Raw genomic sequence first — 72,089 nt, 5'->3', positions numbered from 1 at the left:
AAATATAAATGTTGAGCCAAACATAGCAATAATTTTCACAGCCAGCCTGTCTAGACGTGGATATTATTGTTAATGTTTAGTCTTGTAAAACTCAACCAGGCTAGTAGAATTATTCAAACGATCTTTAGCCCTTAGGTCACATTGAAGATTAAGTTCGAGCTGTAAATCGTTAAATGTTATGTTCCGTCTTTTAGATTCCTCCATACTGTACTGTAGCAGTAGGTAAGCAACGTGAAACAGTTTCTGAGAATAAGCCTACACACTGCACTCCACTAGATAACTGAATGGTCGTTTCCCTCTCCTCTACCTGTAGCAAGTCTATGTCATTCTGACGTATCTTCCTTTCCGTTTCGGCGAGCGGTAAAGACCGCTCTCCCGCTCCGAAGGAGCGCGCGCGCGCGCTCGTTGAGTACTGTTTGTGCAGGCCTGTCCTAGGAGTTAGGTTGAGAAAATTAAGCAGATTATGGTTTTCCTCAGGGCTCTACAAAGAATGGAAATACCACACAAAGAACAGGGTGATAAAGAAAGAAAAAGACAGAAAAAGAATGAAAGAAAAGACAAAATAAATGTCATCATGATTTCCCGTTTTAGGCCTCGTGGTCTGTTACGGTCTTAATCAGTCGTTTTATTCGATCGTCTCAACCTCATTTTCTATTTAAGTTTGTAGTATATAAGTTGTTTGGGTACCTCTATAAATGCTGAAGATTATCAATAACTCCCTAAACAATAGTACATTATGCAACGAGCCTATAATGGTAGTAATTAAGACGCGAGTATGTTTATGAAACTCGCTTGCGCTCGTTTCATAATTTTCATACGAGCGTCTTAATTACCATTATAGGCAAGTTTCATACGACTTTTTATGCTCGACCATATTTCTAACTTGAAATTATTAATAAGTATTCATGTTATTGTTATGTGAGTGAGGAACGGAACTGACCTTGTGCAATAGCCTACCTCATAAATTGTGAGATGTGCGCAGACGCGAAAGTATTGATTTTTTCCGAGAAACAAAGTCGACGACCTTGATATAATCTAGAGAGTAAAATGAACATTAATCTTGATATAACCTTGAAATTGATTTAGACATTTAAAAACGAGATGACAAATTGAATTTATTTGAATATTATTTACAATTAACGCTAATTATTATAGTAACAGAACATAACCTTCTGCGACAGTATTGGATTTCCAGCCTCCGTGACGTTTCGCTAGTTGTCTTTCGATTGCATATCCGAGAATAATCGATGCTTGCGCTTTCATATTGCTAAAATGGCGTATTCTGATTGGTTGAAGAACTGAACTTTAATGAATAGGTGTACTTTAATAAGGTCCATTAAAGGGCTGCTACCAGGTGTATAATTACTAAATTTCGGCATGGTTGAGCATAAAATACAAAAAATAATAAGAGGATATTAAATTGCATTTAATTAATTATTTCACGCACATTAGAATTGAAGGTAAGATAACTAAAAATAACACAAACTGCACATTTATTACAATAATCGAGATTATGATACATTTCGACGGGTAATCTTTTCTCCTGTAACCAAGAAATACTTGAGTCAAAGTTTCTCACCGTATGGACACACAAAAATCTACGACAATATCAAACCCTGAAGTCCACCTGTCAAAGTGATAGCTATTGGACAGCTAGAGACCAAATGGAACAATGATATTAACATATCACTAACCTATGCGTATGCCATTAGAGAAAAAATGTTTCTCGTCATTTGAAATACTGCTAATAGGCCTATACACAGAAGTTTATTGTAAGCCAAGCAGACAAATTCGGCTATTAAGATAGGCATATATTATTGACTCTGATTCGAAGTCGAAATTCATTTTGCTATCTGTGGACAGGTGAAGATAATAAAGCAGTAACCCACACCTCACTTAGAAATGGTCTACGAGACAATTTGTATGCAGGATTGATTACATAGAGTACAAAATAATAAAAAGACATAGTGTTCAACTGACATTAAATCTCAGATAAACTTAAAATAGATTATTTGATTCGGTGTATATTTAGCCCAAAAATAACCGGTCGGTCGGTTATTGAGAAAAATAACTGGTTATCAGGTTAAACCGGCAAGCAAAAAATAAGCGGTAATTAACAGGTTAACCGCATGAAAATAACCGGTTATTTTTGCCCATCCCTACTGCTTAAGGCTGGTTCACAATAAACCCGGAACGAGAACCAGAGTGAAAACGAGAAGCAGAGAACGTGAATATGAAAATTTTTTATTCACAATAAACCGAGAACGTAGACGACTATGCATATCGATATGCATGTCAATAGCGATATGTAAAGACGATATTACGCATTCTGATGTTATTTGTGTATAATTGACCAATGGCCTTCTCTCATGAGTACAAGGCAGCCAACATAAACACAGGTTAACGAACTTCAAAATTTCAACGGTACTATAAATATGCCCATGCATCTTTATTATCACAAGCTATTTTAAGTCTACCATAACGTAAAATAATTAGAGAAGAAACATTTGTAATAAAACAAAAATGAACACAACAGTAGTTATTGAATTGAAGCATGAATATGTAGTGTGTAATACAACCAATACAGTAATAAAATATGATTCACTTACGATCGGTGTTCAAAGATGCAGCTATTGAAAGCCACGTATTCTCCTTCATTTTCTCATCTTTATACGAGACGCGCCGCTTATCGTAAACGTGAGGATTTTCCTCAACACTCAATATTAGAATCTCATCAAATAAAACTTTCTCCATGATGCACAGTACAGAACAAAATAATGCATAGGTTATGTCACGGTCTTCTTGCTACAAAATATACGACGACAAAATAGCTTTCAGATGGCAATAGAATGAATCTAGTGGGCTGTGATCGGAAACGTGAACGCCAAAGTTGAAACTTGGCCAACTCTCCGTTTCCGATTCCGGGCTCCGGCAAGCTTTTCGTTAATTGTGAATGCTCACATTTAAATTTATACATTTTAACAATTTTTCTGTTTTCGTTTTCGTTCCGATTCTCGTTTCCGGTTTATTGTGAACCAGCCTTTACTGTACGCACACGCAGATAGGTTGAATATTTTGTAGAGGGAGAAATGAAAGGGCGGTATATACAGTGCCCGCGTGGGATCACAATGCCCATGCCTGATATAAACTGATGAAGGTACTAAAGCTGGCATACATCTTACTCAACCATAAATACTTTAAATTAGCAATGCTGCTAACCTAAGAAGTCAGTCAGATAAATGATTAGAAATCTAGAGCAGAAAAAAATGTTCCGCTTTAAAATTTCTAGGACAGGGAAAGTTTTCCGTTTTAAAATTTCTAGGGCAGGGAAAATTTCTCGATTTCAAAATTTTCGCTAAATTTTCATTAAATGTATAGCTACATTCCTCTCTCTTCTGCTTCCTTGTTCTCTTTACTTTCTTCTTCCTCACATGATGCAATATTACTCCTGCTCTTCCAGTCAAGTTAAACGACACAATAATCCCTTTTGCTTCCTGTGTTAAAAACCTTGGAGTTTACTTTGATACGTATTTAAACTGGAATAACCAAGTAACCCATATTACCAGAAAAGTGCTTTCCATACTACATTCCTTAAACAGCATTCGAAAATTCCTCCCGCTATCACCCAAGAAAATACTAGTGGAAACACTAGTAATGCCCCACTTCGATTATTGTGATTTTCTACTGACTGACAACAATGCCAACCAGTCGCAAAAAGTACATCGTGTTCATAATTCTCGTGTTCTCTTCGTCTGTGATGTCCCTCGCGTTGACCACATTACCCCATCCTTCCAAACTCTAAACTGGCTACGGCTTAACGAACGTAGAAATTTTCATTCTCTTGTTCTCCTTTTCCAAGACCTTCACACTTCTACACCTACTTACCTTGTCTCCCGTTTCAGTTACCTGTCATCATATCATAATCTCTTCACACGCACGCAAAATAGCCGCATACTAGCCATACCAACACATAAGACATCATCGTATTCATCATCATACACAATCTCGCTCTCATGCTTGTGGAATACCATACCCAGTGACATCAGAGACTGTCGGAATTTAGCAGCGTTCAAAAGCAAGCTTATTAAGCATTTTCTTACAGCGTAGAGTACATTTAATTTGTACTTAATCAATAAAAGAAATGCTTCTCTCTTCTTAACTTTTACAATAAACTGTCTAGCTTTTATTAATCAGTTAATCTTTTAGTACTTTGATTTTTATTGTATTTGTAAATTTAATATTAAATGTAATTATTATAATTGTAATTGTATTCTTAATATTGTAGTTGTAATCCCCTGGTAGAGGGGAAGAGAAGGCCTGATGGCCTTATCTCTACCAGGTTAAATAAATAAATAAATTAATTAATTAATTAACGTTAACTCGGATATGTATGTATGTCTTTATTAACACTACAATTGGGTATACACCCGGTGGCAGTCATATATAATATACAATAATTACAATTACAGACATGAAATAAAATAAACGTAAATAAAATAAAATAAAATGAACGTAAATCTATAAATATTAGATGCAATAAACCTAGGACTATAAATAAAAACTATTGTATAATAACACCTACGATAAGCAAAAGTAAATCTAACTTATAAGTACTTCTATTTCACCCAACTATTACCAATTTAAATAATTACATATCACCTTAACTAATTACATACCAACTTAATTACATATCATCTTAATTAATTACATATCACCCTAATTTATTTACGTATCTTAATTAATTACATATCAACTTAATTAATTATATATCAACTCAATTAGTTACATGCCACAACTTAAATCATTACACTGCACCTCCAATTACATTTTCAGTCTAATCTTCTCAACCTTTCCTTAAATGTATTGATTTCAAGAAGATCACCCTGAAAGATTGCCACAGGTAAGCTGTTCCAGTCTACTATTGTGCGGTTAACAAAGGAAAATTTTGCCACGTCCGTTCTTTGTTTTCTACATTTAAACTTCCTAATATGATCAACCCTTCCTAAGTATGATGGTGTTGCTAATCTAGCATTGATATCGGTCCATGCTTTGTGTCCCATTTGTGCCTTAAACAATGCGGTGAGTCTGGTTTTTCGAAGTCTTGATTTGAGAGGTTCCCACCCTAAATCTTTTACTATCTCTTCACCATGTCCCTTCCCCATTTTGATATATTTTGCTGCCTTGCGTTGGACCTTTTCTATTGAATCGATTTGGTTTTGTCCGTACGGATCCCAACCTACTGCTCCATATTCCATAATTGGGCGAACAAGGGTTTTGTACGCTAATTCTTTTGACTTTCGGTTAGATTTCTTCAGAATACGCATAGAGAAATGTAGTGCTTTCCAGGCTTTCCTTGTGGTATTAGTGACTCTTGTAGTATTAGTGAGCCTTGTGGTATTAGTGACATCTTGTGGTATTAGTGACGCCTTGTGGTATTAGTGACAGATTCAGTGACGTATTCAGATGATGTGGACGCTGCTACGTAAGTTGTACATCCTGGACTCCAACCTTGAGTGTCGTATTCAGGATATATCCTACATGCTACACGGCTCACTTCCTATCCCCTGGTGCTTTACGACAAACTAAATGGAATGTGGGGAAAATTTCCCGATTTCAAAATGTTCTCTAAATTTTCAATAAAATATAGGCTACATTCCTCTCTCTTCTGCTTCCTTGTTCTCTTTACTTTCTTCTTCCTCACGTTAACGTTAACTCGGATATTCAAATGAAGTGGACACTGCTACATAAGTTGTACATCCTGGACTCCAACCTTGAGTGTCGTATTCAGGATATAAGCTACATGCTACACGGCCCACTTCCTATCCCCTGGTGCTTTACGACAAACTAGAAGGAATGCGCTGGTCAGTACTTCCGCCTGCAAAGCTCACGATCGCAATTTTTGAAACTCCGTTATTCTGACGTTGTTGACAGAACAATATTTCTTTCTCGTCCTTCAGTTGACACAAGCGCAAGAGTATCGACAACTGCCTTACTTTCACTTATTATATTCATTCACTGGATTAATCGCAAGTAATATTTGCATTACAGTAAATTCCCATGACAAAGGGTAAACCCATGTTATGCGACTCTAATATCCGCATCCTGTTCTTTGTGTTTGTTTATGATGGATAAACACTCGACTTACACTGAATCATGAGCATTTAATGGACGTTAAAATTTATTCACCTTTTCTTTTACTAGCTAGAGCAAACAGTAAGTTCATACAGCTACTTAAAGGTATACTTAAAAGTTATTTATCATGAGTCCCTGTCTGTTAAACGTCAAATTCTGAGAGATTAAATGCTATATACGTACAGCCGGTTATGGTGGACGTATACAACGCTGTAAGGTAGTTTCTTCATAAATTAAAAGAAGGAAAGCTACAAGTTGTGTTCTCTCACCTCGTATACTAAATGGGACGTATTGTAGATTCTGTTGATGTGACCTCAAAGTGACATCAGGTCTATTCTTACGACAATGCAAAACATTACATTCACAATAATAATTCCTCACTAACATTAACAGTATCAAAATGATAATAGAAGAAAAAGCACTGATTCAATATGAAAAAACTTGTCAGATTACCAGGAAACAATTTGGTATTCATACAGTCCTCTCTGTAGATTAAAAATTCAAAAAAGTTTCATATCCATGTTCAAGAATTAAAACAGAAAATCAACGTCCCGAATTTAAAAGAAAACCTACGAATTAAACCAAACCCTTTAACTCTATTAAATATAGAGTATAATCTAAATCTCACACAAGAAATACTGAAATCAGAAGTAAACACTGAAATAATGAAACAATTGTCTTTAGAGACAATTATTATTAGGTACCCTCCACAAAATTGGCTTCATTTATACACCGATTGATCCCTGATCTCCAGAGAATAAGGTGCAGGTGCAGGTGTTACATGCTGTCTCTTCTCACTTTATAGATCTCTTGGATATGGAACAACAAGTTTTGATGGAGAAATCATTGTAATAAGTGAAAATCTCAGGAATCTTCTCTGTCACATCAATAAATTTAAAAATGCAGTTATATTGTCAGACTCCAAAGCAGCTATTCTATCAATAGTCTCTAGACACACACCATCTCAAATAGCAGAAATAAATAAAATGCTCTCTCAACTAATAACTCAATAAAAGAATTGTATTCCAATGGATACCATCCCATTGTGGAATCCTGGGAAACGAGAATGCGGATGCTTTAGCAAAGAAGGGCAGCACTGCTACTTACAGACCTGTTACTAAATCTAAGTATTACTCTGTGAAAATATTTATTAAATCTACATACTTAGACTTCAACAAACAAAATTTGATAACACAATCTCAAGGGAAAAAATGGAACTCTCTGCATCATAATCCACAGCTGATTCCCAATTTACCACGCAAATCGTCTGTAGCTGCATTTAGATTGGCGACAGGCCAAGACTGTTTGGCCAAGCATCTGCATAGAAATGGAATATATCAGTCTCCTAACTGTCCATTGTGCAACTCCAATCAAGAAATGGATTCAGAACATCTCAAAATCTGTGCGTCAGTGGCTAACCGTGACAATATCTTTGAAAAATATTGGAGTCCAAGAGGTCAAATGACTTTACTGTCAAATGCCTGGCATTAGAAAATAACAACAACATTCAAGATAAATTGACAAACTTTAATGCCGTAGCAAGGATACAAATTAAGGACACTGGTTAATCACATGAAAGAACTATAATTTCTAAATTTTTATTAGATTTTGTCTAAGATTTCTTAATTCATGGACCCCATGGTAAATTCATATAGAGAAGCATTTACCTCTGTAAGTGCACATACATTGAGATCATTGATTTTAGGCAATTTTTACAAAACAGTACTTTATAAATGGTAAAAAATATGATTTTATCTCTTTTCAGACTGAAGAATCCAAACATGGAAATGAAGTAGTCTACATCGTGCCATTCAAAGCAACAGATTCCCTGACACATCTTTTCATAAATAAAAAAGAAATTTAAATTATTATTTTTCAATACCTGTTTCCATACACGCAGACTTTCTCCATTAGTTAAAAACAGGAAAGCCACAAACAGTGTTACAAAATTTTCATTCACTTTACGTTACGTTACGTTACGTTACTTTACGTTATATGTTATGAAAACATTATTATATTATATTATATTATATTATATTATATTATATTATATTATATTATATTATATTATATTATATTATATTATCATCATCCTTACATGTATTGGGCCTAGTGGCCCGTTACGGTCTCTTGCCAACTCTTGAACGGTCTGCCCAAGGATCTCTCGCCCACAGGATGGTAATTTAAAATTTGGCGTGGAATTCTAGAACGAGCATTCTGAGGACATGTGATCTCCAGTTTTGTCTGTATTTCTGTAGGTATTCCGTAATCAGTTCAATCTGCAGTTCTTTCATAATGTAAAAATTTTTAATGTGATCCATTTTCGTGTATCCCGCTGTACGACGCATAAATCTCATTTCTGCCGCCGTTAATCTTTGAGAATCAGTATTACGAATCGTCCAAGCTTCACTACCAAAACAGAGTATAGGTCTGGCTAATGTTTTATAAATTCTGGTGCGCGTGTGTTTTTGTACTAAGGTTGGTTTGAATATCTGATTAATTATCATCATTGCTGTGTTGAATTTAATAATTTTCTTATTCATATATATTATATTATATTATATTATATTATATTATATTATATTATATTATATTATATTATATTATATTACAATAAACTTACAGATAACACATGTCAGGCACCACTCCTTCCCAAACTATCAGCTTACATTAATGACCGCAAGGAGAGCTGAATACTAGCAGTGTTATCACTAATTTTCGAATAACCTATTCGAAGCTAGAATCCCGCAGAACTCCTACGTTACACGCCACAAGGCCAAAGAACAATAGGACACCTTGAAAAGTACTGGAACGACCAGATTTAATCTTGAAGATGGAGCAGGCCGATAGATCTAACCCATAAAGCAACGATGATGATATTTTTGGATTTGAAAGGAAAGACTTTGCGATATCATGGCAGAGTGAGAGATAATCTAAAAGTTCTCCCAACAAGAACGCCGGATTTCATAATGTGAATAAATGCAACAAAAACAAATAACAGAATAATATCAGCAACGCCAAACCAACAAGACAATAGCGCAAGGTCCCAACAATGTCTTGTTATTCTTGGGTTTTCTGCATTGCTATCTCTTCTGTTATCTGTGTTTGTTGCATTTATTCACATTGTCTAGCTTTTATTAATCAGTTAATCTTTTAGTACTTTGATTTTTATTGTATTTGTAAATTTAACATTAATTGTAATTATAATTGTAATTGTATTCTTAATAATGTAGTTGTAATCCCCTGGTAGAGGTGAAGAGAAGGCCTGATGGCCTTATCTCTACCAGGTCTCGCGCAGATGACGTATGCTCCCTTTCCCAGCATGCTCCCCGTCTCCAATCACATCACCGACACTATGCGCATGCGCACGTATTATCTTCTTGTGCTGAACTGAACACGTGTTATCTCTACAGAGTCAGGGAGCCACATAGCGTTTTATATTAAATATTAATTTAATTTAATTTAAATATTTAAAATGTAAATATGAGGACAGTTCCAGTGAAGATAGATACCGATTGTGACTTAGAAAGAGACGATGTTGACATCTTGTAATGTTATATTCACTTAATTGGTTATTGTTTCAGCTCCTCTTTCAGTGCACGTGTCCTCAACCGTAGCCGTTATAGCTATACCAGTAGCCGCTTATCAAAGAACCGGCCTACTGCGGGGGGGGGGGGTAAGAGGGGTCTAGCATGCGCGGCGCGAGGAGTTCGAGCTGAGTTTTGCTTGTGGAGTACCTATAATAGTGAAATAATATTTGGCGAGGTGAGTCCGAGAATGCAACATGGTCTACCTGAAATTCGTTTTACAATTAGGCACCTTCTCGAAGAAACTCAACCATGCAGTCAGTTCAAAATACGAATCGTACCAAAGTCCAAATGTAACTAAACAGCACGAGTCCAGTTTGGTCCCTATTGGTCTGTGCACATTGGTAAATCTAGTCTGATCTACTGGTGGTCTCTTGAGGGAATTTGCTAGTGGCAACATCCGCTCCCAAAAGACCATGAGTCGTCTAAGGTCAAAGTGGCGGTTCGTGTAGGAAATGTGGGTCGTTAAACACGCTTGGTCCAAGAATGCGGACCCCTTTAATTGTAGCAACACATGGTACATGCTATTCAATTCTGAACGAGTTGAAAGCTCCATATTCTGGCCTTCCAATACAACGCGATTGTACTACATTTTCTTGTGTAATAGCTCACAGTTCCTACAACCTAAGGACAACACAGAGCTCGTCTCCTGTCTGGCACGGCCAGAGACTGTAGTTTACTGTTTATACTGTGCCAAAGGCAGGAAAAGAGCGAGCATCCTGGGAATTCTAAGGAAACAAAATTTCCGGTGAAGGTTACTTATGTCCCTGGCACTATAGAAAATTGCTAAACACCTTGGAATTATAGTATATAGTTAAATTAGATGTGATCACTGGAAGAGCTGAATGCCTACCCAACCCTCCCCAAATACCTGCCTTACATATGAAAATCGTAATGCGTGAATGGAGACGGCTATATTTTCTTAATGTGACATAATTTGAAGGAAAGAAGGGAGGGGTTTCATGTCGCTAACATGGTTGGAGCTAATCATAGGTGAGGGGGGGGGGGTGAAACCTACAAAGTAGGACAAAGTAGGTACAAAGCACGTACGGTCAGAAGATCCGTGCATTGCATTTAAGAGAAAATTATGATAATATAGTATATCTGTATGTATAATATTGGCATCTACCTACCTATTTACCTACCTATGTATCTATGTAAAAAAAACATAGTAATAATACTACACACCTAATCTAAACTAACGTACATGTCACATAATAAGGTACACACCTAAGCTAACATCACCTAACCTGTCGTATAATGCTACATAACTGTAGTAACATTCCTCACGCTTAGTATCATTTCGTTTGCATATATTGCCATCCCTGCTACATACCGTATCGGGTGCCATCTAGTGGAAGTGGATCGTGATGGCGGGAAGAAAACATGGCAACTTTCATTATCATATTAAGTTCTTTCAGTGTATGTTTTTCAAAATATTGAATATGTTACTGTAGTGATAGTGCAATAAGAATTAAAATGTGTTGTGACTGTGATAAAAGTGTTGAAAATTGCTTTGTAGTGTCACATTCGCAATTATAGGAGTGTGCAATATCCGTTACATTGGCTGGCGAATGCCATTACATTGGCGGGTGGATGTTCTACATTGTCAAAATTTCCTCTCACTGCAAGTTATAAGTGAATTAACAGGGATATTAATACTCGTATCTGGCATCTCATTAATACTAATTCGTACGAATAGAAATAAACTAAAAGAATACAATTATGAGTGAATGCGCGTAATGTCTGAAATTCCAGGTTGGCTGCTGTCTTGTTAAGAAGAAAGTCTCTGACATACGAAGCGATATTGTTAAGTTCTTATCCTAACATGGAAAAAGTTATTGTATTGTAAAACAAATGTTGAACTTCTAAAGTCTATATTCAACCTACAATGGAAATGCTTGCGTCATATCCGGTAAAATGACAATGTGCTCGAGCCCATTCCTGTACAATAGGAGTCATACATCGATAAGCTTATTAAAATCCATGGATGGGGTTTGGAATATGCTAAAAATAATAATATTACCAGGGCATTCGAAAATTAATGGCAAAATAGTTACTCTTCCACACTAAATTTATATAGGTTACTTTTGGCATTACATAATTCAAATATAGTCAACTACCAAACGTTGCCAAATCCTTGGGAGATGCCGGACTCCATCTGCAGCATAATTTCTGGATGTCTCTATTTTTCTAAGCACCGTATTCTCAAACACACTTATCCTCTGTTTCTCTCTCAAAGTGAGAGTCCAAGTTTCACAACCATACAGAACAATCGGTAATATAACTGTTTTATAAATTCTAACTTTAGTTTTCTTGAGAGCAGACTGGATGACAGAAGCTTCTCAACCGAATAATAACAGGCATTTCCCATATTTATTCTACGTTTAATTTCCTCCAGGTGTCATTTATATTTGTTACTGTTGCTTCAAGGTATTTGAATTTTTCTACCTGTTCAAACGATAAATTTCCAGTTTTTATATTTCCAATTCGTACTATGTTTTTGGTTACGAGACATAAATATATATGGGTACTTTGTTTTTAGGAATTTACTTCCATTACTTCCTTCAAGTAAAATTTTCGTGTTTTCCCTAATAGTTTGTGAATTCTCTCATAGCATATTCACGTCATTCGCATAGACAAGCAGCTGATGTAACCCGTTCAATTCCAATGTGGAGGCCGTCTCCTCTATCCGCAACCTGAGGATGCGCCATGCCATGGTGATAGGGACCTACAATACGTAGACTTATTTACTTATTATTTATTTACATACTTATTTATTTTTTATTTACTTATTTATTTATGTACTTATTTATTAATTATTTCCTTATTTACTTATATATTTATTTTTTATTCATTTATTTACTTATTTATTAACTTATTTATTTATTTTATGTATATTTACTTATTTATTTATTCTTATATATTTATTTACTCATTTATTTATTATTTATTTACTTATTAACTTATTTATTTTTATATATTTATTTACTTATTCATTTCTTTATTTACTCACTAATTTAATGACATATATTTATTTATTTATTTGGTTTGTTTCTCTATTTATTTTATTATTTATTTATTCATTCATTTATTTGTTTATTTGTTTTGTTGTTTATTTCTTTATTTATTTATATTAAGGCAGAATGGGGCGAGAAATTCTTCAGTGCCCACAAGCAGGCAGAATTACAAATCCGCCACTGGCTAACACCCAGCATATGAGAAAAGTAAGCAAGCTCAGTTGCAAGAAACCACATAATCTGTGACATTAAAATCAAGAAGTACTGCAGCAATATTATTACAGATAATTACTTCAAAGAATGACTTCGTTTGTAACAGTTAAGTCCGCGTGTTGTCTGTCGGGCGCTGAAGAGAATTCCGTAACAATGACGCCACCAAAGGTCGATTATAATATGAACGCTAGACATTAGAAATGTTTATTATTACGAATCGCTGGTTGAAAGGCAGAGAGCATGCCAGAGTGATGGACTTAAAAATGGGCTTTCTTACAATGACGCAAAGGATAAATAGAAAGATAGATAGATGGATTTATTGAGTAATATTATACATACAAATTTTATATTATCATAATTTTGTCTAAAATCCAATGCACGGGTCTTCAGACCGTACGTGGTTTGTACCCAAAACAAGTCCTCCTTTGTAGGTTTCCCCCCCACCTATGATTACATCCAACTATTCTCTAAAAGAACACACATATTAAAAATGGAAATGGCACAATAAAACACATTATATAATATATCCTAACCTAAAAGACCTAATAGTGTACAGTTGGGTGAATACTATTAACCCTTCCTCAGTTCGCGTCGCAAATTTCGACAGCTGCAGCTCTAATCTTTCTCGCTTTCAAGAGGAACAATCCAGTCTTTTGTTCCCATTCTCTATTCCCAATGAGGTCAAGACATGCAAGCGAACTCCTACTCTGACTTAGCATCGAGGGTGGTAAATATTTTCTCCGTACATGTTTCAATTCGACACACAGTAATAAAATATGCTCATAGGAATCCTTTTCTTTGCAAAGCGGACAAAGACGCTCCCCTTCTTCGTTGACAATTTTATTACCCTTCCATGCCCCCAATCTTAGCCATGCTAAACTTGCTCTGCTGTCTTTGTTTGGCGTCTCCCAGTCTCAGATACCTTGCAACCACTGTAGGTTTAAAAACATACTTCCGCTGTCGCGTGAACGATGGAATATTTGATGGTGAGGAACTCTGTATTGATCACGTTTTAACCCGAGGTAATTGCTCATGGCATAGGGCAGTAATTTGGAAACCTCTGCTTCCAGCGTATCTAGTTCCCTTCTTATGCAAAACGGTGTACGTGTTACACGTATCTGAACTGGATTAACCAGCTTCGACTACTCAAGGTGCGCTAATGCCCGCAGTAATATCCGCCAGATGTAGACCGCTCGACCCTATTCTTGTTTCTTTGGGGCACTTTCGGCAGCTTTGCGGTTCCAGTTAGCTGCTTACGTAAAAGGGAACCGGCTACACGTAGCATATCATTAAAAAGAATCAAGCAAGCTGACCGTACAAATTATGTGACACCGTTATCCATGCACATGTAAATACGACTGTACCGCACGCGTGGCGGCGATTCGTCCCTCAAGGCCCCAATCTTACTTATGAGTATTATTATTAATAACAGACTCGTTCCAATTATTCTTTCCTAACTTTCAATATTTGGGCGGGTTAAACTCTACATACGGTTGGAATGCATATGCCATTCACTTTCATGAACTGCTCCGGTGTGACATGTTATGCAGTCACGCAAGACAGGTGACCCCCGTACCTCCCTCCCTTGCTATATTTTTCGACAAGGCCCAGTTTCAGAACGAATCCCTTTCTTTTTTCTATTGGCAAAAAGTGAAAGGTTTAGGTTAAGGTTGTACATGGTGTCGCGCCGCTCTCTTTACAAATGGTGAAACAAATCATTTGTTTTCCACTGACCAAGTCGTTTCTGTATCAAGGATCCTGTTCCGATAATACAGGGTGTGCATGTGAGATTACAAGTGTCGATAAACGTCATGCATGATAGTGGACACTGAGATTTACTGATCACTGTACTACATAAAACGGTGTTATTATTATTATTATTATTATTACACTGGCGGACAAAAAATTTGGGGCACTTGAATTTAACTTTCTGTTTAATTTGTCACCAATATTTTTTAAATAGTTATTAATTTCTTTATGCGGTTATAAACGTAACATAGACTGAAAACGAAAATGATTATGACTTCATACCACCAACAATTACCAACAATGAAATCACTATCTAGATTTGAACAAAATTTTGCTTATGCAGGGTGTGACAACAATGGGGATTATTACTGGTAATTGTTGGTGTTATGAAGTCGTGTTCATTTTCTTTTTTTGTATAATAAGATAATCTTATTAATCACCGAACCCGGGTCCTTGGTTCTACGTACCAAGTATTCTAACCTCTAATAACCATTGTTACCGTAACAGATATATTCTGTAGGACCAAACATTAATCTTTACGTAGATTCTTCGCCCAACAGTGCATAATACTGTGGAATCCCGGCCACCAAGTCACTCAATTTAGTGCGCTCATTGTATAATGGCAGGGCATAAAGGGAAAACCAGTAGAGGAGAGGGATTCAATCCAGTGCTGTGGATTGAACTTCGACGTGGCTCACTGATTAGAGCGCTTGGTACGTAGAACCAAGGACCCGGGTTCGATCCCCGGCGCCGGAGCGAATTTTTCTCCTCTAATAACCATTGTTATCGTAACAGATATATTCTGTAGGACCAAAAATTAATCTTTAGTAAATTTGATTAATTAAATTTAGGAAATTTCCCAAAATAGATTGTTTTCATCCTACAACCAATTGGTTATAATAACAATCCAATAGATACTGGTCTTTTGTGCCTTAGAATAATAGTCTAGGTTTCATTTAAACCATATTCTTGGCATTAGGTGTATTATTAAAGTTCAACATTTCCAATGAGTCATTCAGTATTTCTGGGCGAAAACTTTCAGAGGAAAATAGACGTATTTGGCTTTGATTGTGGCGAATGTTTGTATGAAGTTGAAACAGTGATTTGTGGGATTAATAACCTGCAAGATTGGTGGCAGTGACGGTACGGCTTTCGGTTATACTCTAGCTGCGATGTCACGGGGAATTAAGCATGGGGGAGTGGTCGATAAGCGTGGCTATAAATGTAATTGCGAAAACACATCCCGACCTTCTGACCTCGCGATTGGGTTCCTATTGTTCGAGTAACGACCTGCTACTAACTACAGTTCGTTACTTGTTAAACGAAGACGTGATTCCACTACACACTGCTCTTGTAAGGTAGACATAAGAGTAACAGTAATGAACACAAACTTTTCGTCAGTCCCTTTAGGGCCTACATGCACCCGAAATCTGCTCCTTAACAAAAAATGAAAGAAAATGCTCAGGAGATGTCAAAGAGAGAGGGAGCTAAATATACTGGGCGTCAGATTGCAAGACAGAGGAAGCTAAATATATTGGGCGCCAGATTGCAAGACAGAGGAAGCTAAATATATTGGGCGTCAGATTGCAAGACAGAGGGAGCTGAATATATTGGGCGTCAGATTGCAAGACAGAGGAAGGTAAATATATTGAGCGTCAGATTGCAAGACAGAGGAAGCTAAATATAATGGGCGTCAGATTGCAAGACAGAGCAAGCTAAATATATTAGGCGTCAGATTGCAAGACAGAGGGAGCCAAATATATTGGGCGTCAGATTGCAAGACAGATTAAGCTAAATATATTGGGCGTCAGATTGAAAGACAGGGGGAGCCAAATATATTGGGCATCAGATTGCAAGGCAAAGAGAGCTAAATATATTGGGCGTCAGATTGCAAGACAGACTCATGAACGAAGAAATAAAGGACAGAAATTGAAGATTCTGCAGTCATAGCCAGGTTCTAAAGTGGACGTGGGCAGAACACGCTATGAGAATGGATCCAAACAGATTGGTTTATCAAGCTGTAGCCAGGGACCCAAGAATTGTCAGCAGGAACATTGGCTTGAAAAAAAAAAAAAAAAAGGAAAGATGAAGGAATCACCTTAGAGAAACTTCGGCAGCTACTGGTTGGCAAAGGCGAAGAAGAGGGAGAAATGGTGGCATGTAATCCGATAGACCGGGATAGTAGAAATCAAACTGCTTTGTTCATGACAAGAGGCTCTTACCCTTCATGTCTTCAGGAAATTTTATAGCTTAGTGTAATTATTATCATTATCCTCAATTTTCCTCTAATTGAGGTTCTGGCTGATATGTACATCTATTATCACTAGAGTCCTGCGTTTGGTGTGTATAAAAGAATAGTAATATGCGTTACAAGAGCGGTATGTTGAAGTTTTCATGTTCGAGGAAAAGTTTGAAAAAGCGAAACGTAGTTGAGCTTGTTTAATTTCCGAGAATTGAAAGAAAACATACCGCTCGTGTATCGTACATTATTTTGTGCGAAGATCGTTTATTACATACCTGAAAGAGGAATTTCTAATTAGTTGCAATGAAATCTCCATCTTGGTTTCTGTTCAATGACGGCAAATTTGCAAAAAAAAAAATATCTATCTTCAACATTGTTGCTTTAAAATGTTTTCTGTGTTTACTATACTCCAGCAGGCCGTGATATACGTATGTCTTCCCCCCATCCCAGTCTATGATGAGTCTGGAATCTTGTTGATTTTTTCACGGCTTCCTTAATGTTACTTGCATCACGAATGCAGTAACTTTAGTGGAGTTGTAGAGTTTACTTAATTTTTGCAAATATTTAAAAACAATAATTAACAGTGCAATTTAGGTGAAATTGCAGTGGTAAGTTTCCAATTTATAATTATTACTATATTGAACGTCTCTAAAAATAATATGTTAACAGCCTAAAGCAGTAAAATCAATATGTCACTCAAGCGGTAAGAAGAGGGAAATTGTTATGTGTGTTAGGTTGGGAATACTGAATGTGGAATTTTACACTTTCCGCGGATTGGTTTTGTGCGGAAACAAAGCAAATACGCACGATCTCGCACAAATAAATTTTTTGTCCAAGAATGTTACATTTTCTAAACGCCTTCCTTAAAGATCTCACTAAAATAATTTGATAATGTAACATGATAATTCATAAAAGAAACCATGTGGCTCTCAATGTGTATAATTTGTAACGCCTGTTGCTAAGGTAAAGAACTGTTATTAAATCTCACTTCCTACCAACTGGTATCCTAAAAGTTTCGTCAGTGTGTGCAGTATGGTACCTGAAATCTTAATTGCAGGGTTTATTCAGTGGAGGAAGCAGGCAGAATGCAGAAATGTTCACACAAATATAAAGACAACGTTACATACGAGACTCGAGGAAATTACACACATATTTTGACACACAATTAAAGTTAGTAACCTAGAAATATTTTCCGGAGCAGCCAAACTTTCTACAGACACAGGAGTACGTCCACATTTCCTCAAACTTTATTGTGAAAGAGTTTATGAGTCAGGAATTCACTTGCGCATTGAGAAAGATCTGTCTGCCCGGGACTGTGTCATATAACACACGACGAGATATTACGACACGGAGCTATGTAAACGTTAGACTGTTGTGTCTAATACTGCTACGCCAGTTGCCACAATATTGATATTCATAAATCATAATATTAATGCATACTACTAATACCAGTTGACCTTTGTAAGACATGAAACATTTTTCATTACCATGTCTAGCCTTTATTATAGAACGGCAACGGGACTCCTAACATTTTACCACAGTCTACTATATACAGTCGCGAAGCTCTATATGTAGTAAAAATGCAAACATGGATAGTTGCCCACCACTAGGATCGCTACTATCGCCTCATCATCGCAGATCTCTCTCCTAGCAGCCGACAAAATATGTTACACTTTCGTTGTGTTCTTTTGGAAAAATTAACACCTTCCTTCCATTATTGAAATATTAAATGCATAAAGTTAATTTATTATTTTAATGAAGTATATTAAATTCCACCATAAACTCGAAGATACCTGCAAGAAATAGGTTAATATTATTTTTGTTTGTGCAAAACGAACTGAAATTTACTATAATCGCTTCACTCATTCAAGATTACAGCGATAATTAACTATGAAACCAATAAATATTAATTTGCATTTCCCTTTACAACAATGATAATGGAAATATGAATTAATTGATTAACTTATGTACGTGTACCGGTACTTGTAGTGTAGGCTTACGTAGTTGAGGTTAAGTAATAATAATCACACCAGAATTGGAAATAAAACGTGATTAATAAATTTTATTGTAACAGACTTTTTCTACGTCTCTAATAAAGTAACAAATAAAAATAACAACAAAATTAACAGCTATAATTAAAAACATATCCTTTGAAAAAAAAAGTAGGCCTAAGCAATAATAATCCCACTAGAATTGAAAATAAAACGTGATCAATAAATTTTATTAAAACAAACTTAATTTTTCTACGTCTCTAGTAAAATATTATTATTCCAATTATTGTATTTTAGCCATTAACATTTTCATTACAACCAATAACGAACATTTCACAAGCATCAATGTGAAATACGCAACGAGCTAGCACTCGATGGAAATACGATTCAGTCCAAAGTCGACCGTGGACAGTCTATTGTTTCTAGTTGCTAACCGCTTGGAGCGCTTTATCACGAGATTTGCAAAAAATCACCTCAAGCTTCGCGACTGTATATAGTAGACTGTGATTTTACAATACAGAAATCCAATGTTTGTAACTTGACTTTCTCTTCCTAGATCATCATAAATATGAACAGAAATTTATCCAATTTTTTTTTAATTATTTTCAATTGTAGTTCAATAATTATTTCTTATAGCATTACATTATTAAGTTTCAGAATTTTCTCTCCTATAAATAATTTTCTTAAATTTTGAGAGTATTACGTTTCCTCTCTGGCTACAGAACGGGTAAATATTTTTTTCAATGCTTCCTCTTCTATTCTTTAACTTCCATGGATACTGCGCTTTTATGTAACTAGATCAGCGGTGACCAAAATTCGAACGGCAGTGATTACACGCGAGAGACAGTCTAAGAAATAAGGAGGCGGGGGAGAGGTACTTGGCATGAAAACTACAACCAGTGGTGGTTCGTGCGCTAGCATTTAGTTCATCAACCCGCTAATAAAAATCGTAAGCTTTGCTGTATCAGTAATGTCACTACGGTCATCAAGAGCCAATAATATATTATATAAATTTTCTTGCTTTCCCCGCCCCCCCCCCCCAAATATTCCTCATGAACACAATCAGAAATTTCCTGAATTCTCTTCTGGATATTTAGTCGAGAAAGCGCAGTTTTTCAAAATTAATTAACAACTTTCATTGGACAAATTATTTCAGCCACCTTGATCATTACGCTTTTAAAAAACTCTCCTCCGTTGGAAGGCTTAAGAGAACGAGCTATTTCGTTCGCCACTAGATGGCTGGCTTCCTTACATTTATTTATGTCATCTTTCTCTTCATGACGACGATTTATGGCTGATTTCAGTTCTTCGAGTTCAATACCTTGATTCATTACTACACTAGCACGTAATATTCAATCAGTTTCTCTATATTATTATTACTAGCCGTACCCGTGCGTTCCGCTGCACCCGTTAGAAATAAATATAAAGTAATTACATAATTAAAATAGAACATTTGATCCAGGGAACATTCGTGTTTGATAGAGGGATAAATCGTTTAATATGTTGCTTCATTTAAATTGTATTTAAAATATTAAAATTCGATCATTTTAATTGTTATTACCAATTATTTTTGGAAAAGCGAAAATTAAGAGAAAAAATTTTGGCTACAGATTTATTATTATGTTTATATTATATTATATTATATTATATTATATTATATTATATTATATTATATTATATTATATTATATTATGTAAAAAGTGTGTTGATAACGGATGTACTCGAATTAGAAAGCTTTTAATTTGTTGTGGGAGCTCTTGAATTTCAGGAGGAACAACTTTTACAACAGCGCAACATAATCTGCTTGGCTCATTACCCAATTTTTTTGCATTGCATTTATTGCATATATAATTTATGTATTTTAACACGATTCAATTGAGAATAGTTAAAATTTGAATTATAAAATAATGGATTGCTAAGCTAACGTACTACTGTATTACTGCATACTAAATCAATACACTTTCGTTGTTCGTTAGTTCTCTGAGATAAAAATGAATATGTTCATAAACATTATTTTAAGAAATACAGGAAATGAATACACAGAATAACCTATCAAGTTTTCTGTGCATAAGAAGCTATTTTAATCTTACCTGTCCTCAATTCATTCACAAGTTACTGTAATAACATTATAGCATTATGTTCATCTAGAGAAACTACACTTTCCAATGATGAAATAATAATAATTAATTATACAAATCGGTTAATTTAGCTTCCGATATTAGTTCATACAAACACAGAAACATTGTCTGTAGGCTATGTTTCATAGCTTTCGATTGTTGTGTCCAAGGCCCCTTATAGACGAAGTCATTTGTTTTTTTTATTTCAATACACCGCCTTAGATGGCAGTTATTTCAATTTTAAAACTCATTTATCTCATTAAATATCAGTCCTATCAAAATTTGTCAAGGAATAAAACTTATCGCAAATGATTATAAAGGAACTTTTGTTATGTAACATTTTTCACAAAAATCAATAAGAAGCGAGATATTTCGATTTATTTAATCCAGGCCCCCTTATAACCCCCCTTTTAAATAATGTATTTTGAATGCCATATAGCCTAAAATCTAAGTTACAACGAACTTAATTTATATTCCAATTTTCATCAAATCCGTTCAGCCATTATCGCGTGAAAAGGTAACAAAGATACAGACAGACAGACAGACATACAAACAAAAATGTAAAAAAAGCGATTTTCGGTTTCAGGGTGGTTAATTATATATGTTAGGACCAATTATTTTTGGAAAATCGAAAATTACCAGAAAAATTTCGGCTACAGATTTATTATTAGTATAGATTATTATTATTATTATTATTATTATTATTATTATTATTACTACTACTACTACTACTACTACTACTACTACTACTACTACTACTACTGCTGCTGCTACTGGTAATGCTATCAGTATTGTTATTAGTATTACATTTACTACTGCTGCTGCTGCTGCTGCTGCTGCTGCTCCTGCTCCTGCTCCTGCTACTGCTCCTGCTCCTGCTACTACTACTACTACTACTACTACTACTACTACTACTGGTAATGCTATCAGTATTGTTATTAGTATTACATTTATTATTACTATTATTATTATTATTATTAAATCAATAACTGATAATAGTAATCAAAAGATTAATACAAATTAAAATGGAGTTATAGCGTAGTCTAGTAATTATTTTATCCTTCAAGGGAAGATGTAGACATATATTCAGGCACGTATATAAGAATTATGGTAACATTTGCTGATAATAATAATAATAATAATAATAATAATAATAATAATACCTGTTATGCCTGTGTATTCAGCGTAATGCCCTGTAATGTCGCTTCTATATACTACTACTAATTGAACCGTTGAGCAAAGCAACATATTACATTTTCTCCGACAGAACAGCGAATAAATTCCTCTCCCCATTCTGTACGAAACCTTCTGTTCCTGCTTGTAGAGACAGAGGGTTTGTAGAGCGACATGGTATCGACATTGCTTACCTTCAGTACGTGAGCGAGAGAGAGAGAGCAATGTACAGGAAAGTCCCCTTACTAGTATGAATGTCTTTGATTATACGATGTATTCACGATACCCAGTTTGGTTACCGCTGATTTAGATCTATAAACTGAAGTTAAATAATTCGCTTTAATATACTGGAACATAAGCATATCTTTCTAAAACAAAATCCCATGAGCAATGACGCTTTATATATATATATATATGTTCAAAATACTTTCTATTATTTTCTATACAACAGTCATAACATTTACGTAGATTGTGGAACTTATTTAGAGATAGACGTTACTGTAGTTCATGAAAGAAAATCACGACCTTTTCCCATGATTCTAGAAATTGTTGTCAATGGATTTGCGTTCAAATGGACTCCTTTAATATACCTCATACATAGGCATCGAGTGGTGTAAGATCAGATGTATGATGGATAAGGGAATGTGTTCTAGGGGAAATTATGCGTTCCCCAATGTTTTACAGTAGTAAAGCGAGTGTGTTCATGGCCGTGTGGACAGTGAGATCGCTTCCTATACAATTTGTTAACAATTTCTCAAACGTGTTTCTAATTTTGGTTATTTGTACGCTCAAGTACATATGAACGGGAAATTATTAAAAAATAAGAGCTTTTTTCTTCTCTGTTGTGAGAAACATCCTTCTACACTGTAGAAATACCTCGCATCTGGAATTCGTTACCTAATGACGTCAGGGACTGCCGGAATTTATCACAATTCAAAATTAAATTGGAAAATTTTGTTTTGTCTTATTTAATGCTTTTTAGGTATTGCTAGAAGTGTTGATTTGTGTGTTTTTTTGTTTTTGTTATTTTTTTGTTTTTTTTTTTACTTTTTACTCTAGATTAAAACTGCAAGTTTCTTGTTTATGTTAGTTAATTAGTTAGGACATAATTAATTATGATATTTAATCATTCATTTAAAGTTTGTGTGACTGCAACCTGCGTATATTTTTGTGTGGATTTACTTTGTTTATAGTGTATTTGTTTCCTTTTTATTTCTATTATTGTATTTGTATTTCTGGTGGTGTGGAAGAGAAGGCCTGATGGCCTTAACTACACCAGAATAAATAAATAAATAAATAAATAAATAAATAAATAAATAAATAAATAAACCATAATTGCAGCATCTGGCAAATAAATTCTTGGTTGCTAGGAAAACATCCTCAGTAACCGAGTGATAACGTCAATGCTCTTTCTCTTTACGCATTCTGTATTTCGTGTAATAACAAAATGAAACCATATTTATTTCTATTAGTCTGTACGTTATCTCTTGAAACGACAGAAAAAAAGAACAAGAGGCATTAATTAAGTCCCTGTAGAATGGGGTAAATTTCAAACTTTCTGTGCTGAAGTGAACCCAGGTCTGCAGGCGGAAACCGCTGCGCCCTTTGTGAAGTGTGTACACATCTCGGACATTCCTCCACGGACAAATGAACGAGAACGCCTAAAGCTTAGTGTTGCATTAAATACTGGAAAGAAAGGGATATCCGACACCATTACGGTAGCTGTGTATTTCCTGTAACCTTGCAGGACGAGTGCATTTACTTGAATCGCCTTTGTTTCTCAGTCCCCACAGACAGATCAGGGGAAAGCAAAACTCTTTATAGTTTATTGTTTCACGATACTAGAATTAATCGAAGCTCATTTTCGCATTAACTTATTTTAAGACGATTATTATTCAATATTGCGTGCACTTTTTGGCTTGTTGATCGGCGGAGAGGGACTTTTCTGTAATGTTAGACAAAATAGGCCTAATTGTTCAAATGAGGCTTTGTTTCTTCTTCTTCATCATCATCATCATCATCATCATCATCATCATTATTATTATTATTATTATTATTATTATTATTTATACCGTAGTAATCATTTGAAAGTGCAAGGATCGGTTGTAGATTATAGGCCAGGCATGTCAATTGAAGCCCACAGGAGCAAGCGCCCTTTAGAGCCCAGGAGAGCCTGAGCTCTTGACACCGGAAAGGAAAGAGACAGATGAAAGAGGTGGTATATGCCGCTTGGTCGAGCTATATTCAGGGATGGCCAGCACTGATTCAATAGATAAAGGGAAGAGAACGTATTAAAACTATATTCATGTTAATTTTTAGATTTGCCTGAGAAGTATAAGTGCATTATAAGAATGTAAGTTTTAATTTTAATGCTCATTTTTCACGAGTTTGATCTTTTTATTCAAAAGAAATATTTTCTCAACTTTTCGTATAGAAAAGTGAAATTTTCAGGTATAGGCCTATTTTTTTTAGAAGCCTTACAGAATGTTTTCGGAAATCTAATATACCGTATATACGTATTACTGAAGATAGTGTATTGAAAATTTTTTTAAATATTCGCATGGAAATTGTTTGTAAGGAAATGAATTAACAAAGCAACTACTGTTACATCATAAGCAAAAGATACGTGCCCATCTGTTGTAAAAATGTCAGCTCCATAGCTTCAGCAGATTTCAAGAAAATAATTTAATATTTGATGATAGGAAGTTGCTCACAAATATCACCTTAAAAGCATAATGCGATAAGAGTTTTGTTATGGAATATTAGTTACACTTAAAACAAATACAGTACCTAGGTAACTTTGCTTTGTACTGTAATATTGTTTTGATTAGTTTATTGATTACTTTTGTAAGGCTAAAGATACCATCAATATAAATTCCAACTTATGTCATACTCAATCTCTTTCTTTGGAATATCGCTTTCTTTATGAATGATATGTTTCATCCACTTAATACAGTATAATATTATACTACTATGGAATTTAAGTGAATATTCCTTCTTAACTCTCTATTATGTTATTAAGATTTAAAACACAACTACAATATTAAGAAATCAGTGTTAGTACTTTTGTTTTACAGACAATATAGATAATATTAAACAGAAAGAAGCCATATAAAAATAACGACATAAAATTTCACGTTCCGTTTTCTTAATCCAATAGGTTTCTTATTTATATACACAATCCTTCCTCTTTCCATACTTAGCGCTCGCTGCCCGCGCACGACGTCAAGGTCAGAAAAATGCGCTTGCTTTGACATCACTGTTATAGGCTATCAAAACAAAACAATTATGATGGTTTGGTCATATGAAGGGGATAACAGAAGACGCCTTCCGAAGATGATGTATGAATGGATTTCAACGAGGAAGAAAAAGGAACAGGGGAAGACCAAAAGGAAATTGGAAGATGGGACATGGGAGAAGAGAGAAGAATGGGGAAATGCTATATAATCGTAATAACGGGTTCTCTCAAATGTTACTGAATTTCAGGTAACTATGGCGCATCTTCAATTGGACGGAGTTACACAATAAGAGACCAACCGACAAAAACATGTTTTCGAGATATTCATCATTGAAGTAAATTTGGTTATTTATTAAATATTTTATGCAAGAAGTATTGTAACATTCATAGTATTACAAAAATAGCACAAATAATAATTCGGAATACAAAGTATGTACAGGTTAGTTTCGAGGTGGTGTTACAAACTTTCAGGGATGATGGGGAAGGGCACATGTATCAATTTGAGATAAGGAACCGTGATCCGGAAATGCCCGAGTCGAAAGTTATAACCAAAAATAGTTGTGTGGAAATGGAATTGTAATTTGGCACCACGTGCCCATCTTCCATTAACTTTTGGAACAGTCGTGGAAAAATGATAGGGGCTCGATGTCTCCTACGTGGGTACTTGCCCCGATACAATCTGTGACCTTGTCTACTGTTCCCATTGCTCATCCGTATTCGAAAATCAGGTCTGCTTATTCCGCTCTCGTGTACTCCTCCATTTCACTAGGACTGATCGACTGGACACTGCAACTTGTACACATACACTGCTGTCTACAGACGTGCATATCAGGACCGACCATGTCCGTTACACATTACGCTATCTGCATTGCTTTAGTGTAGTTTCCTGTCCCCACCCCTCAGACAGCGCACTGAATGGAATACTGTAAGTAGACAACGTAAACAATGTCAGATGAATACAGTAAGTGTAAGATGTACAGATAAATACACATAAATAAGGTGTACAGAGGAATAAAATTATTTCATTTCCACACAATTATTTTTGCTTGTAAATTTCGATTCGGTCATTTCCGGACCAGGGTTCCTTATCTCAAATTGATACATGTGCCCTTCGCCATCATCCCTGAACGTTTGTAACACCACCTCGGAAACACTCTGTATATAGGCCTATGCTTTCACGTGTTAATTAACTAGGTTAAGTTGTTGAGTAGTTTCGGCCACTGTGCTATCATAACTGGGTGGTCTTCGCGCTTTCTGATCGCGTTTCCTGTGGGGGTGTGTTAGTGTAGTGTATTGTGGAGTCAAAAGGTGTGTGTTTTTTTTCTTTCTGAAACTGAGTTGTGAGTTGAGGATTTGATGCGGTTCTGTTTTTATGTGCCTGTAGCCTATATTTCCTATTGTTTTAGTATGTTTAGTTTCTGGTTTTTCGGTTCGAGTTGTAGATGGAGAATAATACCGATTTTTAGTAACAGACCAGCAGTTGAGTTAATATTACAAAGCAAAATAAATAAATCAATTTTATTCAATAAACGAATTTTGCTCACAAATGGCAGCAGAAAGATGTCACATTCTTGATTTTTTATGAGTTAAATAATCCAGCCAACAACAGATTTGTGCAAATATCTAAATTTAAAAAAAATTGTCGGTTGGTCTATTGTTGCGTATCTCCATCCAACTGAAAGGCGAATGTCAGGCAAATGTGGTGAATCCTCGGTCTTATCTTGCCAAAATACCATCTGCGTATTATGAATATCATCGACGCTGGGGTCCACACCTGTGGAGTAACGGTCAGCGCGTCTGGCCGCAAAACCAGGTGGCCCCGGTTCGAATCCCGGTCGCGACAAGTTACCTGGTTGAAGTTTTTTCCGGGGTTTTCCCTCAACCCAATACGAGAAAATGCTGGGTAACTTTCGGTGCTGGACCCCGGACTCATTTCACCGGTATTATCGCCTTCATTTCATTCAGACGCTAAATAACCTAGATGTTGATACAGCGTCGTAAAATAATCCAATAAAATAAAATAAAATAAAATCGACCCTGGGCAACTACAAAGCTGGTACAGTGTTCTTAAATAGTCATTTTATTTAATTAATTGATATCACGATTAAAGATATTATCAAATGCTTTCTTATAGTCAGTGAAGGACATATACATGGGGATATTAAATTCCCTGTCACAGCAGTATAGCTAAGGCATTACCTCAAACGAAGTACATTGTGGGAAATGCAGTGAATGATTTGTTTAAATGACCATGTTTGTGTCTGAACAGGTAATTTTTCTATCCCTACAATAGTCTATGGACTGCATTGAATGACGTTTGCTAGGAGATATATTCTGTACGTCTACGAATCGTGGGCACACCCCTATGTTATGACACACAGCAGCATTTTTAAACCGCGAAAATACGCGGCATTGTTATACAGCAAGAGAGCGGAGCTACGTGTGTGGTAGCCTTAACCCCAGGAACCTTCGCTCGTAAATGAAGATAAAAGCTGTTCCGGTTTAATTTGAAATTCCATAGTAGTCAAGACCGGATGAACAATTAAGTCACCATGGAAACGTTTCAAATTGAAAACACCTGGGTTTAAATGAACTGCAGTGCTGTGTCACATTCCAGACGGAGTACTCATATCCTGGGCTTCAATAAATCAAGGAGACGACAGACTTGCGAAAACAGCAATTTAATAATTGACTCACTTTTTGCGGTTATATCTTATTTCATAAACCAAGAAGGAAACTTTAAGAGGTTGACAGGAAACACATCATGGTTATATCTGCAGCTTTTTCTGCTTTCTTTCATTTAAGTAGGTTATTTTACGACGCTGTATCAACATCTCAGGTTATTTAGCGTCTGAAAGAGGTGAAGGTGATGATGCCGGTGAAATGAGTCCGGGGTCCAGCACCGAAAGTTACTCAGCATTTGCTCAAATTGGGTTGAGGGAAAACCCGGAAAAAACCTGAACCAGGTAACTTGTCCCGACAACGCAGAACTGCACGCATTGTATTCTTCATCTAACATAATTAGGAATATTAAATCCAGACGTTTGAGATTGGTAGGGAATGTAGCACGTACGGGCAAATCCAGAAATGCATATAGAGTGTTAGTTAGGAGGCCGGAGGGAAAAAGACCTTTGGATAGACCGAGACGTAGATGGGAAGATAATGTAAAAATAGATTTGAGCGAGGTGGGATATGAGGTAGAGATGAATTAATCTTGCTCAGGATAGGGACAGATGACGGGCTTGTGTGAAGGCGGCAATGAACCTCCTTAAATGCCAGTAAGTGAGTAAGTAAGTAAATAACGTATAGTCTGCATACAAATTACTTTAATTTATCTTAAACTATCTGGTCAGTGATTGTTTACAACCATACAACTACCTTTTCAATACAACTGCTACACAGAATACTCCGTTCCGTTTTCATTCCCCTGCTCCGGTTTGGATCAGAAATCTGAAATCTACAGTATTAAACAATCACTCTCCTGCAAGACACACGTTTTATGTAGCTATTGTCATTAAAATAATGTCAAGATCAGAGGAGATTGTAAGCGTGGCCCCGACATGCCTTCGTTACAGATAATATCATTGTATACTTTACTTTTATATCAGAAATAGTAATTAAATGGAATGCTTGAATTAAAGTCCAGAAATTGATACACAAGATTTATTGGCAAATTACTGGTATAAGAACTGCTGTGTACAGACTTTCAGCTCATTTGCTACGAACTGAGATATGCCGATAGCAGGGCTCAAGCTCTGAAGTTGCTAGCAGAGAATACTTAACTGTCTTTGTCCCACGTCGTTAAAGATCTAGACCGTCATGATCTCATTTTGTAGTTACTGTTCTTTATAATTCTTTCGGTTATTAGCTGTGATGTAGGGGAAACCCGGGCAAAGCGGATAAGCTAAGAATAAACAATGCCACAGGCTATATTTTGGTGCTCCGGAAATAAAAACTTCATGACTTTGGTTGTGACACATGTTGTCCATTTATCTATAAAACAGGAATTCGTTTCTCGTACCTACGGACAGTGATATGATTTGAGAAAGAAAATATAGTTAATTATTCACTCTGCCCGGTTACACGGGCAAAGCGAATAATTAACCCGGGCAAAGTGAATATCCCTATAACATTTTCACCTTTCTATTTAATTTCTATTCACTGATAATAAAATTAAATCAACACATAAACACAATGTTAATGAGTCATATGAGACGATAAGAAATGTTATTACAGCCCTTTACAGCACGTTAGAGTAATTCAAAATACGAATTTGAACAAGTCGACGTTTCACTGGCACTGAAGACTTGGATTTCTTCTGCTTTTCCTCGAGCCCATAAGTTACTTCTCTTTCAACGTTTTTAATCGATATAGATGTAAGAGCTTCAGAGCGCTGACATTTTCTTCATTTAACTCGTATCTTTCGAGCATCCACTTTTGACACTGGTCTAAATCAAAAGAACTGACTTGGGTTCTCTTGCTGACAATGTTGAGGGTTTTGGTGTAACCAGAACTGAAAATCTGAGAGTAATTGATGTATTGAATATTTCGTCAATCTCTGAAGATGCCAACATCACAGATGTGGTTGATTCTGATTGAACATTAACTGTTTCTTCAGCCGCTGAAGGTGCTGGCACCGCAGAATTTGTTAAATCTGAGCCAGCTGTCGTTTCACTGATTTCTGTCTCAACTGGGCGATCTGTAAGTTCATCTGGAGCAAAATCTTCATTAACAAACACATTATGGTTGTATGGCCAGATAGCAGAACCACTGAATGGAAGATTTTATTTCTTCAAATGCTTTCTTCATCGCTTCTTCAGACCATTTGGGTTGTTCCGTCTTCCTCTTGAAAAATTAAACCATCTGGAACACATTACGACTTTTAAAGTAAAAATTAAGATCAGTGTTGCTGATTTATAATTTAATTAGTGTGACTTAATGCCTCCACTATGTAAAATGATCTAACACGCTTTATTACAATAGACAAATACATAGAAAAATACAGCTGACACTTGTATAGTCAAATAAAGGTGGCAATGCAAAGCGGATAAGTTATCCACTTTGCCCGCAGACGCCACTTCGCTTTTCATTTAAGGTTATACAAACATACACGTCAATAATCTTCTTCGTAAGTATGGCACTTTAGAAGTAATAGTACCGCTTATATATTACTATCACATAATAAAGAGTTTCTTCAATACTTTATGTTGTACGTATGTTTCTCTTATCTTGAAATATTTTAAGAAAACAGTCAATTTTCTTCAAACACACGCTGACTTCTTCTCTTACTAGCTAGAATGACAAGTCAGTTCCAGCAGCAAAATTTGGTAGGGATTCTTCCCCAACATAGCAGAAAGCTCTACCTGTTGCCGTTTCTAAGAAATAGGCATTATTCTCTTTGCCCGGGTTATTCGTTTTGCCCGGGTCTCCCCTATCCCCCATCTTTGCACTTATTATTAGTCAACTTGTCTGCTTCTTCTACCAGCTAAAACGGCGCATTCTCTTCGGTGATCTAGTTTTCTCTGCGCTTTATTAATCCTTTACAAGATCGTACATATTTACTGGTGTTTAATTTTGTAATTCAATCTTCAATTACAGCTAAACATTTTCATCGTTTAATTTGAAATTATTTCTGTTGATTTTCTTCTCCTATCTCTTTCTTTCCCACTTCTATCCCATTGTTGTTATTGTTGAAATTGTTGAGTCAACTGCCCGGAGACAGGTTGGAACGACATAAGTGAAACCAATAAGACATCACTCATGAGACAACTAAGCCAATTTCCCTCTCCATTGCATAAATCGGTGACTAGTAACATATTTCACTAATCAGACTATGTATACAAAAAATTGTTCTTCCTCTGACACTATCGTTAAGTAAGTTGTAGTCTATTGCCTGCTAATAGAGGTACATAGCCAAAACCTCGTATCTAAGAGGGCAAATTAAGCTACTGATCTTAAAAATTTTATTTCACCTGTATTTTCTCTTTATGTCATCCAGTCAGAGTCCAATTTCCACATACATAAGTTACAATGGTCACTGCCTTTACTTTGTAGAATTACATGTCTAGTTTTAAATTTATTTGTCATTTTATTAACTAGCTAGCTAGCTAGTGAGTAGGCCCACAAATTAAAATTATAAAACAAAAATATTTCTGGCCACTGCCGTAAGAGCCAGGCTCGTGTACAGTGTGTTCTTAGCCAAAAATGTAACAAAATTTACGACAGTTTACTAAATACAGTAATTAACTTAATTCGAGCCGAAAAATAACACACAAGAGTAAAAAAAGAAGAAACAGAAAAAGAGAGAAAAAACATATTTAATATAAATTGACAGAATAAAATGGTAAAAAACACACACATTTGTTAATATTATATCTGCAGTGCCTGGGAAAAGTGACACAAGTCAGTTTCCACAAACCTTTTTTGATAATTTATTGACAACTTACGGAACATCTGCTCGCTTGGAAAAAGAGACATAGGTATTTCTCCCATTACAATAATTCATACAGAAAAAAATCAAATCGACATAAACCAGTGTAAGTTGTCAATAAATTATCAAAAAAGGTTTGTGGAAACTGACTTATGTCACTTTTCCCAGGCATTGCAGATATATCATAAATAATTTTATATATATTTTTTTTAAAGCTCCAATTTTAAAATATTTCAAATTTGGAAAATGGTTTGTAATTTTATTATAAAGTCTTGGGCCGAAACTAGCACCACGTTTAAGAGCTGCACTTGTATGACATGTCTTATTCTTTAAGGTGCTCGACATTACATTCAATTTTTATATATATATTCAAATCATCTTCGACAATATAGGCTACATTAAGACGGAAAACCAAGGTAATTAAAACTGGAGACCTGTTCAATTAATTCATATGTCATAGCTGTCTTATATCGTTCATGGTTTATCAATCTGAATGCCCAGCCTTTGTTTTAGTAGTAGAATTCTTCAAATGGAAAGACTCCATTCTACATTTAAAGTTATCAACTCCCCTTTGTAAAATAGCTTCAACTCCATACAAGATAACCAAATTACCAGCAAACACAATAGTCTTCAATAAGTATTCATTGAATGAAATAACTCCTATAAAGCCAATTTTCAATGCTTGGTGGCTTTGTCAATATAGTCTACTAAAGAATGCTGGCTACAAGGGGCATTCCTCTTTTAACGCCTTGATTTGCTTCTCTTGTTTTCTTTCCGACACTAATGCCACTGTAATTTTTTTTCTGCGTTCCTATAACTGTTTTTGTTATGTAACAAAGTTGCTAAATTATTTCTAAATACTCTGTAATGAAGTCAATTACTTCACGGACGTAGGGTATGTTAATACGGATATGTGTGTCATTATAAATAATTGGGAGATGATAATCTTCCTTACAAACACAACTTTTATTACGTGATTTTTCACAAGTGACCATTAGTAGGAAAGATTGGAGAGTCCACACCTTTAGAGTAACGATCAGCGCATCTGGCCGCGAAACCAGGTGGACCGGGTTCAAATCCCGGTCGGGGCAAGTTACCTGGTTGTGGTTTTTTCCGGGGTTTTCCCTCAACCCAGTGCGAGCAAATGCTGGGTAACTTTCGGTGCTGGACCCTGGACTCATTTCGCCGCATTATCACCTTCATATCATTCAGACGCTAAATAACCTAGATGTTGATACAGCGTCGTAAAATAACCCAAGAAAATAAATAAAATAAAAGATTGGAGAAAGCTGGGTTTGCAGTGAAAGACTAGCCCTTGGGGAAAAACACTAAATGAAATGACATACCGGTACATAAGTGTTCGGCAAACATAGCATTACCCAGTCTTTCCTATTTTCTGCCTTCCTCTTAGTCTCCTCATATGATCCACATATCTTATGTCGTCTATCACCTGATATCTTCTTCTGCCCCGAACTCTTCTCCCGTTCACCATTCCTTCCAGTATATCCTTCAGGAAGCAGTTTCTTCTCAGTCAGTGACCCAATAAATTCCTTCTCTTCCTGATCAGTTTCATCATCATTCTTTCTTCACCCACTCTTTCCAACACAGCAGTTTCATTTCTTATTCTGTCTGTCCATTTCACACGCGCCATCCTTCTCCATAACCACATTTCAAATCCTTCTAGTCGCTTCTCTTCACTTCGTCGTAATGTCCGTGTTTCTGCCTCATACAATGCTACACTCAACACAAAGTACTTAAGTAGTTTCTTCCTTGATTATTTATCCAGAGGTCCGCAGAAGATGCTCCTTTTTCTATTAAAAGCTTCCTTTGCCATTGCTATCCTCCTTTTGACTTCCTGGCAGTAGCACACGTTACTGCTTGTAGTACACTCCAAGTATTTGAAGCTGTTCACTTGCTCTACTGCCTTATTTAGAAATCGCAATTTTATCAGCAGTAATCTCACTAGAGGTTTTAATTTACCTAGAGAAAATCAAAACTCGAGTGAGATTTAATTGACTATTACACTATTAGAAGAAAGTATATAAAGATTAGAAGTAACGAAGTGCTCCAATACAATAAAATATTAATTGACTTACGAAAATACAACTGTCTTCAAATGTATTAACATCTCTAAATTACAAATATTACGCTAGATGGCAGTAGTGTGTTATGTTTGGCAGTTTTCTTGTTATCAGTTTTGCCAACTATGGACTCTTCATTGAACTCTGTGGACGGTTACTAGTCAAGAAGGCTTCGTTGATTCAGTTTCATTTTTATTAAAACAGTTGCATTCTGCTTCAATCATCCGGATCCCAGTAATCAAAATCACTTGACAGATGATTTTCAATAAATGTTAGTATTAAACAATCTCGGATACGTGACTATTCATAATATCATATAGCAGAAGCTATAACATAACCTAAATAATATAAATAAGTGTTAGAAAAGTTTTAATTAGGGATGATGAAATAAACAAGAAAAGTTCTAATTAAGGAGATGAAATAAAAAATAAACATTAATAATCTTAAAATGTGCAATTATTGAAAATACAATTTTCAAATTTTACTGTTTTAGTGGTTGGTGGTTCAGTTGATGTTATATTAGACGTGTGCGTAAAAGAAGTGGAACTCGTTGATGTACATGGTGTATTCCTCAACGTATTCAGGATTTGCGAATGGTGCTCTCCATTTATTTGTAAATAGGACTTCAGGGAAGATGCATAGCTATGACCAGTGATCTTTATTAATTCTTGTTCTTGAATGCCAATGCAAGTCATATTTGAAAGTGCTGTGCATCGACTGGAATGGTTTGTAATTTTCTGTTTTTTTTTTTTTTTTTTTTTTTTTTGACGTCCAGATCAGTGCAGTTTGAAATGTTGGCAAACAAAGAAACAAATGCTGGGGTAGTGATAAAAAATAAACAAATGCTAGGGACGCGATAAAATTAAACAAATGCTAGGGACGCGATAAAATTGTGCGATAAGCAGCCATGATTGGTTGAAAAACGTCCTTTCGTACCGTTTTATTGGGCAAAAGTAGTATGACGTAGTAAAAGTGTAATACTCTGCTTTATATAATTCATATTTAAATTAGGAATTTGTTAGCACCTTTCCCATTTTTAACTGCAAGGTCCTGCAGAGGCCATTTGGAGTAAGACCAACTAGACTACATTCTCTTCAAAGTGACGCATGAGGCAGATGCTTATTGAAAAGTGAATTCTGGCCCTCCGCCCACGCCTTGTATCGGCATATTTTTCTCGGTCACGCACTCCCGTCGTCAAAGGAACCATCATCTGATCCTTTTTCGAAGGGTGTAATTAATTTCTTGTGCCATATCCTGCTTTCATTCCCGCTCGACCTTGCATGTTCATTGTCTCAGTTTTGTGTTTTATCTTTGTATTATTTTGAATCGATCGGGTATTGGCTGTCACGCTCTGCTCAAGCCACAAGGCACGCGGCTGGCCAATGCTTCTACCACTCAGGGAATAGGCCAACCTGCGGTCAAGTTGCAGTCTTTAGCGGCGTGTAGTGCAGCTTGAGTGTAATGATTTACTACAATTTATTTATTTATTTAATTATTTTTGCCAGAATTTATTTATTTATTTACCAGAATTTATTTATTTATTTGTCAGAATTTATTTATTTATTTGCCAGAATTTATTTATTTATTTGTTTGCCAGAATTCATTTATTTATTTGTTTATTTATTTGCCAGAATTTATTTATTTATTTATTTATTTGCCAGAATATATTTATTTATTTGTTTGCCAGAATTTATTTATTTATTTGCCAGAATTTATTTATTTATTTATTTGCCAGAATTTATTTATTTATTTATTTGCCAGAATTTATTTATTTATTTATTTGCCAGTATTTATTTATTTATTCATTTATTTGCCAGAATGTATTTATTTATTTATTTATTTGCCAGAATGTATTTATTTATTTATTTTTGCCAGAATTTATTTATTTATTCATTTATTTTTGCCAGAATTTATTTATTTATTTGCCAGAATTTATTTATTTATTTATTTGCCAGAATTTATTTATTTATTTGCCAGAATTTATATATTTATTTACCAGAATTTATTCATTCATTCATTCATTCATTCGTTCGTTCATTTATTTATTTATTTATTTATTTATTTATTTATTTATTTATTTATTTATTTATTTATTTATTTATTAGCCTTACACTTTGCTGCACTAGTTACAAACAAATATTTTTTCTCAAAATGGCTCAGTAATAATTTATGATACGAAAGCATTAAGCATTTTTAATAATAACTTATAATCAACTTCCATTCGATTATGAAGCTTTTCCAAATTCCCAGTGTTTTAAGAAATGTTTAAGAAAAAAACCTTACTATTTATTTTAATTCTCGGTTGGTTTATTGATTTGATGGTTTAAAACTTTTTCTTCTTTTTCCTAAAACTTCGATGATACCTTACTGTTCTTATTATTTATTTTCTTTCTTTAATTCTTGTCACGTTATATGTTTTCATAGACTGGAACTTTATGATTTGTTATGTAAAAAAAAAAATATTATGTTTTATTTAACGACGATCGCAACTGCCGAAGTTATATCAGCGTCGCCGGTGTGCCGAAATTTTGTCACGCAGGAGTTCTTTTACGTCAGTAAATCTATTAACATCAGTCTGTCGCATTTAAGCACACTTTAGGCACACAAGGCCAGCGCTACACCAATTGCGCCACCCAGGCGGATTTTGTTGTATAATGTTGTACAACATAGCCTATATATGTCATGTAATTTTAAGACAATGTCGTTTGCTCTTTGTGTGTCCATAGACTGTAAAATGAAATAAATAACTAAATAAACAAACAAAGAAATAAATAAACAAATCTGTTCTTGTGTAGCCCCTGAATATGAGTTCTACTCCTTCCGATATACTCAATAAATATAAAAAAATAATGTTAAGTGAATATCTTCCGCTTGTTGTACCAATTCACCTTAAATAATCGCAGAGGCACTTGGTTTCAATTTATTATATCAACAAGATTGATACGGCACCAATATAGCTGAAGCGCATTATTATTTTAAAACACATAGGCTATGTCTCGTTAAATATCGGTCCTACAAAAAATTGGCTCAGAATAAAACTTGTCGGACACATATTTTAAAGCACCTATTGTTCTGTAATATTATCCTAAAAAATCAATAACAAGCGAAATATTTCGATTTATTTATTTCAGTCCCCCTTATAATCCCCGTTTTAAAGAAAGTATTTTCAATACTGTGTAGCCCAAAATCTATATGGGACTTCACATACCAATTCTTGTAGAAATCGATTCAGCCATTATCGCGTGAAAAGGTAACAAACATACAGATATAAGAGCTACTTACTTACTTACTTACTTACAAATGGCTTTTAAGGAACCCGAAGGTTCATTGCCGCCCTCACAGAAGCCCGCCATCGGTCCCTATCCTGTGCAAGATTAATCCAGTCTCTATCATCATATCCCACTTCCCTCAAATCCATTTTAATATTATCTTCCCATCTACGTCTCGGCCTCCCTAAAGGTCTTTTTCCCTCCGGTCTCCCAACTAACACTCTATATGCATTTCTGGATTCGCCCATACGTGCTACATGCCCTGCCCATCTCAAACGTCTGGATTTAATGTTCCTAATTATGTCAGGTGCAGAATACAATGCGTGCAGTTCTGCGTTGTGTAACTTTCTCCATTCTCCTGTAACTTCATCCCGCTTAGCCCCAAATATTTTCCTAAGAACCTTATTCTCAAACACCCTTAACCTATGTTCATCTCTCACAGTGAGAGTCAAAGTTTCACAACCATACAGAAGAACCGGTAATATAACTATTTTATAAATTCTAACTTTCAGATTTTTGGACAGCATACTGGATGATAAGAGCTTCTCAACCGAATAATAAGATGCATTTCCCATATTTATTCTGCGTTTAATTTCCTCCCGAATATCATTTATATTTGTTACTGTTGCTCCCAGATATTTGAACTTCTCCACCTCTTCAAAAGATAAATTTCCAATTTTTATATTTCCATTTCGTACAATATTCCCGTCACGAGACATAATCATATACTTTGTCTTTTCGGGATTTACTTCCAAACCGATCGCTTTACTTGCTTCAAGTAAAATTTCCGTGTTTTCCCTAATCGTTTGTGTATTTTCTCCTAACATATTCACGTCATCCGCATAGACAAGAAGCTGATGTAACCCCTTCAATTCCAAACCCTGCCTGTTATCCTCAACTTTCCTAATGGCATATTCTAAAGCGAAGTTAAAAAGTAAAGGTGATAGTGCATCTCCCTGCTTTAGCCCGCAGTGAATTGGAAAAGCATCAGATAGAAACTGACCTATACGGACTCTGGTGTATGTTTCACTGAGACACATTTTAATTAATCGAATTAGTTTCTTGGGAATACCAAATTCAATAAGAATATCATATAATACTTCCTTCTTAACCCAGTCATATGTCTTTTTGAAGTCTATGAATAACTGATGTACTGTACCCTTATACTCCCATTTTTTCTCCATTATCTGTCGAATACAAAAAATCTGATCAATAGTCGATCCATTACGCCGAAAACCGCACTGATGATCCCCAATAATTTCATCTACGTACGGAGTTAATCTTCTCAAAAGGATATTGGACAAAATTTTGTACGACGTCAACAAAAGTGATATTCCTCGAAAGTTACCACAGTTGGTTTTGTCCCCCTTTTTAAAAATAGGTGCAATTATGGACTCCTTCCATTGTTCTGATACAATTTCCTTTTCCCAAATAGCAAGTACAAGTTTATAAATTTCGCTGTATAATACACTTCCACCCTCTTGTATTAATTCTGCTGGAATTTGATCGATACCTGGAGACTTGTCCTTTTTCAGATTTTCTATCGCAATTTCGACTTCTGAAAGCGTGGGTTCGGGTATAAATGGCTCAGCAGTTTGTATTTCAATTTCGTCCCGGTCATTTCTATTTGGCCTATGTACATTTAGTAGTACAGACATAAGAGTACAAACAAAAATTTCAAAAATGCAATTTTCTGTTTCTGGGCAGCCATTATACATGCTAACACTAATTATTTTTATAAGTGAGATACTTTACTTTAGATAACAGCAAAAGCCATGGAAACAAAATATATTGGAACAAATATAAATGATAATGCAACATGTAATTATTTTTAAATTTAAGTAAACCGTACTTGGAATGTTACAAGGTTTAACAAACTTCACAGTGATTTGATATAATTCTACTAGTAAGTTGCTATTGCAAGTTATTGTTACAATCCAACATTCGAAACAACAATGGTGATGATTAGACCTCGGATTTTAGGTAAAAACCTATTTTGTTCCACATGATATATACAAAAGAAAAGTTGTATATATACGAATTATGGAAATATATGTTCGAAAATGGTGGTTCTATACAACCTAAAAATACCTAATTTCACGTTAAAAACTATTTTTACCTAATTTTACATTTTCCAATTTCTACAGTTGGTAATATGGAAACGCTGTGTAATTATGTATGCCAGTCGCTGCCTTGACAACAATCGCAGCATAGTTCGTCTCCTCTATTCATTACAGTGTGAGATTTCAGAGCGAAGGCATTGTATTTAGTGGAAAGTAAAACATGCCGAAAGTACCGAGTAGCAGATTATCTCTGATTCGGCAATGAAGACAAGAATTTCCTAATTTCTCAACGGATGAAAGAATTATTCACTGAGATGTGTGCCATAAAGAGGTGAGTAAATTTTATAAATTTGTGTAACACTTAGCATTACGTTAAGAATGATCGAAAATGTAGGATACTCCATGCAGTGAGTAGCTTCTAACTAAATAATTCGGAAAAGATTTTTTTTTCTAAATTTCACGTTAAAACAAACTAAGAACGCTTGCCGTAAGGGATACCGCATTTTGCTAAGTAGATTTCATTCATAAACACTTCATGAAAATAATTTATTTCATGAATTTCATAAATTTCATAAATTTTGTTATTTTTAGGTACGTTGTGAACAAAGGTCACATTTTAACCCAGCACGTTAAAGGAGCTAAGCATCAATCAAATTGATAGAAGAGGTGACAGAAAAAATCAACTTGGTTCCTGGTTATGTTGGTGAAAAAGTTTCTGAAAGACTCAAATCAGTGCTTCAAAAAAACCCAGGACTGACAGTTCTCCGCACAGTTGCTGACATCTTGGCTGGCAAAACACCTGAACATGAATGTGCTGTTCCCTTGCATCTAATACCAACATTTAAATATGCTCTGGTGTCATCAGTTGATGTGGAACGCTCATTTTTGGCATATAAGATGGCGTTATCTGAGAAGCGATGGTTTCTCAATGGAAAACTTAGAAAAGGTGTTAGTTGTTTACTCTGGCTCTAATTATGGACTTGTACAATAAAATAATGTCAAATGTTTCGGCTAATTTGTAATGGGGAATGAAATAATGCCATTTTTGTTCACCTATTTTTGTAATTTTAGAACCTATTTTGATTTGCGATAGAACCTATTTTAGATACCTAATTTAAGATTTTTAGGACCTAAAAGTCCGAGGTCTAGTGATGATTATAGGGATAGGATTTTTATGCACTAAAAATATATAATATGAAAACAGAATGTCAGCACTAGGTTATGCATAGAAATCATAGACGTAAACAAATGTCACATCTGTATTAAATCTTCTTTCTCTATCCATTTCAGATTACAGAAATAAAAGTTTTGATACCCGTTTTGAGATCACACGGTTCTCTTTCAGAGTGGGAGTTTCTCCTGCCTTGGAGAACATTAATAACAAACCTCCCGTCTGTCTCACGTTCGCACACGCTGCATTTTAAATTTGGTGCCCCAAATTAAACAATTTGAATTCGAATTCCAGTCCAGCCAATTAGAGCAAGGCATTGAGTGAGGTTGCACAATTATGTAACTGTCCACCTTCATTAGCGCCATCTCTCGGGAATTATCGGAGTTGTCTAGTGTGGATTTTGTTGTTGATAATGATAAAAATTTCACAAAAAAAAAAAAAAAGATAAATTTGTGAGAAAACCGACAAATTAAACGATATATTGAATCAAAATTTCGATATCGATATACCGCTATATCGAAACGAAAACATCAGTATTTCGTAAAAACCGATATATCGTTCCCATCTCTATTTTAGATGAGATTTTATGCTTTCTTTTTGGCATCTATATGTTCAAAACTAACTTTTTTTAATATATTGTGTCCTGAAATAATGTTTATAATAAAACCCTTCTACAAGTCCGCAAAACTGGATATTTTCTTAACTCGACACTCTCTCAGTCAACATTACATCGAGTTTGTGAGACTCGACTGTTTTGCAGTTCACCTACTCACTCCTTCTTCCATCCGTCCATTCAGATTACTTTTAGTGAGTTCAGTCCGCTCTCTTTGTCTTGTCAAGGGGTTTATCTCGTCCCATTAATCACGTTAAACAATCAATATGGTCAGTGGCGTGAGTCAGTCAGTCTGCAAGTTAGTGACTATGTTAAAAGCTTACGAAACTCTCAACTTAACAATGCATCACCAAGGAGACAACGCATAAATCGCACGTTTTCGAAAGCGCGACTATAATGGAGTCTCCACCGAGCGGAACGATTAGATTCGATATCAGGCTGGCCGCAAGGGGGTGTTGGCAACAATGATAATCTGTCACGATGCGATCCAGCGATATGGAGCGAGTGCCACCGGCCAGCAATGGTGGGTGTGAACAACCCCGTACTCTATTATGCACTTAAATTCAATGTACACACGTTTAACAGCGGCCGTGCACAGTGCTGTTCAGTTAAGGCAGTGGTGTCACGAAACCAGCACGGCGACTTATGCTTTTGAAGTTCCGAGCATACCGTGTACTCCTCTGTAAAAGTTTGCATATACTGTAACTGTTCGACTACACAGCGTTCAGGCATGGGTGTAGAAAGTGTTACAGTAAGCAAGGGCATGCTACTGTGGAATCCCGGCCACCAAGTCACTCAATTGAGTGCGCTCCTTTTATAATGACAGTTGACTTAATATAAAATGTCAACATACATGTCGAACTTGGAGTCAGGGCACGAATGGAAAAGCAATGAAGGAGAGGAATTCGATCCGGTGCTGTGGATTGAACTTCGGCGTAGTAGCTCAATGATTAGAGCGCTTGGTACGTAGAACCAAGGACCCGGGTTCGATCCCTGGCGCAGGAGCGAATTTTTCTCCTGTAATATCAATAGGAACAAATTACCTGGTTGGAGTTTTTCTGGGGTTTTTCATCAATCCATTAAGATTAAATGCTGCGTAATTTTAACGCTGAACCTCGGACTCATTTCGCTGGCATTATCAATTTCATTTCACGCAGACCGTACATAATCGCAGTTGAAGAAGCATCGTAAAAAAACAAAAAACAAACAAACATATCTGTCACGAAGTTGCACATACCGTACCTTCTTCTATTTCCTTTAATGTATTTCACATTTCAGTCCCTTTCTCATGTTGCGAATAATATAAGACTTTCAGTGTATTATTTTAGATTAGAGTTTTCAAAAGACATAATAACAGACCGTTCGCCAAGAATCAGGTTTCGCTCAGGTAATTGCCGTCTGATTTTTACTGTTATAACTCGAACGTTATTGCCGAGAAAATGTGTACGTTTCCTTTGGATCAGCATGAGAAAGTTTTGTGTTACGTGGTATGGACAGATTTACCTAACACAATTAGGAACAAATCTAGTCTTTCAGGTAAAGCTCCCTGTAGAGCAGATTTGAATAATTTCAAGGGAAAAATTGTTCCGGGGCCGGGTATCGATCCCGGGACCTCTGGTTGAACGTACCAGCGCTCTACCAACTGAGCTACCCGGGAAGTACACCCGACACCGTCTCAACTTTCCCTTTATATCCACACAACTCGCGTGGGCTGACGAAACGCCAGAGACCCACATCGAGTGCACACAATCTCTGTGTGACTTGAAATTGTGGTTTTTCTATTAATGTATACAGTGACGTATATATTATGCAAATCTAGTCTTTCAAGTAAAGCTCCCTGTAAAGCAGATTTGAATAATTTCAAGGGAAAAATTGTTCCGGGGCCGGGTATCGATCCCGGGACCTCTGGTTGGTTCTACGTGACGGGTACACGTCGGGTGTACTTCCCGGGTAGCTCAGTTGGTAGAGCGCTGGTACGTTCAACCAGAGGTCCCGGGATCATTACCCGGCCCCGGAACAATTTTTCCCTTGAAATTATTCACAATTAGGAACATTAAATCCAGACGTTTGAGACGGATAGGATATTTAGCACGTAAGGGTGAATCCAGAAATGCATGTAGAGTGTTAGTTGGGAGATCTGAGGGAAAAAGACCTTTGGGGAGGCCAAGACGTATATGGGGGATAATATTAAAATGGATTTGAGGGAGTTGGTATATGATGGTAGGGACTGGATTAATCTTGCTCAAGATAGGAACCGATGGAGAGCTTATGTGAGGGCGGCACTTAGCAAAAGTGTAACCTGGCATTCTTTCACCCTTAATGTTTTATTTTAATTTTTCTTTCTTTTGATTTTCTTTTTGTGATTTATTATTTAAGGGGAGAGGATGGTATTTTTTTAAACTTTTTTTCCTATTTGGTGTAAAATATTAATTTTTTGTATGTAGAGAGCTCATAGCTGTAGCAACTCAACCAAATAAAAATATTTGAAATAAAAATTATTTGGGGCACAGATTTGAAAAAAAACAATATACCCAATGCAGGATTTTACTAAAATCGATATATCTAAACTATTTTTAAAGGTAGAGTGATCCAGTTTTTTGCAATGTACTTGCAAAAGCATGGTCTATGAACTGTCTGTAACAGAATTTTGATATTTGTCCCTACGTTTGTAAAATAAACAATGAAAATTTAATAACACTTTTCTGAATTCCTTTCTTGCAAACAAACGGACGTAGTTTTAAAATGAAATCAATTAACAAACTTCTGTTAAGAGAAAAGTTTCCTAATAGTCTAAAGAATGTGTGTTCTAAGTTTCATGGACGTATCTTTAATAGTTCAGAAGTTATATCCATTTTTGTCTGGCAATGTAGCAAAAAAATGAATTTACTGTAAACCGATAAAAGGGGGTGAGTGATGTAAAAATCCATAGCACAGGAAGTTTAAAAATGACATATCAACATCCGATTAGGGCACAAATAGCCACGAAATGTTATGCAATGCATTCCACACATATCAAAGAGTATGTTAAAGAATTTTTTTTTTTTTTTTTGAAAATTCAATTTACCGGTAACAACAATAAAATGGGGCGAGTGATTTAAAAATCCATAACGCAGGAAGTTTAACAATGGCGTCTCAACATCTGATAAGGGCACAAATACCCACAAAATATTGTGCTATGCATTCCACACATATCACAGAGTATTTTAAAGGAAAACATTTTTTTTCTAATTTACTCATTTTTCACCAAAAAATACCATCCTCTCCCCATAATTCAGTCTCCATTTTCTCTACAATTCCAATACTAACTCTACCTTTTATTACTCTTGTAATATATATTTGTTTATTTTTACAAACATTATTTAGTATATAATAATAATAATAATAATAATAATAATAATAATACAGTAACACAGTCTTAATACCACCAAAATTTCGTATTCAAATTTTATTTTATAAATAGTAGGATTCTTGCATTAATGTTTGTGAGTACTATTCATAGACATTTCGCTAGCCCGCGCTACGAGCGTGCTAAACTAGCCCCGGCTATCGACTGGTTAAGGCTGGTTTACAATAAACCGGGAACGGAAACGACAACGACAACGAGAACGGAAATATTGTTAAAATAAATGTATTTAAATGGGGGCATTCACAATAGTTAAATATATTTATTTTTTCACAATAGTTAAATATATTTATTTTAACATTATTTCCGTTCTCGTTCTCGTTGTCGTTTCCGTTCCCGGTTCATTGTGAAGCAGCCTTTACTTGAACAGATTCATATCATATCAAATCGCTAACACTGGTTTATGAATACGAAAAACGTTAGTTCGCTGATCATCCACCGGAAGTCCGCGCTAAGAATGTCTATGAATACGGCCCACGTTTAGATTAGGACGGACTTCGCTGTTTTTATTCGGACATTTGTTCAACCCTGTTCCGATATAAGAAACTCATGGACGTATCACAAAGTAAACACAAACAGGTGCACGATTTATGTAATGCTAGTGGGAGTAAGATCCGGTAGTTGGAAGATTTGAATCAGCATAGAAATTCTTAGTAATACCGGTCAATTCACAAGTGCAAATCATAATTTCACGCTCCTTCAACACTCTTTTTATGCCTTTATCGTTCTGAAGCTGAATGACTCTCGTGTCCAGATATGCAAGTTCCGCGTTCGAGTAGAAAGTGACGTATTCAGGGAAGGGGGGAGGATGGACAGACCACAAATGTGCCACAGCACCGAATTACTCCGTGGTGAGCCACTTCGTACCTGGCGATAACGCAATAATTCATTCTTCATTCTTAGAATTATTTGGTTTTTATTCTTGCGTCCTTGGAATGTAGAACTACAGCCATTTGTGTTACACATAACACTTCCTCAACAATAAAACTTTCTGTATCGCCTTGTATGTTAATTCTTCAATCGTTGTGGTATTAGCGGTACCATTTTAGCAAGAACTTCAGCAGCCCCGTTTTGATTCCCAGCGTAGAAGCGGGAATCTATGTCGTTTCATTTGTAAATAAAAGTGAATGCTGTTTTGTATTAATTTAAAGGGACAAATACTCCTCTCCAATCGTGTAATTTAACCTTTTGTGTTAATAATTTTCAAATAACTGTTTCTAATAAAATTAATGATAATTAGGGGAGAGTCGGGTAGTATCGGACATCGGGTAATATCGGACAGTACATTTCTTTCATCTACCACAATATGGTAGTACCTGAATGACATGGTTAAGTTTCTCTATGCGACATCACAGAAACGTAACCATGTCAATCAGGTACTATCATAGTGTGGTAGATGAAAGAAATTCACTGTCCGATATTACCCGATGTCCGATACTACCCGACTCTCCCCTAATTTTAATTTTCAAAATTCCTAATGAAAATTGAACAATCATAATGCATTTACTTGATATTTTCCACAAATTTATGAACATTTACATTATTCTAACGGTACTGAATGTTTGCAACAACTGCAAGGACAAAATATAGGCTAGTCTTTTACTTATCTTTTTAAAATATTTTAATGTGAAACATATGTTCATATACTTGACATTCGAGAAATCTGATTGCAATTTCTGTTAATGCGGTGACGTCTTTAGTTACAGTAGGCCTTGGATGACTGAAATTATATATTTAAAATAAAGTAATTTCGAATCCAGGCGCTTTTAATAAAATATAAAGGAAAAACAAATGAATGTAACATCATAATGAAATTATTAATATTCCTTCGGAAAACGTATTAATTGTGTTTCTTGTGTTAAATTTAATATTATCTTGTTAACATGTTTCAGCCTGATATTGGCCATCTTCAGAACTGATTGTTGCTGGTCTTGGCGCCTTTTGTTTTGTTTCCTGTGGGGGTGTGTTTGTGTAGTGTAATGTGGAGTCAAAAAGTGTGTGTATTCTGAAATTGAGTTGTGTGTTGAGAATTTTATTTAGACGTGTTTTTGTATGTCTGTATATTTCGTACTGTTCTAGTGTGTTTAGTTTCTGGCTTCTTGGTTGGATGTGTAGAACAATACGAAATATATAGACACACAAAAACACATCCAAATAAAATTCTCAACACTCATCTCAATTTCAGAACACACACACTCTTTGATTCCACATTACACTACACAAACACACCCTCACAGGAAACAAAACAAAAGGCGCCAAGACCAGCAACAACCAGTTCTGAAGATGGCCAATAGCAGGCTGAAACATGTTAACAAGATAATAAGTTATAAAATTTAACACAAGAAAGACAAATATAACGTTTTCCGAAGTAATATAGAGTTAAAAGTTATATAACCATATGTACATTAATATTCGTAACCTATAAAAATTGGGAAGTTTAATAAAGTCGGAGAGTATACAGGTGAACAGTACGTAATATCATTAATTTCCAGGGGTTATTCTTTGAGAAATTTCAAACAAAAGAGTCTAATACAATTTTGCTCGCTTATGTTTATTTTTGAAAAAAAATATATATATATATATATATATATATATATATATATATAATATTTCATAGCGTAATTTGAGAAAGCTACTGAATTAATTCCCAATATTCTCAGTTAATTTAAGAGAGTAGACTATTATGACAATAAATGATTGAAAGAATTGAAGGATCGAAGGGTACACGGGAAAAGCAATGAATGTCACTATTCTGTTAAGGGTGATGCCATTATCTAATGTATAAGCTTACTATGAATTTTAGTGTTGTTCTCGTTAAAACTGGTAAACTGGAGAATAAACACCACGGATACAGTCTTCCTTTCCTTAATTATTTTTACTACGAGCAATAATAAATTTTGCAGTATTATACTTAATTTTATTATTATCTCACCCTTAACAGAAGCGTGACATTAATTGTTTTTCCCCTGTACCCTTCAATTTTAGTTTTTTATTTAAATGTGTAGAAATTTCATCTGACCAAATGCAACTTTTCGTTCTGACTAATGATATAAACACACTAATAAGGTCCATATTATATGCTAACAGTGCTCAACAATATTCCTACTAAATAACAATAATAATCTTAACACAAAATCAACAATGGTCAAACTTTTATTACAACAAATAATGGGAAATTATAATTAAATCTGAAATTAATATTTAGATCTTAAACGACAAGAACATAATTAAAGACTATTTACTTTTAAAATAATGATTTGATAATTATTATAACCCCAAAATTATCGATTCACGATCTTGCTTATAAAAACTCTATATATAGACGTTTAACTGTCTTATACAGTGAATAGCTCGTTTATAAGTCGTGTGTAAATTCCTTACTAATAATCACTACATACGTCGTGTATAACAGTATAACTGTTACACAGCTACGTCATAGTTTCGTCATTACTTCGTTACGAAAGGTAATAGAATATCTGAGGTTCTCTATTGCAACCGGTAGAGCGCTCTAGTGTGCCGTGTTAAGTATCGATAGTACAACTGGCTCTGATCGATTACCACACTCTATTTTGGTCAAAGAGTACAAACTACAGCAATTATTCTAATTATTCTGTGCTTTTTGGTTTGTTCTTCTGTAGTTACAAGGCAACCATCATCATAAAATGACAGTCATACGAACAGCTGTTAGAGGGGCGGCCATTTTTTCTCTATTTACAACGCTTAAACAAAGGGTTTCGTGTATATAACTAATGCAAAGCAATTCCCATTGTATAGTTACAGATTGTTTATACATCCATCGCTTATGCATGGTTTATTAGTAACGTTTTCTGTCCCAACTCTGCATAAGTCTCGTTTAAAAACTATACCCGGTTTATTAGTAAGACCGTCAGTCACGAGTAACATTTTAAATTGTATTAATGTGTGAATAAGTACAAATGTTATGATAATTCAGTACAAACACAAAACGTTTCCAGAATTATGGCCACTAGTGTACAAAAAATATGTAAAATCTATGGAATCGTTGCATAATATTACGTCAAATACACACTTAAAACAAAGAATATAGCCGGTATCTAAATAAGTATACTGAAAAATTTTGTTACCTAATCTCTTGCATTCCACTAAATATTAACGTCGATTTATTCACAAACAATAGCTGCACCAACACATATCGGCCTTTCAAAAGTGGAGTTACGGATAAAAACGGTAGATCTTTATAGAGAAAACCACTATAATCCTCTGACATGCCACATAGAGGGAAAGATATTCAAGGCAGCAGATCGCGCTTCAATTCTTCTCGACTGTAACTAAGCATTAAATGTATTGTAAATATTATACATTTTCCGGTTATTTACTAAGACAAATAAAATGTAATTACAACAAAATATACCTGCTTTAAAATATCAACTGTAGATAATTATCTGCTCAATTTGCATTATTAAAGAGCAGGGGCCGATAGAACTGCATCTGTGGACCGTTCACACTAACAATAAAGTGGTAGAAAGGCTACTATTATAACTTTGATATACTGAGCATGAAATCCGTTCTGACAACATTACATAACATTACAAAGCGAGTTAACCTTCCATTGCCGGCAGTTTATTTATGTGCGTGTGTATACAAGCGTCTGGGATAACTTCAGTTCACATTCTTTTACTATCACTATTTGTTCTCTTCGAGATTCAGATTCAAGGTCACTCTGTTATAATTTTAAGACATTATCTGGCAATAATTTTGTAATAGCGATAATAATGGAGCAATATACTAGTATATGAATGCAGTGATTACGAAAAAATAATGTTCAGTAAGTTATAAAATCACGACCATTCAAAATGTAACAATTCTATTAGTAGAATTACTTTCGGCGACAATGAAAATTTGTATCGATATATATCGATTATGCATTACATCAGAGTTACAGAAAGATAGCTGCCACTGCCGTCGAAAAGGCGTTTTGTGTGCTTGAATTATTAATCAAAACGAATTTTGTTATTGCTGAACTTGAGACTATTTCAAATAAACTTCATTTGTAAACTATGCAAGCAGCACAAAGAAACTGAAACGTACAATATTACTTCAATGTGGGGCTTTAGGGAGAGGAGAATCCATCTCTTTGAAACCCTGTCACCGAGCAATATGAATGACCCTAACATAGGAATAAGGGTTCTGGAACTTTTCAAGAATACATAGCTAGAACTCATATGATGGGTTAAGGGGCAACACAAAAAGACCAAGTGGCTGACGTGTGAGAGTCAAATAATTTTCAAAAACTCTTTTTACTACAACTACAACAACAACTACTACTACGACTACTACTTTTACTACTACTACTACTACTACTGCAACTATTACTACAACTACTGCTATTAAACAACTACAACTACTGCTGCAACAACTACTACTATAGCAACTACTGTTACTGTTACTACTACTATTACCACTACAACTACTACTACTACCACCACTACAATAACAATTAGTACTACTATTTTTACTATTGCAATTTTTACTACTACTACTATTACTATCATCACTACAACAATTAGTACTACTACTATTACCACTACAACAATTAGTACCACTTCTATTACTAATACTACTACCACCACTACAACAACAATTAGTACTACTATTACTACTACTACTACCACCACCACTACAACAATTAGTACTACTATTACTACTACTACTAACACCACTACCACTACAACAATTAGTACTACTATTATTACTACTACTACTACTACTACTACTACTACCACCACCACCACTACAACAATTAGTACTACTATTATTACAACAGCTACTACTACAACTACTATTACCACAACTACTGCTACTAAACAACTACAGCTAGTACTGCAGCAACTACTACTACTGTTGCAGCAACTACTAATACTACTGCAGCAGCAACTACTAATACTACTACTACTGCAGCAACTACTAATACTACTACTACTGCAGCAGCAACTACTAATACTACTACTACTGCAGCAGCAACTACTAATACTACTACTACTGCAGCAGCAACTGCTAATACTACTATTACTGCAGCAGCAACTACTAATACTACTACTACTGCAGCAGCAACTACTAATACTACTACTACTGCAGCAGCAACTACTAATACTACTACTACTGCAGCAGCAACTACTAATACTACTACTACTGCAGCAGCAACTACTAATACTACTACTACTGCAGCAGCAACTACTAATACTACTACTGCAGCAGCAACTACTAATACTACTACTGCAGCAGCAACTACTAGTACTACTACTACTGCAGCGGCAACTACTAATACTACTACTACTGCAGCAGCAACTACTAATACTACTACTACTGCAGCAGCAACTACTAATACTACTATTACTGCAGCAGCAACTACTAATACTACTACTACTGCAGCAGCAACTACTAATACTACTACTACTGCAGCAACTACTAATACTACTACTACTGCAGCAGCAACTACTAATACTACTATTACTGCAGCAGCAACTACTATTACTGCAGCAGCAACTACTAATACTACTATTACTGCAGCAGCAACTACTAATACTACTACTACTGCAGCAGCAACTACTAATACTACTACTACTGCAGCAGCAACTACTAATACTACTACTACTGCAGCAGCAACTACTAATACTACTATTACTGTAGCAGCAACTACTAATACTACTATTACTGCAGCAGCAACTACTAATACTACTACTACTGCAGCAGCAACTACTAATACTACTACTACTGCAGCAGCAACTACTAATACTACTACTGCAGCAACTACTACTACTATTGCGGCAGCAGCAACTACTACTACTACTACTACTACTACTGCAGCGGCAGCAACTACTTCTACTACTGCAGCAAGTACTACCACTGCTGCTGCTACTACTACTACTACTACTACTACTGAGTAGTAGATAAAACACATTTCGAAAATACAGTCGACTAATCAGTTCATCCACTATTGGCATAAGAAGTTTCGAACAAGGGGATACCTGTGTAAGTGTAACAGATCAGGCAGATCTCGTGTTGCAGGTGAAAAAGTTGACAGTATTCGTACTACTTTCCAACGCAGTCTGAAGAAATCGACAATTAGGGGAAGGGCAACGTTTGACAAACATTCGACTACAGCCTTGATATAATTCGTATGTCGCAGGCTTTATACAGTATATCGAACATTTGTAAGCTGTTGAAAGGGACATAAAGAATGTATTTAGTAAATTATGTAAAGTAATTTCCGTTTATGAAATTAAGCAAAATGTTTTTATTCCTGCAGACTTGTTTTGTCATTTCAATAACGTTACGAACGTGGACGACGACCTTTTTCCATATTGGTTCCCGTCATCTTAATTCTGTGTTTAGTGCAAAAATCAGTAATTGTGTCAGTTGTTGTCATACATACATGTATCTAATTTATGTATATTATTTATCTTTAATCAAATTGTGGACTAAGAGTTTCAGGAAACTTTAATTCTGGATCCCATGCTAGTTTTAGAGTTGGTGTGTATCGTTGGAGCTGTGTTCAGAAGTTTGGAGCAAATCTTGGAGCTGATTTCTTACAGCATCGCAACACTTTCTCTTCAGAGAATACTTCGTGAAGAAAATGTTGTAATATTCAATACAGCAGAGGAGATGCAAGGCCACTACAAGATTTTTGGTGGGAACTTGCTGTTCAGCTCTGAGATCTAAAAGCATGCTGACTTAATTGTTAATAACCAGTTACGTGAAGCTGGTGCTCAATTTTGAAGGTTAGCCACTATTCATACCCTGAAAAATATGAAGGTAACTGTTGGTACAAATGTTAATACTATCACCTTCTGTTAGGAGTCTCCCAAATAAAAGGTAGACACGCCTCTATTGTGACCAAGAAACATGCTCGTGTACCTTGACAGGCTTTTGTTTTTGTACATTATTTAACACAAAAATGGTACGCTTTCTCTATGAAATTGATTATCATCTAAAGCGAGGGAATCTCTATTATTATTATTATTATTATTATTATTATTATTATTATTATTATTATTATTATTACGACTTAGGAGCAGGAGATGAAGAATCTAGCGACGTACGACTATGTCCCGACCAAGGTTGGCACCCGTCCCGAGTTAGCCTACCTGAAGCTAAAAATGTGTTGTGAATTCCATAGTTGCTTTGTACAGATTTTTTTCTTAATTATAAACTACAAAATTACATATTCCATACGCATTTACCGCAACAATTATTACAAATAACGCCACTCTTGTAAATTCTTTAAGAATGTAAATTGGAATGTATAATTAAACTGTAAAGAATCAATTCCTGAAGTCGTATAATTTGTAACAATTGTTGTGATACATAAGTGCGTAAGAATGATGTCGTTATATATGCACCTACGCGACCTGAAACTCTAAATGACACAATAGACCAATTGAACAATGACTTGAACTCAATATCAGCATGGTCTACAAACTTTAAATCCAAATAAGTAGCAGGCAATTCTAATCGGATATATTATTTTATATATTATTTTAATGTACCGAAGTACATATGACATTTCCATGCAGATATTCTGCGTCATCATACGATGAAAGAGTAATGGAACGGAGATATGATATGCGTAAATCACTTCGTGATTTAAGACGGCGCTTATTCCGTCGGATCCCGGCCAACTAGTCACTCATAACGAGTGCACCTCAGCACATGTGTGGACTTCGGTCCTACGTTCATAGACATCTATGACGTAGTGCAGAGGGCGGCCACTAGAGGGAACCCAAGAGTTGGAACTCAGAGACAATTCTGTCCGACGCCGGGGTGGTATCCGGTGTGGCTTAGTGGATAAAGCATCAGCACGTAGAGCTGAAAACCCGGGTTCAAATCCCGGCGCCGGAGGGAATTTTTCTCCGTTCCATTACTCTTTCATCGTAATTCTAATCGGGCAACGACGATTCTTACGCACTTCAAAATCCGCTATTATAAATTCTGTAAAATTGAACGAAACATAATCCCATTCAGTTCCTATGTTAAATATCTAGGTGTATACATGGACGAGGGCCTCAAGTGGAATGTCCAAGGCACACACACATGCAAGACCGTTTTCTCCATCCTTCATTCATTAAATCGCCTGAAAAATTTTCTACCCTTTCAATAAAAAAGAATTCTCATTGGTGCTCCCATATTTTGTCTAGTGCGACATTCTACTATCAGATTTAAATTCTAACTTAGCCCAAAGATTGCAGCGCGTTCATAATGCCTGCACGCGTTTCATTTGCAACATCCGCAAATACGACCACATTACACCTTCCCTTGAAACGCTCCAATGGGTAAGATTACAGGACCGAAGATATATCCATTCACTAATTTTCCTATATCGCATCATCAATACTTCTTCGCCTAACTATCTCCCGGTGAATTTTAATTTCTTGTCCTCTCATCACAGCCTGAGTACTCGTTCTAAAAATGAGCCTTTATTATCTATGCCTTGCCATAAAACAGCTCACTGTTCTTCCTCTTTCACAGCATCAGCAATTCGTTTCTGGAACTACCTACCCAGCTCCCTCAGGAACTGTCAAACAATATTGCAATTTAAAAGTAAATAGTTTAAATACGTGACCAGTATTCATGTTTAATTCTCCTTTGTGTGTATGTGCGTGTATATATATAATTTTCCTCAGTGTTGTATAGTTATAAATTTACTTTGAAATTGTTATTCTTGTAATTTGTAATATTGGTTCACTTACCGCTTGTATATTCATTGAATGTAACTTCTAGCCTTATATTATTTTGTAATTATTATTTAGTATGTTTGCATTAATTTATTCAACTTGTGCTTGTATAACTGTATAAATTTTTATTGGTGTTCTTTAATTATTAGTAAAATTGTATCAGCTTCTTTTCTTTCTGGCTAAGTGGCCTGATGGCCTTAACTTCGCCAGAATAAACGTATAAATAAATAAATAAATAAATAAATAAATAAATAAATAAATAAATAAATAAATAAATAAATAAATAAATAAATAAATAAATTAATTAATAATTAAATAAATAAATATTATTTATTATATTATTTATAATAATAATAATAATAATAATTATTATTATTATTATTATTAATTTTTAGTTAAAAATTTAAAAACAATATCTGTACAAAGGAATTAACAACACATTTTTGGCTTAAGAACACTAGCCAATTAAAGAAATGATACTTTTGAATAGTTCATTCTCTATTTGTAATATTCCATTACCATTAAAACTAAAGAAAAAAAGGTATTTTACTAACAACTTCAAATTAGTGTAAATCTGAAAATATTGAGATTGGGACACATGTTTATATGACATTTTTTGCTCAGAATGTCTTTGGAAATAAGTTCCGTAAGTGACAGTAAATCCTCGTGAATCACCCTGTATATCTGATATGTCGTTTTCATAACTTATATTATTTCAGGAGACTTTTACAGCTAGATGAGATTTATTGCTTAATATGTCTAGCACATAACACTGTTTATATTAGCTGTTACAGCTCTGGATTCAAGAATTTGAAAAAATCTTATCTGAAAAACTAGGCTTTCTCCGGATGTCGAAATTTGTAGAGAGGTTTCTTATTTCAAATGGAACGTATGGGGAAACAATAGATGTGAAAATCCATTATCACTTGGTGGGCTTTCCTTATAATACGGCTAGGATTTTGATTACCTATAAATCATGAAAGAATGTCCTAAAAACAATGCATTTATGACCTAAAAATATTTCAAAAATGCCCTTATAAATGCCCTAAAAATTGATCTTACGTAATTGGCTTAGTAGGAAAAGAGATTTTGTACTATTTAATATTTAGACTAGTAATTAAATTAAATTCTAGTACCAACATTTAAGTTTATTTAATTTTACATATTTTTTTCTGAGTGGTACACTTTAATTAATTATTTTACGTCATGTAGTTTCCATGTAGTTCACCACAAGGCCACTCTTATCTGGAATTAATAGGTATAGAGGAGTCTATATTAAGGGGTGGTTGGAGTGTACTACGTTAAAATGACAATATTTGTGTAGAAAAACGATTAAAATATTATACAAAATAACGGGTATTAGCCACCGGCGTAGTTTGGTTGGTTAAGGCGCCTGCCTGCCGATTCGGAGTTGTGCTCAGGTGCGGGTTCGATTCCCGCTTGGACTGATTATCTGGTTGGGTTTTTTCCGAGTTTTTTCCCAACCATAAAACAAATGTCAGGTAATCTATGGCGAATCCTCGACCTCATCTCGCCAAACATATCGCCATCACCAATTCCATCGACGCTAAATAACCTCGTAGTTGAAACAGAGTCGTTAAATAATCAAGTAAAAATAATGGGAATTTATGGCCAAATTAAATGAAAATGCCTCAAAAATGTCCGAAAAAAACAAAAGATGCTCTTACGAGTTAAAACAGGCAAAAAATGCAAAAAAAAAATGCCCTAACAACACTCAGTTTATCACATAACATATAAATACTGAAGCAGCTATGTTTCTGGCTTACTAGAAAAAAAGATGCAATTTCATCAAAATCCTAGCCCTACTTATAAGTTTTACAGTACAATACTAAGACAAGATTAATAATATTACCATGTGTTATGTCAAACAGTAGGATGTTTTTAAAAGCTTGAATGGGTAAAGAATCCACCAATTTTGCCCCTACTTCTGAGAATTGAAAGGTGGCAACCTTGGCTCCGAAAGCACTTAACCCCCTCAGCTATCCCGGGTGCGGTCGTCGGAAAGTCAGTTAGCAGCCAAAATCCTCGGTTACTATAGAAGCTAAATGAACAAAAATTTTCATGCTTAGTATACATACACTACACTTTATAAAATACTATTCAAAATATTAAAATAGCTAATAATTACCTGTAAAAATATCAAATTTGCATATTTTTTCTACATCCGTAAAGCATTTACATAATAAAATGTACAATTAATTAAATATGTCATCCTCTGAGGAGTTTAGTGCTGAGAGGAATGCGGTTCCGACTAGTCTAGCGCGGTACTGGAGTGGGAGGGAACAGTGACAGCGGCAGTCTGGAAGGAAGTACAATCATACTGAAAACATTCGCCCAATTCACGAGAGCAGTATGCCTATTAGTTTTCTAACGTATTTTTGGCGAGTTAGAGATACAACCATTCGTACTTACATATTCAGAGAAGGAAAGTATTGTAGAAATTGTTATTTATTTATTATTTATTTTGGTGATGTTAAGGCCATCACACCACCAGAAAAACAAATTCAATAAAATAAATAAAAAGAAAAACCATAATACAACTACAATAATATAAATGAAAAGAAGAATCATACTATAAAATTTAGTGATTAGTAGAATTGAATTAAATTTGGTAAATAATCAATTTAAATATACTGTACTGTTGAACTCACTTAAGAAGTATAAGTACTTGATTTTGTATTTTAAGATATCACCAACAAATGATTTTCGCATGACATTATAGGAATCTGTTTTTACAATACCAATCACAAATATTCTATAATTCCAATAGAATAAAACCAAAAATTTTCCACAGCATGTTTCCTTAAAAATGACTTGTAACGGTGAAATATTTAATGAGTAATTCATATAATATTAACATAGCTAACATCAGGGAGAAGACTGAAGACTGCATATTTTTGGACGATTAATACTTCCCACTCCACTAGGCTCGGCTTGGCTGTAACAACAAAAGAATCTACCTGCAACCTCCCCGCACCGATGGCAAGAATACCTCAGGTCACAGCACTAAACTCGCCGAAGGAAGACAGTAGTATTGAAGCTTTGTGATGTTCATGCTACACCATTACATGCTAATATTTTAATGTTCCAGCGTTTTCACATTCTGTATAATATTGTGGATATACAACCATTTCCAAGTGACTCCACCCCGTCTCTTGTGTTGCCCGTCAAATACAAAGACACACACACAGGATATGAGAAGGGAAATCTGACGTCACACAATACACGACAGCCCGCAGCTAGCAGTCGAAAATTCCGCTCAATGTCAGCGACCATACAAAAGAACATCAATCATAACTCAGCGCTACACAAATTATACAATTCAACTTGATCAAGACGTTCTAGACCACTCAGAAGGCTGACACAGATAGTAAAACTGACAAAGGGGTTCCCTTCTAGCCCCCCAGGGGCAGTGAAAGTAAAAGATTTATTGCCTAACAGACTATCCTTACCCTTGTACGAGAATTGGAGTGTCTGTCGAAGTTGTATAAACTGTTTCGTTCAAGAAAACGTGACCTTAAAAAGGCATTTGTGTATGACTTGGTGGTTTTTTGTATCGAGGAAATGTAATTTGGATGGAACAAATAACGGCTCGACCTTGTAACAAGCATGCCTTCAACCTCAGAGCAATCTATGTAAAATGCACTGCAATTTTGGGATATAATTTGTGTCAATACTTGTGAAGAGCAGGTGAATGGTTGGTTCTATACAGACGTTTTAATGTGTTCTGAGCTGTAAATAACCGCAATTGTTAGACGTAGTTAAGGACAGGTATGTGGGATGTGTTCAGGGAAAATTACTTAGATTATTAAGAAATGGTGCCAGAGTACACAGTAGACTATGTACCGGAACAAAATAAACAGCCCTACGTAAGTTATACATGCTTCTCCATAAAGATCTAAAGAATATGAGTTGGGTTTAGACTTTAAGGGCCGTATTCATAGACATTCTTAGCGCGGGCTTCCGGTGGATGATCAACGAACTAACGTTTTTCGTATTCATTAACCAGTGTTAGCGATATGAATTGATATGTATCCCATACAAGTAACCAGTCGATAGCCGGGGCTAGTTTAGCACGCTCGTAGCGTGGGTTAGCTAAATGTCTATGAATAGCACCCTAAGGGGTTAGGTACAGCTTAAAGGAGTAAAATTTTGGAAATATCCAACTTTTTTTCTCCATTACTGTACCTTGTAAAATAATGAAAATTAGTATGTGTAAAACACTGTCCTTCTGCTATATGATACACATGTTTTTACGATTTAAAAAATAGTACATTATGCAACGAGCCTATAATGGTAGTAATTAAGACGCGAGTATGTTTATGAAACGAGCGCAAGCGAGTTTCATAATTTTCATACAAGCGTCTTAATTACCATTATAGTCAAGTTTCATACGACTTTTTATGCTCGACCATAATGATTTTCCGGCAATTGGTGAAATGAATTTGCGGGATTGTGCTTTGTGAAAGGCTGGAAGATGACGGTGAATTGATGTTAATTTGTGTGTTGTTTTTTTCGACTGAGTTTAATATTGTCTAATCTCGCGCCAGTTATCTTTCGATTGCATATCGAGAATAATCGATACTTGCGCTTTCATATTGCTACAATGCTATTTTCTGATTGGTGGAACACCTGAACTTTAATGAATAGGTGTACTTTAATGAGGTCCATTAAAGGGCTGCTACCAGGTGTATAATTACTACATTTCGGCATGGTCGAGCATAAAAATATTTATATATTTTTTTTTCAAAATTCAAAGTTCACTGTGCAGAGAAAAAGCGTTTTGGTGCTGGACCCCGGACTCATTTCACCGGCATTATCACCTTCATTTCTCTCAGACGCTGAATAACCTAGATGTTGATACAGCGTCGTAAAATAACCCAATAAAATAACATCTTGACGTCCACTACTATGGAGTGGCGGTAGCATGTTTCATCATGAAAGGAGCGAGTCCGTGTTCAAATCCTGATTGAGACAAATTACCTGGTTCAGATTATTTCAGGGATTTTACCTCAACCTATTTTAACAAATGCTGGATTCATTGCGCTGCAATTATCACATTCGTTTTACTCAGACGCTAAATAACTATAGCAGTTGCTAAAGCGTCGTAGCATGTTTCATCATGAAAGGAGCGAGTCCGCGTTCAAATCCTGATTGAGATAAATTACTTGGTTGAGATTCTTTCAGGGATTTTACCTCAACCTATTTTAAGAAATGCTGGACTCATTTCGCTGGAATTATCACATTCGTTTTACTCAGACGCTAAATAACTATAGCAGTTGATAAAGCGTCGTAGCATTTTTCATCATGAAAGGAGCGAATCCGTGTTGAAATCCTGATTGAGACAAATTACCTGAATGAGATTCTTTCAGGGATTTTACCTCAACCTATTTTAACAAATGCTGGATTCATTGCGCTGGAATTATCACATTCGTTTTACTCAGACGCTAAATAACTATAGACTGCGTGCGCATGGCGATCATTTGACTATGAGCGCCCCTAGCGGCCGATGCGGAAGATAAGTCGTGTGAGTGCAGAGCACGCAATTGAATAGAGACATGTCGTCGTCTATAGAGATATACGTGGGTTTTAAAAAAATTCAGTGGGATGCATAGTATTTTAGAGCTTCTACACTAAAGAAAGGTGCACAACTCGCTGAAAGTAATCACATATTCCAAGTGAAAGAGAAGTTGAGAAAAGAAATATCCGGCTTATGCTTGAGAGAAACAAGCATTAATCAACCGCCTTATGCAGTTCAACTTAAAGTATGATTTATTATTTCGTTTTGCATGACTTGCCATATATTCGTATATTTACATTATTCACTTTAAATATAACTTCATTACCCATGTACCCATCACAGTTTAAAATTAGTTTTACAGTTAATTTACTCTAGATTAATTTCTTACAGATTGATTGTAATAGAAATGTTATATCAGCTGAGTGCAAATGCAAAGCAGGCCTTTCAAGAAGCTGTAAACATATTGCTGCGTTGTGCATGCACATTAATATTGAGAGAGATTCTTCCAAAACATCTTTTCTGCAACAATGGGAGAAGCCTAACAGTGTTGCTGCAGAATATTCTAAAGGGGAAAATGTAGAAATATTCAAACACAAATCAGAAAAGCGACCGATTTATTGCGTGTCAGAAAGTGAAAACAAGGAAGCATTATGCAAAACAGAATTATACGAGCAAATAAAAAATATAGACTGTCCCTTTTCAAAAATTTTAAAGGCAGAATGTGAAAATGAATCTGCAATTATCTCCACTTCCATTGTTAAACAAATCGTAGATAGTGCTGTAGAACTGGGCGAAAGGGGATTACTGTTTCAGTGTCTTTACCAATTAGATAATCAAAAATTTCACAAACTGTTTAGATGCTATGAAGTTAATTATCTGTCCAGTAGTGGCAAAATATCGCTAGTGCAAAAAGATTATGAGCGCGTGTTGACAAGTATTCAATTGAATTTTTATTGTGACAATGTGAAAATCACAAATTCGCAGAAGCAAGGACGCAATATCGATGTTTTGAGTGGTTCCAACAAAGGAAGTTACGCATTTCGGCCAGCCAGAGTGTACACAAGATTATGACACGGAACTCTGGAGACTATGATACACTAGCATTAACGTTCACTGGTTCTAAACACATAAACAGTCCAGCAGTAAGATACGGCAGAGATAATGAACAGACGGCACTTAAAGAGTTCTGCTTGACATATAAATGTTGTGTGAGACAGCTCGGTTTGTTTGTAAAAGAACAACAACCATGGCTTTGCTGCAGCCCTGACGGGATAGTGCTAGGTCAGGATTGTCTTACTCTCTTGGAGATTAAGTGTCCTTATTCATGTCGGGAGAAACCAGTAATTGAGGAGCAAATATGTAATGTTCCATATTTGTATGTAACCAGTGATGGTGGTGTAACATTGAAGGACACTCACGTATATTACACCCAGGTACAGGTATCAATGTATATTTTGAATCTCGTCTCCTGTGATTTGTTTATATATTCTCCAAAGGGGAGTGTGAAAGTGAACATTTCCATAAATGAAGAATTCCTTTCAAATATTATTCCCAAAGTAGAGAAATTTTATTTTGAACATTATCTTCCATTAATTTGTAAACAAGCAGTAACTTAAATAGTTTTAGTGCATTTCATCTATTGTAATCCCATGCCTCTGTAACTGTCATTATTTAGACACGAATGTTGAAAGAATATCAAGGTTGCAATACTATAGTCAGAGCAGAAAAAGAGAACAAAAAATGAAATACAGAAACATAGTACTGATTGTACAAATTACTTAATTAAATAGCTAATAATACAGAATATTTGAACTAAAATTGCGAAAATACAACATGTTCCATTAACACTATGCTTAATAATTATAAACATTAGACTGGACCTTGATATTCAATTAGATAACCTGCTGTGACTACTTTAGGTTCATATGCAACTTAGTCTTGTGATTTAATGATAGGAGGACTAAAGTTTACCAAGACACCTATAACATGAAGAATTTTGTCTATATGAGGTGGTAAATCCATACTAACTTTGTTGCTTAATAATTTGAAAACCTTCATTCTATGAATGGCTCTTTCAACATGAATTCTAACTGACGCTATATCATATGTTGTATCAACTTCTTCAGCTGAAAACTGAGGATTAAATGCAAAAGGTGGCATCACAATTATAGCCTTCTTGTTTTGAATACAAGTTTTTATTTGTGGGAACCCTTTGTCGCACATAACCAGATCTCCTGGCTGGATATAGTTTAATATACCGCAATGAACTGTAATGTAGCTGTCTGTCGCTCTTCCACCATAACATTTAGAAAGAAAACAAATATATCCTGATGGAGTAATGGCGACAAGAAATTTCAAGGTGAATGTATTTTTATAATGAGAAAACATTAAAATTCTTTGGCGAACAGTCTGAGGTCTTTCACAGGACACTTCACTGCAGTCTAAAATACATGTGCAATTTTCAAAATTTCGTTTAAATGCATTTGGCATAGTATTTATAATAGTTGATCGCTGTGGCCAGAAAATCCATTCCTTTGTTTTCTCATAAATATGATGGAGAGTAAATTTGAAAGTGGCAGATGCTGTAGTTCTATGACAGTTAAAAATAACTCCAAGAGCTGCAAAACTAATACCGAGTTTACATTTCATTAATAGAAGTAATAGCATATTTTCTTTACCTAGTGTGCATTTCTTATTGACAGAAGGTAACAAAGATAACAGAATGTGAAACACGGCAACCTTAACACCAGCTATATCAAGAAGATTCCGTTCGCTTTCTTTCACTGAACTAAACCCACAAAATGAATGTTTGACATCTACAGAGCCTACATTAACACCACAATCTCTTTTGAACCCAGTGTCTGTCATTGTCTGCTTATTTCCACGAGGCACTGATAGGTTTGTCTGGACTTCCGCTTCACAATTATTTCGCAAAGAAGAAAACAATACATTCACACCACTATCACTACTTAGGGTCACTGCATCTGTCTGTGTACTCGCGTCACTAAATGTGCAAGATTCCATATCACTTACGTCAACCATCTCATTTTCATGTCTATGTTTTCGCCTCTTGTATCTAGCCGTCACTCGGTATTCTTCTCTTTGTCGGTGGCGATCCGATAAATTTGGACTCACATACAATCTTGATATATAACCAGGACTGTCAGGATATCTTGTCGGTGTTCCGCCTATAAAATGACGATTACAAACGCGTGAATTATTTGTCGGATTCCATGGCTTCCCATCAATCGTGTCTCGCTTTAATGTCGCAATCCAAGCTTTCCTCCTAATTATGTGCTGCCTACTGTTCGGGAACACGAAAAACTTGGTCCCAGGAGGACAATTTCTATAAGTGTTGTTACATCCAACCACAGAACAATTTGTTCTACTTTTTGTAGTACTTTCCTCCATAATATTAAATTTAATTTCTTCCCAATAATGACAAATACGTTCATACGCGTTCATATACTGACACTGACAGTCGTGAGTCGTGTCACATGAACTGTTTAAACGAGTGGCCGCTAGAGCGCAGCAGTTGGGATGCGCACGGAGTCTATAGCAGTTGATAAAGCGTCGTAGCATTTTTCATCATGAAAGGAGCGAGTCCGTGTTCAAATCCTGATTGAGACAAATTACCTGGTTCAGATTCTTTCAGGGATTTTACCTCAACCTATTTTAAGAAATGCTGGACTCATTTCGCTGGAATTATCACATTCGTTTTACTCAGAAGCTAAATAACTATAGTAGTTGATAAAGCGTTGTAAAATAAATAAATTAAAAAAAAACATCAGTCATTCTCTCAGCATGGCGCATTTTGAGTGGAATATAATTCAAAAGAAATGTGAAACAAGGAACATAGACTCGGTGAACTGACAACATATTTTCTTTGCTATATGCAAATTAAACTGCGTCCGCAGAACCATCATTAAAAATGAAGAAATTTTTCCATTCACAATAACTTACTAATAAGAATGAAATTCAAGTTGTTAACATTCTAATGTAAACTTAAATTCAAGACATCTTTTCTTTGTGTTTCGTATCGCCTTATTGTGAAACGGGCGTACTCTGCAGGACATTGATCTAGTTTCACGTAACCACCTCTCTTGAAGACAGGTTGATGTTGCAGATAACACAGCACCATCGCATCATGAAAGAAAGCTGTGTTTACGCTATTGTGCCTGACAACCTCCTAACGAGAGATATCTTAATTTGTTACACTTCAGATCCATTCGCGGAGTTTGTGGCATCAAGTTCAAGTTCAAAAGACTGCAATTTCTTTTTCGCAAATAACCAACAATAATAACCGCAATCCATTCACTTTGCATTGAGAAATCTGGTGAATGTGATGTGAATAATGTACGAAAATGATACAATAGGAAAATGGGCGAAATTCTACCGTCAATATTTTCACATGTAAGATAGAAGTGGCAGAAATCAACGACTTTCATTTTATCTTCCTGAATTATTCCGTCAATATTGTGAAACTGGAACTTGCAACAATAGTAACTGAAAGAGACTGATGACTAGTGTTCATCCTTTCGCCACATAAATATTGAAGTGTAGATAAAGTTAATTTCTGAACACTGTTTTTGTTTAATGAACTATACGAAGATAAGTTGGAACCTCGTAAGTGAGACCAATAAGGCATCACTCGAGATAACAGGGTAGGGTGGCCGGTTCCTTTTCCCCTGCAATGCACACATCGCTGACTAGTAACATATTTTACTAGCCAGACTTAAGATTCTCGACAATTGAAACGGAATTAATTTGCCTGAAACACTTTTCCCTTTCAAGATTTCCTACATTACCAAAAGCAATATTTCATTTGGCATTCTCATAAGACGACTAAAAATTGTGCATAAATGTTCTACTACGAATTAGCTCTGACGACAAACCTCGTTGTTTTTAGTTGGCAGACATAACAGGTCTAGGAGGGTAGGTGACTTTTCAGGTCATAGTAATTTGTCCTGTAGAGACCTAGTTGTTTGGAATACTCAAATATAACGGAGCCAACAAATAGGTGACCTTTTAAAGCCGTACTAATTTGCACTGTAGAAAGACTCAGTTGTTTGGAGTACTTTTTATTTATTTATTTATTTATTTATTTATTTATTTATTTATTTATTTATTAGGAAGTGCTCTTAAGGAATGAATCCTGGCGGAGATATTGCGGAAGGCTGGGAACTCAGAAACGGTTGTAGAGGGGACGTCCTCTCCCCTAAGCGGATGAATACATGCGTCTTGACCTGAATATAGCTGTTGAATGAGATGAGAAAGATGAATGATACGAAAATTTAAATTCTTTTTCTACACTGAAGGGAAAGGGAAAATGAACCATGGCAATGAAAATTCCAACCCGGCATTTGTCTAAGTAACTGTGAAAAATTATGGAAAAACCACAGTCAGGTTGGTCGTTCCGGAAATCGAACCATATACCTCCCGAATGCGATTCCCATGCGATACGCATGAGCCAACTAGCTCGGTTAAGAAGTTTTTAAGTATAAGCGGGCGAAATTAAACTTTTGATTTTTATTTTTATTTTAGTTGGTTATTTAACGACGCTGTATCAACTACTAGGTTATTTAGCGTCGATGAGATTGGTGATAGCGAGATATTTGGCGAGATGAGGCCGAGGATTCGCCATAGATTACCTTGCATTCACATTACGGTTGGGGAAAACCTCGGAAAAACCCAACCAGGTAATCAGCCCAAGCGGGGATCGAACCCGCGCCCGAACGCAACTTCAGACCGGCAGGTAAGCGTCTTAACCGACTGAGCCACGCCGGTGGCTGAAACTTTTGAGAAGGCTGTACAAAATAATATGTGATCAAGAAGGAAGAAATAAGAAAAGAACTCTGCATACTTCCGTTAAACGAAAAATTGAAGAGCACTGAAATAATTTGAGATCCCATTTAGAAAGTATGGAGAGTTAGATTGCCTAAGACTGCTCGTTTATAATCCTTGTGACAGATGTGATGAAGGTAGATCAAGGAAACGATGTAGTGATCTATGATGTCGGAACAGGCAGCATTAACTACTCACTGCTGGTAGCGACAACAAACCCATTTTTCGAACGAAACGTTGACCCTCATCTTAGTGGGCGGAAGAATCAGTTATTAACTAGTGACTGAATAGGTTTATGGCCTTCTTTTTTATAACCGTTGATTTTCAATTCCAGAGAGAGGAATTTGCATGCAGTCATTTCAGCTCACGAATGTTCAAGGATAATTTACAAAAAGCTATTGGTTTTTATTTGAACAGTTTATCAATCATCAAGCACCTGAGTTTGTTTACCGGCTTCTTTGTCATTGTTAATCCGTTTATCCGTTTATGTCATTATGCTAATACCCATAGTTAATAGTAACTGATGTAGTTAAACTTACAGTTTGAACAATCCAATTACATGTGGAACCTTGAATTACGGTAGCCAATTGCGTCCATCATTAACTAACAGTAAGGGGTTTGTCCTTGGGTGTTGCTATTAATGCTTTTTCAAATGCACTTCTGGTGCATGATGGGAGAAAGAGGCAATGTCTTTGTCCAGAAGCGACAGGATCCGGGAGACTAAAGATTCTAATTTTCGACATTTTAAGACAAATGACTCAGAAACAAATGAATGGAAGGTAAAGGTAGGGGAGTGTTTCCTTCCGGCAAGTTTCGAGATAAATATTGCAAAGGTAATTGCAATTGAGTTCGAATCCCACTTATATCAAGCACTTAGTTTCAATTTTCAATGTAATAATAATAACAACACTAATAATAATAATAATAATAATAATAATAATAATAATAATATTGTTTATTACCAAAAAATGGATACGCAAGAATGGATCACATTAGAAATTTTGACATTACGAAAGAACTGCAGATTGAACCGATTACGAAATACCTACAGAAATACAGACAAAACTGGAGATCACATGTCATCAGAATGCCTCGTTCTAGAATTCCACGCCAAATTTTAAATTATCATCCTTTGGGCAAGAGATCCTTGGGCAGACCGTTCAAGCGTTGGCAAGAGACCGTAACGGCCACTAGGCCCAATACATGCAAGGATGATGGTGATGATTACCAGAAAAATACAATGCAAAGAAATTCTAAACTAATAAAATTCTAGCACTCTTTGCAAAGAGTGTCTTCTCGTGTCAGGGATGGATCGAATACATAAACTTACATGAATAAATTGCAAAAAAATAACATCTAAATATTGATAATTACACATTACAAATACATTTTAAATTTCGAACTGTCGGAGGTAAATAGATGTGGGTATTTTTTTTATTAATTTGCTATAAATTCCAGGGCCGATATTAGTACTATGGTTGAAAACAGTGCTCGTTAAACTCTTGGGTTCAAACAAACGTACAGTCATTTCCCGTAACTATGGTCCTGAAACATATCTATGGACCACGATACAACCATTCAAATTTTATATTACATAACGTATAGTCGGGACCCTGTTATTCCTGGCGTGACTCCTCTTTGCTTACTTCTTAGGAAGTCAAGGCTCTATAAAGTCTAGTAGGTAGTATCGTTCTCCATTTTTGTTCTTTCGTTCCCGAGCTACCAGACGAGGGATCTATTTGCCACACCGTTAAACATTATCATGTCGTAGCTCCTATGATAATAAATCAAACGCACTGTAATTCAGCGAATAATTGAGCGGCAAATAACGTCCTCGTGTGCTTTCTGCGAACGCCAACGAAAGAGCCAAAATGGCGGGTGATTATAAATGTTGTTATGTTTTATTTAACGACGCTCGCAACTGCAGAGGTTATATCAGCGTCGCCGGATGTGCCGGAATTTTGTCCCGCAGGAGTTCTTTTACATGCCAGTAAATCTACTGACATGAGCCTGTCGCATTTAAGCACACTTAAATGCCATCGACCTGGCCCGGGATCGAACCCGCAACCTTGGGCATAGAAGGCCAGCGCTATACCAACTTGCCAACCAGGTCGACGCGGGTGATTATATATTAAGTATTTATCCAGCCTTAGGAAATGCTTAACATCTTCATCAGCGAATCACAAGACGCACACGTTTAAATGTAGCCGACCTGCAACGTGATAGGCTGCCGGAAATTAGAGCGACGGGACTATAGTACCTCGTTTATCTATATTTTTGCTGTACTGTAGTTTGAAGTCAAGTCACTGCAGCTATCTACAAACGGTCTACTGTATGTTACTTCACAATGTTCTTTGAATGATTGTATCGTGGACCATAGTTGTGTTCCAGGATCATAGTTATGGGAAATGACGGTATTGTATCCTTGTCTTTAGTTTTGTGTTTGTGAGTAGGCCTATATGATCTGAAATACGAGTATGTGTGATTTTTATGTATAAAATTTACAATGGATTGATATAAATTTGATATATTTTCTAAGACTTTTACTTCTAAAACAATTTTTCTATAGGATAATCGACAGTTTTTTTTAGACATTTTAAATTATTATATCTTTCCTAAGTTCCCTAGTTTAAATCAAATGTGAGACATCCACTTCTTCTTTGGGCTTGAAATGTCTCCAGTAATGATAAGAATTTTCGAAAAAACTTCCCTTTTCCTTTTGAAAATTTTCCATTTTTTGCCATAGTGTAGTGTAGTTGCAGATTAAACTTCTTTACAACGTTGAGGGCTTTGTGACATACTAAATATTTTGCCACATTGTTATATTCTGTAAAAACAAATTTCTTCCCAATCTACATTGAATGTTGGAGTCGAAGATCTGCTAGTTTTGAAGGGTCGGACGGCCCCGCCATTCTGCAGCAGCCAACTTGTCATACGCCACATGTCATTCAACACCAAACGTTGCACCGACCTTGTTCAGCAGCGTACAGCACGGAAGAAACCTGAGTTGATTATGGCTGATTTGAAAACTATCATAAAGTATGAAGACTTACATTGATCAAATATTATTTCGGAAAACGTATTATGTGCCTTTCACCTGTTAAGTTTTATATTACCTTAACATGTTTCGGCCTGCTATTGGCCATCTTCAGAACTGGCTGTTGCTGGCCTTGGCGCCTTTTGTTTTGTTTCCTATGGGGTTGTGTTTGTGTAGTGTAATGTGTAAGATGGCCAATAGCAGGCCGAAACATGTTAAGGTAATATAAAACTTAACAGGTGAAAGACACATAATACGTTTTCCGAAGTGATATAGTGTTAAAAGTTGTGTAATCAAGATGTACAAACATTATTTATACTATTGCACACAATTTATTTTTATTGGGTTACTTTACGAAGCTGTATCAACATCTAGGTTATTTAGCGTCTGAATGATATGAAGGTGATAATGCCGGTGCAATGAGTCCGGATCCAGCACCGAAAATTACCCAGCATTTGCTCGTATTGGGTTGAGGGAAAACCCCGGAAAAAGCCTCAACCAGGTAACTTGCCCCGACCGGGATTCGAACCCGGGCCACCTGGTTTCGCGGCCAGACGCGCTGACCGTTACTCCATAGGTGTGGACTACACAATTTACAAAATAATTATGCTATAATATTATGAAATAAAATACTCGTACCTTACAATACAATATACAACACTATGAATAAGTTTAATAGTGTAAATAACGTTTGATCAATGTAGACCTATATTCTTTATTACACTCTAAGTAGTAAAAATAGCGTGTTCTAGTGTACGTAGTGTAAATAAAGTAAATTGTAAATATTTGTGTAATTACTGAAGTGTCCTATGGTTTGTTCTGCCTCACTTGACGAAACAACAGTCGCTTGAGCATTCAGTCAAGTATTTCGCTTGCGTCCCCTACTTATAAACTCTAGTAATACTCAATCTTGTAGCCTCCCGGGACAAAGTGCGGCCCCTACTTATAAGGTTTAATAAACGATAATGATGATGAAGATGAATATAATATGCCTATATTTTCAACATAAAGAGAGATTCCTCTACGTCAAATTAAAGTATCGAAATATATCAGGATATCAAGTTCGGTTTAAGTGCACGGATTAGACCTACATACTTGTACTCGTACTATACGTCTATTTGTGGAACTGACTGTGATTATGTCATCAAGTTCTGACGCAGGTCTACTGAACTGCAAATCGGAGTGTAAACTATGCTGGGCTTAGTTTTGGTGTAAGACTAGGACGGCAGCCACCATGGAAGACTATGACAGCACTAGTTCAGATCATACCTGTTTTCATTTTTCAACAGGTTCAATTGCCATTGAAGACAGACTGATATGAAAGTTAATTGGCTGTCACCCATCAGTGTCTGCACCGCACTACAGCAAAGGGGCCGCTCAGGTAACTCACGTATCAACCACATTCCTTCCAAATACACGATTTATTGTAACCACACAACAGCAGTATTTACACAGGATTGCCCGCAAAAGAGCGGTTCGATGAACGCAGTCCATCACAGCTGTCAGCTGACCACTTCTTAGAAAATACTTGCATCCGAATTCTTCCGTCGCGTCGATCTGCACCTGTTCCGGAGAAAGTTCGCACACCGATCTGTATAATTTCCGGTCGGTCTGCATGATCAAATAAACGAGAAAGGTTAATTTCTTCTCCCCGCGGGCCCGTGCTGTTGCAACCGCTGATGGAAGGGAGGGGCTGAAGCAGCGTACTCCAGAGAAATGTGCTCTGGTATGTGTTTGTGATGGTTGCTTGAGTTCACTGTCACTTTATAATCACAGAGGATTTTCAGAGATACTCTGCTATGATCAGTGGCCTACGCAGAATTTTGTCAAGGGTGGAGTCATTATTAAAAATGGTTTACGATTTACGTTATCGGTATTTTATATTTTGTGTATTATTACTAGACATCGGATTTTTAGGCACTAAAAATTGCAGTTTTAGGCGCCTAAAATAAGCTCAAAATTTGTAAAATTAGGCTCTATTTTAATGAAAATAGGCATTTTAGGCACATCAAGGTATCATACTTATTTCTTTCACTGAAATTTTTAGTTATATACTAAAATACGCACAAAAAAGTATGTTTAAACATTAAAAAAGAATACTATATTATATTTATAAACAGAGCTGCACAAATTTAATATATTGAAACTAATGAAATAATGATTATTGATATCAAGATTACTCATTTTAAGTTATTGAAATTCACTTCCATGCTCAGACTTTATTATAATTATCTGCACAGTACACCACCAGAATTTTTTCTAAATTCTCCACAGTTAACCTTTGCCTTTTGTCACTGAGAATCATTTTGAAAGCAGAAAAACTTCTTTCAACTGAAATCTAAAAATGTAAAGTAAACTGAATTAAAATAAAATCCTAATTGTTGTATTGCCGTATTTCTATCACAAAGTTAGTGGGTTCGAACAATCAAAATTTTAATGACCTGCAAATACTTTAACTATCGGAATTTAAAAGGTTAAAGTATAGTGGTCTTAAAAAGAATTATACCTCAGGATAGCTCAGTCAATGTATAAATATTATAGGCCTACTCATTAAAATTAATAGAATTTATATATTTCAACTATTGTTACATACCTGTTTGCTACAAATCTTGCAGAATATTATTTTTCCATCATAAGTGAATTCTGAATATTCTGTTAGCCATTGCCGGATCAATGTAGATTTTGCACTTATATTTTTCGGCATTATCGCGTTAAACTTCACAGGAAAACGTCCTACCGCTCAAAACTTCTCAACACAAATAAGGTGAGGGAAAGAGCAACTATTAACGAGCATTCAAATGAACCGTTGTTATTGAGATTCAATTGGACAAAAATACAAAGTTCCACTTATTGTTGCATTTCCTGGTAGTGTTAACACTAGGAGGGCCATTCTTTTAAATATTTTGTAACGGTTTACCCTACTAATTCGCAGTTTTACGACTTTTCATAAATATTTCAAAAACACTCTTTCTCCAAAAATTGTGATTTTATGACACTCTGAAGGGCAGTGCAGCTAATCGGTTTCAGACCGAAAACAGTCATTTTTATAGTATAGTATATCTCTGAATCGGTAGCAGCACATGTTGTGATTGTTGCCTGCTTCAAAACTAAGGTTGGTTCTTTGTCGGCATTTATGCCTCCAAACATGTTAAATTCGGTGAAATCTATTGCGAGTGTCGTGAGATTCAAAACATTTTGTTTCCTTTATCAATGGTTTCATGGCCGGTGTGAAGCAAACTTTCCACTTTTTAAATGCCTTAAATTTCGCAGTGAATGCATGTATAAATTATAAAAAGTAAGAGTGAAATGCGAAACTTTACAGTGAGTTAGGCATTTTTAGGCGAATATTAACAAATTAGGCTCTAATAACCGTTTTAGGGCATTTTAGGGCACTATAAAACTCTTTGAATACCTTTCAATTTCCATGAAACACAAATATTAATAATTATTTTTACTTTTCTCCT

The sequence above is a fragment of the Periplaneta americana genome, chromosome 1 (genome assembly GCF_040183065.1).
Source record: "Periplaneta americana isolate PAMFEO1 chromosome 1, P.americana_PAMFEO1_priV1, whole genome shotgun sequence".
Classification (NCBI taxonomy): Eukaryota; Metazoa; Arthropoda; class Insecta; order Blattodea; family Blattidae; genus Periplaneta; species Periplaneta americana.
Note: the sequence above shows the minus strand (reverse complement) of the source record.